This window comes from Lagopus leucura, unplaced genomic scaffold, assembly GCF_019238085.1.
Source record: "Lagopus leucura isolate 7727_CA_CO unplaced genomic scaffold, USGS_WTPT01 Super-Scaffold_100004, whole genome shotgun sequence".
Classification (NCBI taxonomy): Eukaryota; Metazoa; Chordata; class Aves; order Galliformes; family Phasianidae; genus Lagopus; species Lagopus leucura.
In genome coordinates this window covers 39,170,677-39,242,765 of record NW_024962264.1, presented here as the reverse complement: position 1 = coordinate 39,242,765, position 72,089 = coordinate 39,170,677, and positions in this window count along the sequence as shown.

Genomic DNA, 72,089 nt, shown 5'->3' with positions numbered 1-72,089 from the left:
ATTAATGATTTTACATTCCTCATCTGAGGCACAAGTGCACACAATTCCTCCTCCTCTGAAGGGTGCCCCTGTTTTCCTGTTTGCTGTTACTATGTCTAGGAACTAGGAATTGCTAAATAGCAATTTTGAGGCTTTATTCCCTATTCATTATAGTTGTCAGTGTGGAGTTACTTTGAGGCATTCTGAGCAGGAAGTAATGATTTGATTTGCAGCTTACTGTGAAAATTTATTAATCTGAATGGACCCTTCTGAAAATCTAGTTGATGAGCGAAAGAGCTACAGAGGCCTGCCTCAGTGCAGTTTTCCATTGCCTTCTATAGCTGTGAATAAGACAGCAGTATTTTAAGCCTGGAAAACATTTTTACCCTTAGATGGATAACTTAAAAGTACTTCTTGTATGTGGTTTCTGTGTTTAGAATCAATAAGCAAAATGTGTGTTTATAACAGTGCCTGTGGAGCTGTGCAGTTTCAAAGGAGTTCAATACAGGGTTCAGCTGCTGGGTAGTTCTTAGGACTTCGTTATTTTTGCAATTCACTCTTTCCAGTAAATTAGAAGATTCAGACATAATAAAGCAAAAAGAAAGGTGACTACATTTTTAGGAGATATTCTGTGAATATAGTGAATATAGGAAAGTGTCAGTTTTCTGTTGGGCCAGTGGAAGAAATATTTACTCTTCTTGGGTTCAGTATGCAGTGTTTGTAGAGTGTTCTTAGTTTTTTCAAGTATGGAAGTAGCCATTATAGCTACAGGTTATCTATGGTCAAACAAGCAGGTTAGTTAAATATGAGAGGTGCTCCAAAAGTAATGCTTCTATTTTATTACGTTGGCCCATGGTGTCGGAGGTGGATGTTGGTGCTATGAGAGTAGAGGTCGAACCTTCCCACCAATATTCTATTACAATTTGTTGCTGTGTGACAGATGTCAGGAGAGAAATAGTCTGACAACGTGGTGACTGAGATAGAAGCTCATATGGAAGTGAAGGTGTGGCATTCAATTCCTTCATGCAGAAAAAATGGCCCCCAATGACATTAATTAATACTTATTGAATGTTTATGTTGACCAAAGAGTGGATGTGAGCACAGTGAAGTGGTAGTGGTGTGTTTCAGCAGTAGTGACATTGACAGCACATCATCTCTGCTGGTGCATATCTTTCCTAGTGTGGCATGCAGGACTGGCAAAAATGTATAGCTAATGGTGGTGACTGTGCTGGAAGACAGTATTGTGTAGCTGAGAATTTGCTGTCAACTAGTATTTTTGTGCTCTTTTATCTGTTGTAGTTTCCATGCAAATAAATAAGGGGCATTATTTACAGTGCAAACTATGTATTTAGACTGTGCATCTATTATTAGAATGAGTATCTACATATACGCTATATGCATGATATATTGTGAATTAGACACACGTTCTCTAGCAAATTGAAAGTTTAAAATAATCAGAAATTTCTGTACCTTAGCCTTGACCAGAAGACAAGTTGGCACAGATATTTTCTCAAAAATTCTCTTGCACTCAGAATCAGATACTTTAACTGCACAGTTATTGGTGAGCGGTGATAGTTTTCATGAAATAGTTACTTTGTTTAACTGAGGAATGAATTTCTTGCCCGCCTTTTCCTTTTTATAAAATGCCTTGTGTTTGAAATAGAATTTGGTCTGCAAATAGAAAGAAAAACCCTTGTGAATCTAGAATCTTTTTTGGGATATGATTACATCTGTAATTTTTTATTCTTTCATACTGTCTTATAGAAGAAGAGTCTCCTTATGACAGTAGGAATGCATACTTTGGTATGTTACATGAAGCTACCTGTATCTATTGTTTTAGAAAGGCAGTCCTGGTTTGTTTTACATCAACATAAAGGCTCTTTTCTTACCAGTGGCAATAAGAGTGAAACCAAACCTAAACACTAAGATTTCTGACTGCTTTTTTTCTTTTACAGCTGACAAATTCTGATTTTAACCATGTGAAAGGGATGGCCTCAGTTTCTACAGGGTTAGAGAAAGACCAAGAAAAGGGATTGGATTTACCTTTTGTCACTTACTTTAGGCTTCTGAACTAAATGAACTAGTTTAAATACTTTAATACTTTGAAGTTATGAGTCTCGTTGCTTGGATTTTGGAGGTTTTCTCCACATTTCATTGTGCTTCTGACTGTTGTTCTATTTAAAATAATATTTAATGACTTCATATTACCTATATTAATAGATGCACAATGATTTTTAAATGAAGGTGTGTATACAAAAGTCTTATTTGCAATAGCGACACAGTATTCTGTCTGAAAGGATCTTTTGGCCTGGTTTATGTCAGAATATAGCAACCTAGTCTTCTTTAGCCACAGACTTGAATCTTAGGACAAGTCCAGCTGAACACTCACTAGCTGAGCAACAAACCTGTTAATTCTTTCCCTTTTTTTTAATCAAACACTGAAAGTTGTTGGAATTGGAAGATCTGAAGGGCATCTAGTTAAAAAAAAAAAAAAATAAAAAATCAATTGAAGCTTTTTCTAGTGTTTTGACAGCACCAAGATTTCAGTAACTATTCTATGATTCCTTTTAAACTCAACTAAATAAAGAAATACTTAGAACTTTACATTTTGGACTGAATTTTATACATGCTTGTTTCATTTATCATTGTTTTCATTAACAGAAGAATTATAACAACCATGGAACACTGGACTGTAGTTTGAAGTACTACTGAACTGTAGTTTGAAATTTTTCCAGTTCCAATATTTGGTTTGAAAGGAATATCTTTATATTAAACAGTAGATATTATAGGCACAATAAAATATAATGAAGGAAAAAATATTTGCACTTGGTTAACTGAAAAATAGGAATAAATTATGCTATTTTTATTTTCGTTGAAATAGATTTACATATTTGAATCAGAGATGTTAGTTTTTCAAGGAAATTTTGAATATTTGAATAAAAGTGCATCCTGAGCTGAAAATACACCAAGGAATTTTTTTTGTTATCTACTTGTGTGAGAAAGACTCTGTTCTTTCAATGTACTAACTTTTGGCTTTTGCAAAAGTACGTTATGACTGGTAGAAAATAGTCTAAAGTAACTTCCTGTTGAATATTTTTTACATCTATTTGTCATAGCTGGTGTTTTGCACAGCAGAAAAGGAAATTCTTTGAAGGGCATTGGAAAAAAAATAATTTTTTATAATGAAATCCATGAGTTTACAAAAGCTCTATGATAGTTGAAAAGAAATGCAGAATATGTATGTATTGGCCTTGAATAACGAGCAAGTGGAGAATAGAATTTTATCAGTCTTAAGAAAACCTTTCTTTCCTCTTGGGAATATTCTTACAGCATCACAACATAATAGAGTGCATAAATGGTAGAGCATACGTGGTATTTTTTTTACAGGGTATATTTGAGAACAGTAAACAGATTACTTCTAGGAAAAGCTAAGGCAAATGTATATTTTGATGATATATGCCTTATGTCAAGGCTTTTCTTTGAATGACTAACGCTATTTACTAAATTAAAAGATCCAAATAGCACCATAAACTTTCACATTTTTTTCCAGTGTGCATATATCAGCTGCCTACACATGTGTACAAATACTTCAACCCGTATGTGTGGCATTCACGGTTCTATTAACTTATGTTATTGTTTTGTAACTTAGATAGGAATTGAGCCACTGAGATGTAACTTTTTCTTGCACCTTTGAAATACTGAAAGATTACATCTGCAGATTTTGAAAACAACTAGCCATTGTTTGATGGAATCTGAATGGTTGATGGAACTGACAATATCTGTACTTTTTACTTGCATGTCTTGAATAGTATAGCCAGATTTTCTGCTATTTTCTTTTGATGTTATGCTATGACTGCCACAAAGACATTTAAAAATTATGCAATAAATAATGCAGAAGACAATTTGGCTTAATCCTGCAAAATACATGGGAAAAGTCAGAAGTAACTTTTTAGTATGACAGTTCCTTAGTAATATTAATGAATCATATAGTCCTTTATAAGGGGCCTCATCTTTTTATGTCTAGTATAGAAATTAGTAAAATTGCATCATATTCTGAATCAAATTGAGTTACAGTACTTATGCATTTATATATTTGAAATTGATATGAAAACTACAAATGAATATGATTATATTTTTAAAGAGTGTTCCAATGAAGAATTTCTGTCCCCTAATATGTAATGAGTATCATGAATATTCCAGTCAATGTATTGTGTCATCCAGTGGAAATATGCTAGGCAACTAGGAACCATCAATCACCAAGAACTCAATGATCAGAAAGTCATTTTTTTCATTTTACAAACAATGAGAATGTGATGCCATTAGTATTCAGATAAATAAAGTTGTGTCATCTAAAAAATCATCTGATTTTTTTCTTTGTTCTCATTGGTAACTGAATATGCTATGAAAGGAGCTTTATTTTGGCTATTTTTGCTTTCAGGTATGCCTGCTAGTCAGCCAAGATTCATTTTGCCTTAATTTACTTCCCTGACATAAAATTTGGGATAACAATGGTAAAAACCCAACCAAACCAAACATAATCACTGCAGGCAAGAAAATCTCAGATGCAAAACAATTCTTTCAAGTATGAAAATTCTTACTTGTACAGAAGTAAAAAGTTTGGGTTTCAAAAGTATACAAAGTCACATCTTCCAAAAAAAAAAAAAAACCAAAAAAAAAATCCACACAAGAACCGGTGTACCTTTAACATGAGGAGAAATGTATTAAGTATGTTAATGAAATTACATGATTCCTATTTTCTTTCTTTCTCTTTTTGTTAGGTATTGTCATGGTTCTATGGTTCTTGTTTGTTTGTTTGTTTTTACTTTGGGTTTCAGTATTCCACATCAAAACATCATGTAGTGTACGGGGCATTAAAGTGTCACTGCCCAATCCCAGCTACCTATCCCTGTACATTACCGAAGTCACGGGGTCTGGCCCTTCCAGGTGGGGGGGGCGCTCTCTTGCTGCCTTGCAGTGGGTGCTGGAGGTGCTTTCCTAGCCGTTCCAAGCTTTTCAGGTTTGACTCGGTTCCGGGAACTCTCTCTCTCTCATCTTGTCTGATTTATTAATCTCAATTTCAATTAAATTGTATATATATTGTGTTATCTTGTATTACAATATTATAGTAAAATAAGTTTTCCTCCATAGATTGTTGCCGCTGCTCTTTTCCTCCCTTCCTTCCTTCCCATTTTTGTGGGACTGGGGTGGGGGGGGAGGGCAGAGGCCTGTCGCCCCTGTCACGGACATAGATTGATCTGGTCAACTCCGTGACAGATTTTTGGCGTGTCTCCATCAGTGCCATTAGGTACCTATATACGGATGCAATTCCAACACACGTAAATGCAAGATGGATTCTTGGCCAGTAGGTTGCGAGTAACACCATTGCTTTAAATCCTTTACACAGCGCCCCCACGATAACGAATGGGTTCATCAGAGGTGTCTGCTAAAAAGGGGTTAATTAATTGAAGCTAACAAGAGCAGGTTAAAAAAAAAAGGCACTACCCAGACTAAGTAGTGCTCAAAGTTTACAAATATCCCAGAACACTGGCAGTACGCCTAATCTTTCAAGGTCAGGTTTTCCAGCACAGAAACTTGAACTACTGATAATGCTCCCTAACGAAGCTCTCTAAGAGTAGAGAGAAAAAGAGATCCGTTCTAACAGCTAAAAAGCAGCTCGAGCCCCACGTTGGGCGCCAAAAACTCCTTTCTTGAACCTTGGATTTCAGTCATCTTTAGAGGCCAGCGAGTAGTAATAGAGACTTCCTCTTCATCACTCTCTTCTGCACGTCTCTTAGTTTTCCCTTTTGCCTTTCGCGATGGTGGTGGTTCTGAGGAGGGCCCCTCGCCTGGATCTTGTTGGTTCGCTGTTGGGACAGTGGGGCCCATAGCTTGTCTCTGGATGGTAACGAAGCTCGCCAGCTAGGTGCCATTGCCAGAGATCCAGCTATTGATAGAGGAATTAGTCGATGTTCGGATGAGGCTGCCTACCTCTGGGAACGAGTGTTAACAGCCGTGAAGGAAAAGTATCCCTTCAAAAATGGCTTGAAGATTGCGATGAAAAAATGGGAAGGAAGGAAGGGAGGAAAAGAGCAGCGGCAACAATCTATGGAGGAAAACTTATTTTACTATAATATTGGAATACAAGATAACACAATATATACGATTTAATTGAAATTGAGATTAATAAATCAGACAAGATGAGAGAGAGAGAGTTCCCGGAACCGAGTCAAACCTGAAAAGCTTGGAACGGCTAGGAAAGCACCTCCAGCACCCACTGCAAGGCAGCAAGAGAGCGCCCCCCCCACCTGGAAGGGCCAGACCCCGTGACTTCGGTAATGTACAGGGATAGGTAGCTGGGATTGGGCAGTGACACTTTAATGCCCCGTACACTACATGATGTTTTGATGTGGTATACTGAAGCCCAAAGTAAAAACAAACAAACAAACAAACAAGAACCATAGAACCATGACAGGTATGTAGACAAAGTAATCAACTTTTATCTACCATTAAGATTTGTGGGTCACTCAAAAACTAAAGATTTAGCCATGATATGAGGCACTTTCTGTGATTTAGTGTCACGATTGCTTTGTTATTAGCAGTGTTTTAATATCTACATTTAAACTAGAGTATTATATTTTCTAACATAATTTGTTTTCTGAAGCATTTATAGTATACTTATGAGATTGTTGTGTTACACAAATGGGAAAACATACGGAAAGATTACAATACAGTTATAATATCTGACTAAAAATATTTATAGAAAATTGTTTTTGCATCTCAGGATGGAAGTGCGCCACTTTCATTTACTGTGAATGTTTTAAAAGCTGTTTTACTGAAGTTTGCTAGGTATTGTCTCTGTCTGAATATGACTTCAAAAATATTTTGCGTAACACTTTATACAGTTCTAAAAGGAAAAAGAAAAGCTTTTTTTCCGTAAAAAAATTTTTTGACTAATTTTTTAGCCCTTTCCAGAAAATAGGTGACTTAAAGGTGGAAGCTTCGAATTGAACTGAACATTAATCTCTTTTCAGAGAAAATCCTTATTATACTATTTAAAATGAATTTGGATCGTCTGATTAATGAACCTATGGTAAAACTGGAACTCTGTACATGTTCCAAATGTAAGATGCAGTGTCAGATACTGTGCTGGATTTGCAAGACATAGAAATTACCTTCTGTGAAAACTGAACTTGACTTAGCAATTTGTGATGCCATTTGTCTTTCATTTTTATTTTTTTTTCAATGTGGTATTGATCAATATATTTTTACACTTCTGTATTGTGCTTAGAGCATTTTGAGAAATATAAATTGTAGCAAACAAATGAATATAATATTTCAGGGGTGAAAAAGAGCCATTTCAGCTGAATTATTAATGCTGAATTGTTGTGTTGGAGCTCATTAAGTTACTTACACTCAAATGGCATAAGATCCCTGTGAGTCTTTTCCTCTTCATCTGTAACAACTCCAACTCTCTTGGCTTTTCCACATTTGAGAGGTGCTCCAATCACTCCATAATCTCTATGACTCTTTCCTGAACTCTCTTTTTGCCAAGCTACTTTCCAGACAGTCAGCCCCTGGTCTGTGTTATTCTTCCCCCCATGCATAGGGCCTGTCAGTTCAAGAATGGGAAAAGCAAAATTCCTGTCAATGTTTTTCTCCAACTTCCTGTTATGGCATATTGATACTGTGGAGCCCTACTAGTGACTGTCCTTCAGCTGGACTTTGTGACAGTGATCTCAGTCTTTGGAGCTGGCAGGACAGCCAGTTTTCAATCTTCAGTGACCAAGCTATTAAAAGAGAGGAATGCATTACTTTTGTAATTTAATCCTGACAGTCAGTTCAGTGCCGCTCACCTCTTTCATAGCGGAATGAGACTGGGAAAAATCAGAAAGGTAAAAGCACAGTTTTTGCTCTATTGTCAGGATCAGCCTAACCTGGATCCTAACCTTTTGTCTTTTTTTTTTCTGGTCAATTTTAAGCATTTTGCTACAGTGTTTTGCAGGAAGCACACTGAAATAAAGTAAACAATTTCCACTATTTAATCATACTTCCAATATAGTGGGTGGGTGTGTTAACAGGAACTTCTAAATGAATCAAAATATAAATCTACGTGGTTGTAAAAACTGACCTTATCTGATAAATGGCTATTCCTCCACATGAAACTTCCTAGACATTTTCCATGTATGTATGTATGACGATACATCACAAATTTTGCCCTGCCCTTGCCTCTAAGATTTTTTTTCTGTGGTTTCTTTAGAGGCAACAAACACTGCAGAAAGAGAATTATTATGAATAGTTTCTCCAAAGCAATTTGATGTATTCTGATATACTTTTCTAAAGATTTTCTGAGTATCAGAATGTTTCATGATTGCTCAGACCTGTGTATAAATTTATAAATTTAATCAATTCTAAATACAATAGTTAAAATATCCCAAATTACTAACTAGCAAAGTGTGTAAGTACTCTGCATAAGATTTGAAAATTGTGACAAACTTATCGATCCAAACTTTGATTCAGTTTGTAAGATTTATGATTTGGAAACAGCAGTTAGGAACCAGATATGGTTTCAAAATGTTAGTTTTCTTTTTTATAATTATTGGTATCACAATAGCTAAGTGATGGAAATATTTTCTTTCGTGACCGATCTTCCACTGTCAGTTTATTGATACTAACTTGGCTAAATTTAGGCCCAGATAATGTGCATTTTACATTTGTCTGTGTCTCTGGAAAAGATTTTTTTTGGAAATATTTTCTTTTTGTTCCAGTAATTGAAAATAGGAGTATGTCCTTGGTAGATTTGATCATGAAAATAGTGTCTAGTAACAGTGAGTCTTTATTCCTGTACTCAGTTTGACTTGTTTAACTCAGTTGAGATCTGCAAATCATTTTAAAAGGGAATTTTACTTAAAAATGAAAAATTTTAAAAATTATAGTGTAAACATTCAGTGAAGATACCAGCAGATTGCTCTGCAGTAAACAATAATAGAACTTATCTATACTGATAATTAGATTTTCTTCATTCTTTTGGAGAAAAAATTTAGCTGAAAATCATTGCATTAGCAATCAAAATAGGTGTATGTATGTTAGGCTGGATTTGTTATCATTTTATCCTTTATTCCATATGTATTTTGTTCAGCATATAGCAGAAACAGAGTGGGACCAAGGAACAGACAGAAAATGAAGTGCTGCAGTACACCAGAGTCTGTCTGTCTCAGAGAAAAATATTGAATCTTAATGAAAATGTAATTTTGTTTCTAGTCACAGTCTTAAAATAAATTGCTTTAGATAACAAATGGAACTGAAAAATTAACTGAACATATCACATTAAAGTATTTCTGCCTACTTTTTTCAATGACTACAAGCAGTACCTTTGATATTAAAGTCAGTGTTGTGTGAAAACTAATTATTTCTCCTCCTTGCTTGTTGGAGTGTAATAGTGTGTACTCAGAAATACTGCAGTTTTTAAACATTGCCGTTCTTCAACTATTCCATTGTATGCATCCTGAAGTTTATATTTGGAATTTTGTTAATTGGCCTTAGGGAAAACTTGTACTGAATTATAATCTTATTTTATATCACATTGGTTTTCCTGTGTCTGGTATTCTATGTTTACTCTGTTGAAAAGAAAAACATTAATCTATTCAATTTGACTCAGTGCGTTTAAAACACATTTGAAACTACTTTCCTTATTCAAAACAAGATTAACACGATGTATTAATAGAATTAAATATAATACTACTATAAAACTAAACTAGTTAAGATTCCTCTGCAAATTTGATATATTGTTCATACCTTAATACAATTTGTAGAGAAATGATCTTGATATGTCATCTTATTATTTATCCATGAATTAAAAAATTCTTGTTTATAATAATACTTTTCTACTTAGGACAACTTTGTATACAGCTATTAGGTTCCTTGTAACTATAAGCCCACTTACATTGTTTGTTGTTAGACCTTTTTTATTTTTGTAGGGTTTGTATGAGGAGAGAGAAACCAATTTAAAATTAAGCAGTACTGAAATATTTAGAATTTATTTTACTCTATGAAAAGCTGCGTCCAGCAGCTCAAGGGAAGTGATCCTCCCTCTCTACTCTGCCCTGGTCAGGCCTCACCTGGAGTACTGTATCCAGTTCTGGCCTCCTCAGTACAAGAAAGACAAGAATCTCCTGGAGAGAGTCCAGCAGATTGCCACAAAGATGATAAAGGGCCTGGAACATTTGCCCTATGAGGAAAGGTTGAGCAACCTGGGTCTGTTCAGCCTTGAGAAGAGTAGACTCAGAGGGGGTCTGATTAATGTTTATAAGTGTCTTAAGTGTGGTCCCTTCCAGCACCTACAATTCCATGATTTTGTGATTCTGTTCTAAGTGCAAAAGTTACTAAGGGAGAATCACCTATACAGAAAAAGCTGGAAAGAACAGATTAACTTAACATTCAGACTGTGACATTTTTGACAGGAAATCATAGTCTGTTGACAGAAAAACTTTAATCATAGTTTATGCTTAATGTAAGGGCTTTGGCTAAGTTTGTATTTATTCTGTGCCAGTGTGCTTCCTCTTCCTATGCTTTCTCTGTTCTGAAACACACCAAATTAAACACAAGAAAAAGTGTTAGAGTATGTTTCTACTGATCATGGAGGTATCCGTGCAGAGGAGACAATCTCCTAGTTCCTCTAAGTAGCAGTGAGAGTTTATTCCTCAGTGAAGAGACTCAGCAAAGAACAAGACGAATCCCTAGCTAGAAGAATAGCTTCAATTAGAGAATTCGCTTATTAGACATAAGGTAATTCAACCAAGTAACATGAAGCTGTTGGAAACCAAGTGTCATTAGTTCTGATGCTTATGGAAAAATATTCCTGTGTACCATATTGAAATCTTTTGTTCATGGAATATTAAAATACGAAACTGAAGAATTTAAATTATGAAAAATGAAAGGGAAAACTGAAAAGGAGGAAAATGATGATACAAAATCTTCCTCAATTTAGGAGATATATATAAAAATTATGTTTTCTTTCAAAATGTGTTTTTAAAAAAATTATTACTTAGTCACATCTAATCCTTTAGTGAAAATGGATCCCAGGTTATGAGCCTATTTTATAAGAACAGGAAGTCATAAATATTAAATTCTAAATTTGTGTACTTAAATACTCAGCATCTCCTTTTGATATATGGTAATGATCTGCTTCTATTTTCTATAGCATTCTATCTACTGGACATCTTGAATGCTGACTGTTACACTGTTATTCAGAGTATTTCAAAACCATGATGTTTTGAGTTGAACTTCTTCACAAAGGCTGTTCAGAACACAGTATATTATCCAAGTGCTTTAACACATATAATTTTTGAAAATATACTGCAAGTGTTCTTCAGCTAATAATGTACAACCCATCTACTGGGCAGTTGGAAAGCAATATCTCTAGTGTGTGTAGTGTGCATGCTGACTTCTCAGGATAAACTATTCTGCTGTGGGAATCTTATTTTTTGTTGCACTGCCTGCTGCTGTAGTCATGGCTGCTGGTAGTTGATTGCCAAATGGAAATCGGTTAGGATCTGAGATTTGAACATATCATTTCTTTTTAAGACTACTCCTCAGTGATAAAATCCCTGGTTATACTTCATTTTGCTTTTCTTTTTCTTATTTTTTTTAAATGTTGCTTGTAATTAAACTCATCTTGGCTTTCATCTCTGAGAAAATTCTTCTTTGTATTGTGTTATTTTTTTTTCCTTTTTCTGCTAATAAAAAGCAGAAAAGAATTTCGATTGCCTTCAAATAGACTCTCCAACTTTATATCAAGTTAATTACTTTTTGCCATTTAGCAGATGTACAAGCATTGAATACAAGTTTTTCTTGAGAGAGTTTCCTCAATTAATGTAGTCTTGAGGAATACACTTAACCAATGCTTCCTTGCTTGAAACTTTTGTGATTCTTAGCTAAACCTTAAGGGCAATTCAAAGCACTGTTTAGGTGGTTGAAACTACATGGATATATATCTGGTTGAATGTCTAAAACTGGTAATGGCTTATGCATCTTGAGGTCATGTTTGTGTTGTTCAGCTTTTGAAGGTTGTCATACAACTAAGGCATCTAAGGGAGCTCACAAAACTTTACCTAAATGTTCTCTGTCTGACTTCCTTCCTCAGTGCAACATCAGCAAACTGCTTTCAGAACCAGAATCTTAAAGTTTTTTTGCTCTTCTTGGGAGACCTTTTGAAATATCTCAAGTGCTGTGTGGCCGTTGCTTTGAGAAATAGGCTATGTAAAGCAAAAACTCGACAACAACTTTGAAACAATTATTTATTTGTAGAAGTTCTGTGCAATTTATGGACTTAATTTTAAGGTTTAATTACAGTGGTTGCTTCTTTAAAAAAAAAAAAAAAAAAAGTGAGCTAGTACCTTTTTTCTTTTTCTCATGTTTAAGAGAAAGGACAAGGAAGGATTCACTATAAACATTTTCCATCGGAGTAGTAAATGAGATAGTAAAGGATGGGGACAGAGTATATGGGCCAGAAATCTTTCCAGTTATTGGAAATTGTGAATGAACTAAAATTTTTTTCTGCTCAGAGCAATTTTTTTTGTGGTATTGTAAAAATTTATTTTCAAATTAGAAATGTCTTTGAAATGTTTCTCCATCTAGATGGACCTGCCTTTCCCTCAGTATTTTTTTTATTATTAAGGAGTTCTGAAAGGAAATTTATAGCGCTTTTCTTTTTTTCTTTTTTCTTTTTTCTTTTTTTTTTTTCCCTGAGGCTGTAAAAACTGTGGAGGATACTTTCATATTGATTCAACTTCCAATAGCTGATAAAGGAAATGTGTTTTGATGTTTTTACCAGCAGTGGATTGAAATTGGAGAAATAAGGAGCTGTTGCTTTTAACAAGAATGGCTTGGAAGTTATACTGCTTCATTGCTTGATTGCTTCCTGTTGACAATCCACTAAGTATGCTGTATGAAAGCCATATGTGAACTCAGCCTGGCTAAACATATATGGAACCTTTTTCAGTCAAAGGTACTCCAGGAAGCAACTTCTCTATACAAAGCCACAGCTTTGTAGAGGAGATGCTAGTGTCTAGTTTGCTGGATCCAAGGGAGAAATGTGGGCAGGTCAAGGGCAGCCTAGATATTTGCTTTAGGGAAGGTATAATTAGTGGTGAAGTTACACAAAGAGGAATGGGGCTGTAAAATGTTGTAGGAGCATGGCATCGTTGAACTCCCTAGACTCTGAAGAGTTAGGGATGAGAAAGAGAGAAATACCAAATGAAGGAGGATCTACATTTCCAATGCACTTCATGGTCAGAGGCATCTACTATTTTCTTTTAATGGATAATATCTGTATATGCAACTCCTCTACCACAATAAAATACAACAAAGGAAGAAGAGCCATTAAATATAGCCCGTAATGTGTCTTTTCCCAGCTGACGACTGTGATGACATGACTCATGTGTGATTATTTATAGCTAAACATTAACATTTGTGTACCATTAATTCTAGGTTGATTATTGACAGTGGTTCAGGAGGCAAATGTGTGTAAACTGTACTGTCACTGTAGATGCTCTTATTTGTTGGAAATTTTTCATTCAAAAATTGACTTAATCAGTTCGTATTGACCTGATAAAATCTAATTAGATCACAGTATGCAACGATAAAGCTATAGTGTGCTCTGTTCTTCGTTTGTACCTTGTTTAAACCTCAGTTAAATAGGAAGGATAAAATTTTCGTGTTTTGTAAGATACTGTACCAAACCCATTTGCCTGTTTCTTTTGGATGAGGAAGCTTTTATGTATGTTTTTCAAGATTTTAGTAGCCTTTAGAGTTAAACAAAATGTAGTTAAGGAACATGATGCTAATCTTGTAAGAGCAGGCTTGTGGAATTGTCCCCAAAGTGACATAAAAATGATCAGTTGATGATAAAACATTTTGAAATAATGAGGCTTTTGAGTGTGATCATGTAATAAGGAATTCTAAGAGTCACTGACTGTTAGAGGAAAGTGCCAGCAATGTATTACATAATGAACTGATCCAACAGGACAAATAAAACTGAAGATTCATAATGGGATTATTACTGGAGTGTATAGTCTAATATTTATGAAGATAATTCAGTATTCACTTAGCTCTTTAAAATGCATTAGAACTTCTGAAATAGCTACAATGAGAACAATTTGCTTAAAAATCTTGAATTTTTTGATGTTATGGAAATGGAGAGGAAATTTTTTTCACTTGCTATGCACATTACAGACTGTGAAAATGTTGTGTTTTGCCCCTATGATCCTGCAGAAATCATCATCTAAATTTTCCAGATCACAGATTGTTTATTTGACTTTATTTTGAATAGTGTAAAAAACAAACAAACAAAACAAAACATTATTTGGATTTCTGCTGATTTTATTGTATTTTCTTTAATGTCCGAGATTAAATAAAGCAACCTAGATATAAAAAATTGATTTCATTTAAAGGAAAAGTGGATAAAGAAAAAAGCTTTAGACAGTGCTTTTAACAATTTGTTTTTCTTTTGAAGCAGGTTTTCATTTTTATGATAAAACATAATGATACCTGTAAATGATGACAGCATTCAATTTTCGAAATGTAATACTAAATAAATTGCATTAACAATATTAGAATAACAATTAAGTTTATAGCAAAATTCTCTTAGTAGCTTAGAATTCTTCTTAGTTTAAATGTTGGCAAGGAGTGCTATGCACAATGAAGTGACAGGAAAATGTATCTTGTTTACTTGTAAACTGTGCTTTCTAAAGCTGAGCTAAAACTTTTCTTCAGGGGCAGTTACTTCTGAATGATGACACTCTGCAACAAGCTGACCTACCTTCCAGTTTTGGGAGGCATAGGAGGAAGAATCAAGGATCTATGGTAAGAAATTCAAGTAGTAAGAAAATATGCCCTGTACTGTGGCAACTGCTGGTATGTTCAGTTGCTACTTTGACTTTTGCCAAACTAGTATTGAACTCTACTACTGCTAGTAGTGATCGCCAGACATGTCCTTTGCAAATGATTTCCCTCCTTTCCCTCCAATTAAACATAACTCGTGACGTTAAAGATGTATGCCTAGCTAATGTCACAGATTGATTTTAAGTTTTGAAAATTTACTGCTATAAGAAAATGGATATAACTAATCCTCTTGAATAAAATGTTTGAGTTTCTGAAGTCCAAAGGAAAGGTACTGGGAGTTGAGTATGACTAAAAATAAATCTGAGTCACGCTTTATGAAAAAACCCTAAGTGATGAGGAACTATTAATCATGCTGTCATCAGAGATTTCAGTTAGCAATTATGGTATTTGCAAGAATCATCGCTGTTAGGAATGCAAAGATAGTTCTATTTATAAAGTCATAACTTTTGAAAATATAAACATGAAATGTAGTCAACATTAGGGACCTGAATAAAGAAGAATAGTAGTATTCAGACAATAAAGTGAGGTTCACATCTATTAATTTTGTTAGCTGATTTTGTACCTCTGTATTTCCTTTAAAAATAGTTCTTGTACAAATATTAATGTGAAAGGAAATGGAAAAAGATACGTTTGTCTTCAAGGTAAATTTCTTTGGTTCGGAAATGAAATGCATTTGAGAGATATTTTGGACTAGTTTATGTTTTTGCTTGTAATGATCATAACAGTTGTAATTAAATGTATTAAAAAGACATTTCAAACCTTAAAAATTAGGTTCCATCTGAAAAGGTTTTGTGTTACACTAAAGGTGATAATTTCTTTTTTCATGTATCTTTGAACATGTCAGTGGAAACAATTTACTTTTTAAATTAGAAGGAGCAGGGAAGGTGAGAATTAAGAAATCCAGGAAAGGAAATGAAGATCCTTCCTTTCACAGAACTGAAGCCAAGAAATAGTTATTAATAACCAGGTCTGTGGGAGTTGACTAATTTGATTCAGTCAACTTGAAGTGATTAATGGAATGATTAAAAAAAAACCAAAAAACAACTACTGAAGAGACTTTAAAAAGCAGATACATGAAAGGACAGATCAGAGTACCAGCATAGCATGAATGTGTAATTGTTTTCCCAAAGAGAGAGAGTTATTCATCAGTAAATAGAATTTAAATATTTTCTCAACTACTTGCTGAAGTAACAGGGGAGTAAATTTTATGAACATATAAAAATTATACTAATGTATTAATAATGGGGATTAAATAAGAGGAAATTGTTCTAATTTGCTATGCTTGATGTTAAAAAAAAAACCTGACACTTACCTGCAATTAATGATGGCTGCTGCAGTGTTTGTAGCCCTCATATTCAGCAGCTGGAATGAAGTGGCAATTTTAATTCTTTATAAATGGCAAATATTGATATTCTGATGTATTTCTCTGCATTTTAATTTTATTTTTAAAAGAAGAAAATGAGCAAGGTTTCTATGGCTTATCCTAACCTTAATAAAACACTATAAATTGTTCTAATGATATTCCCAGAGAAATATTATAGAAAGGAGTTGATAAGATGTTCTTGATACAAATTAAAAACACAAATTGCTGAAATAACTGCACAGATGCTTTTGCTAGTGGGTTACTGCCAAATCTGATGGTCTGATATTAGTTGAGGAATAGAATCTCCCCATGTTTTGGGTTGCAAGGATCCTAGGAGTCTCCAGCTCCAACCCCCTGCTATGGACAGGGACACTTCCCACTAGATCAGGTTGTCCATGCCCTGTCCAACCAGGCCTTGAACACTTCCAGGGATTAGACACACAGCTTTCCTGGGCAGCTTTATCCAGTGCCCCACCACCCTCGTAGCAAAGATTTCCTTCATTATCTGTAATCGAAATCTACCCTCTTCCAATTTAAATCCACTTCCCCTTGTCCTATCACTTTACAGCCTTATAAAAAGTTCCTCTCCAGCTTTCTTGTAGTCCTCTGTACTGTAGGTACTGGAAAGTCTCAAGAGGTCTTGCTGGAGTCCGAACTCTCTTTACCTGTCTTCCTTGGAGAAGTGCTTCAGCCTTTGATCATCCTTTTGGTCCTCTGGGCTTTGTCCAACAGATCCATGTCATTCTTATGCTGAATGCAGCACTACAGAGGGGTTTTCACATTCAGTTTTTCATCCATTAACACTCTCAAATATTCTTCTTTAGGGCTGCTCACAATCCACTTGTCACTCAGACTCCATTTGTGTTGAGGACTGACACGGTTCAGGTGAAGCATCTTGCCCTTGTTTTTACTGGACTTTGTGATGTTTGTGTGACCCCGTTTCTCTGTTAAAAAACTGAAATTCAGATTTTTGCCTATTCTTTTTGACCTCAGGTATTTTTCTTTCAATATTTTTTTTTTCCAAATGCACTTTAATATTTCTTCTACAAAGGATGAAAAAGTAGTCAGTTAGAACTGTCTCTTGTAATTTTCAGCTGCTAACAACTCCCCAATTTGAGCGGCTCTTATTTGGCCAGTACTGAAATATCATTGAATGCAATGACAAAGCCATGGTTTCTTCTAGAGAAAAATCTAAAAAGGTTTTGTGCTATCTGGCTTGTGTTAACAATATCTGTCTATTATTAAACTCAATGCACTGATTACAGTCAGAATGCAAGTGGTTCTGGCATTCTCTCATCCATAAAATTTTCCTTAGGTTTATTCTGATATAATTGATTTTTTCTGGAAATTTGGTTAAGGTAATACAAAGACAACTGTTTTTTTTTTTTCCACATATTTTGAAAATTTTCAGATGCCTTGAATGCATTATTATCTATTAAGGACACTGCAGTTGTAAAAATTCACACCTGTGCACAGTTCTGTTGAGATCAATAGGGCCCATTCTGGGATGGAGTTCTCTGATGTGCAGCCAGAGGCACTATATAATGTTCTTCCTATGTTTTATGAGTATTGGTTTGTATGTTGAGTGTTAGCTCTTTAATTGCACTGTATTTTATTTGTAATACAATTCTAACAAACGACTGCAATTTATTTTTTTTTTACTCAAATTAAAAGTAATGGGGCAAAACAGCCATGAAAAGACATTATCCAGCTCCAGTGGCTTAAAAAATTAGTTTTTCTCCAACAAGTTGCAAGGTGATTGTGAAATATAGGCATGCAGCTTCTCATACTAGCAACAAACATATGCTTATGCTTATAATTCTTTTTTTCTATTTGAATTCTTTTTTTTTTTTTTTTCTTCATCAGAAGAGAAATACAAATTGCTTGTGTTATTAACCACTTGCCGATCAGTGTAGTTATGGTGTTTTCAGTTAAGCTAAACAGGTCATATTTGCTTTCAAAAATCACAGAAATCTTGCCTGCAATTTTTAGATGATTATGGGGAAATGCTCTCTTATGCTTCCATCTCAACACTGCTTATTCAATATAATTTTCAAAACATCAGGGTTTCCAGCATCTGTATTAGAAACATCATGTTAAAAATGAATTGGCCTAATTTCTATATATTTTTTTGTTAAAATTATACATTTTAAAACAAATTTGAAAAATGCTGGAAGAGTGAACACAGGACAATTTTTTTTTTATATTGAAGCATAAGATTTGCATGCACTGCATATCATTAGTATTATCATAGCTATTGCTGCTGTTCTTGTGTTTTTATTGGTTATTCAGATTGTTTAGAATTTTGGTGCTCTCTGAAAATATTGAAGTCCTAATTAGTAAGCTTCAAAATACAGATCTGTAACCTTGATTAACAACAGCAGTTCCCACTGTTTAAAAAAAGAGTATGTTGAGAAAAAGAAGCTATTTTAGGAGCACCTGGATGAGAATGAATGTTCTTTGATAAGCGATCTAGGGTTTTCTATTAATGTGACTTTTTATTTTATCATGACTAGGCAATCTGAAAACTTGAAAGAGAGGATGCACAGATCAAGGATTTGAATAGAATATATAGGTAAAGGATTAGGATTACTATTGGCATCTATCTACTAATATGACTAATACAGTATTTTTTTGTCCTTATTTCACACAGAAAAATACTAATCTTTTAAATATTTTTTTCTAACTTTTCTAATTTTGCTTTTTAACATGGATTTCCATTGTAGGAAAGCAGTTGGGTGCATGCAGTAATACTGAGATTTGAATTTTCATCCAACTTCCTCCTATTCTGTGTTAATTGGGTAGTTAGATATTGTAAATATAACAGACATTGTTGGAGGCTCTTCTGTTCTGAAGAGTTGAAAATAATTTCAAAACCTTTATTTGTTTAGCAACCTTACAACTGCAAGATACTCTGCTACAGTAAGACACTGCTTATGATGAATAGTTTTCTCTGTGCAACATCAGCAGTGCTGTTAATCAGTAGAGTTGGTCTTTAATTCAGATACACTTGAATGCTTTTTCTTAAAATGATTCTCTCATGTCTTTCATGAGAAATAATCTGCTCTAGAAAGTGAAAGCTAGCATGAGTAATGCTTTTCCATGATTTCATAATTATTGAACAGAATGATTCTCAAACTCGTTGTAATTTATCTATATGAGAACAGACTTCTAAATGGAAAGTGTTCAGCAGTATGGATACACTATGGATACAGGGCAACATAAACTCTCAATATTCTATTTATATTGATTCCTTTCTTTATATTGCGTCAGAATAAAGGATGCCAGAAATGTTTTGACTTGTCTTCATGCAAAATGAAGCTTGTAATCAGCTGAAATAGTATCAGACTAGATAATTACAAAATGAAATGCCTCACTGCAGCATTTTCCTAAAAAGTGAGGAGAAAGTAGGCATAAAAAACAAGATTCCTGACGAACTGGTGTGAATTGTACAATTTAAAAGGAGCAAGCTCGTGTAATTTAGTGTTATACACTGTGTTGGTTGTGGAAGACAACCCCAAGAGACATACAAAATCTCAGCAAAAATAAAAATGCATTCATCTTGTAAGGTTTAGTTCTTGGGAACTCCATGTAAAAGGTTGACTGCTTCTGTTGCTTTTGATACCTAAGTGAGTGCAAGTTTCCATGATTCTCAAGTGGCACTGAAAATTTAATCCAAGTTTCTAGTTGGCAATATGTGATATCAAATGAATGAACCAGCACATCTTACTGGTTATAGAGATTTCTGAAATGAATGCTCAGACTGTAAACTGTGTTTGTGTTTTCTTTCTCTTTTCTTTCCTTGTGGGTAGATTCTAAGACAACTTTCAAGGGAGAAAATAAATGTATTTTTGGTTATTTTCACACTTTCATATTATTTATATTTTTATAGAAATATTAAAATAAGGGAGCCAAGCTAACTATCTCTCAGAAGGTACTTTTGTTAGTTCATTTTAGTACTCATTAATATAATTGAGTAATTGATATAAATTTATTTTCTTTGTTAAATGTACTCTTTGTTCTATCAAAGTGAGATAAATCTTACACTGTGTTTATTCCAGCAGCAAGTGTGTGTGGGTATTGATTATTCAGCTTGGAAAACTGTCTAGGGACAGTTTAGGGAGTACTTCTGCTTTCTTCCATTTTGTAATTCTGACTTAATGTCCCTTGAAAAGCAGTGAAGCAGATGATTGTGATTTCCCAAAATGTGTCTCAGATCTGCACTAAGACATTTTCAAGAAGCTGATAATCACTTCCAGGTCCTGCTTTTTATTTACAGACTCTGTTTTCTATCCTCTCTAATATTACTTTAACATACCAGACCACTTGCAACCTTTGCTGTTTATAGACTACCGCATAGTTTCTACAAATTGCAGGGTCCTTTCCTCTTCATGCTATCCTGTTCTTGTGCACGTATCTATACATGTGATTAAGATATATTTTTTCATACTCTTGTGAAAATATTCTATCATTGCAGACTATTACTGATAGAGAGGATTTTATTTGCTAGACTGAATTATAGTTTTCCTTTATTTTTATGTCAGAATTGGTAGTCTTCTGCCAAAGAAAGAAAGCCCTTTTAAAAGCTTTGCTCCACTTTCCTTAACTCTGTACTATATTAAAATATTTCTCTGTATAACTTGAAATAACCTTATAACCTCTGTATAACTTGAAATATACCTTTACACAAAATCCTTATGTTTTCTTGGCAACCTTGTTTTGCTTACTCTTTCTCAGTGCTTGAACTACTACAATATGAATAGTAATCTTCACTAGACTCTGTGTCTCCATATGTTTCATCAGTGTTTGCATAGTTTTTTTTTCCATTTACTCAAGGATACTTTCAGGTTTATGAAGGTCCTAGTAGTCCATTCTTAATTTCATGTGAAAATCAAAGTATCAACAATCTTAATTCTTTCTCATTTCAGACTCAGGGAAAAAACTGTTGGTGTCTGAGTGGGTGCCTTTCAAGTGGAAAGTTTAAGTGACAGGCATGTTGTAAATTATATTTGTATGTTTTGTTATGGTGCTTATAATGGAGCACTGTCGTCTGTAGTCATTTCAATAAGTGGCCCAATTGGAGCTATTTATGGTGAAAAGTATTCCAAATTATGATTAAAACTGGAAGCTTGTGACCCTACAAGTCTTTTTTTTCATAATTCTTTTTTTGATCCCCCATTTTTGGTCATCTGTTAATTTCACATATAATTAAGTTTAATGTTGTACTGCTTTCAGTTACAAAAAAGTTGTTTATTATATATATATATGTATATATATATATATATATATTTCTAAGAAGTTTTACATATAAAATGTGATTGAATTGATGTTAAATAATAACTCTTTTATCTGTTTGTGGTAGATGTATTCTCATTATTCTTCACTGTATGTTATTTCTGATTATATGATGAGTCTTTGTGGATCTCTGTAGCGCATTAAAGAAGACCTCAGTGCTAATATTTCATATAACATCAGACTTCTGGGAATAATTGGTTTCCAGACAGTTGTTAGGTGGGTTTTCCTGTTCTCCTGTGTTGAAATCCATTTACACTGATACATGTATAAAATAGTGGTTTGGAACTCTGTTGGTGTTTAGTTTGTGATTTTTTTTTTCTCCTGAGTTCTTACAGAAAAGAATGGGAATTACAGTATCACAGAATTGCAGGGGTTGCAGGGATTGGAAGGGACCTCAAGAGATCATTAACTTCAACCCTTGCTAAAGCAAGTACTTTACATAAACATAGGTAGGCTTCCAGATGGGTCTTGGATATCTCCATGGAAGGAGATTCCACAACCCCTTTGGGCAACCTGTTCCAGTGCTCTGTCACCCTCACTGTAAAGAGATTCTTCTACATATCTGTATGGATCTTCCTATGCTCAAGTTTTGGGCCACTGCTCACTCCTTGCCCTATCACTATGCACCACTAAGAAGAGCCTGACCTCATTCAGGCAGTGCAGGGAGAGTGAAAAGAGAAGAAAAAGTAGGGAAAAAAAATCAACAAACAGGAGCATATATCTTCAGAACGATTGCACATCTCTTAAGTTCCTTTTCTGCTTCTTTTGAGCTCTTAAGTCATAGCATGACTTCTTTGAAGCTGCCAGAAGAAAAGCCTGAATCTTCAGAGTTTGGCTTTGGACACTTGGGGAAAGCCTCTATCTTTTCTTATCTTTATTTCAATATTTGTGTTATGTTCTGTAGCAAATAATGACTTCCTAATATGCTTATTTATACATATACAAACAGAAAATCCTTTACATTATTTTATCATATATTATATCATATATATTTTTGGGGCATAATCTTTATTTGATTAAAGGTATATACAATTCAGAATGAATTAGGCTTCTAGGTATGTAGGGTTTTGTTTTTTTTTTAATAGTTACAAGTTTTGGTAGTATATTTTCCATTGATAGCATGATGTTCAGGATATGTTTATGAAATACAGAGTTTGTTTGCAGTGGTATACTAAACTGCACTTACGTAGATTCTAGTATTGTTTTTCTAGTATTGGAAAAAATACCTTGAAGGTGGTAAGAGTCCATAAGTATGTCAGCCACAGTATGTCATGTTATTCTCAGAAATTGGTGTCTCTACATAATCCGTTTCCAATTCTTCAATTCTGAAAGGGACTTTATCAACCCCCAGCTTTTTGGAAGTCGCCAAGTGGAACTAGCAGTCCCTAGTAGGTTTTGTCTTTGAGAAAGAAACCAGTGCCTGGGTAAACTGATCTAATGAGTGGCAACCCTGCCCATGGCGAGGGTTCTGAACTAAATTAAGGTCACTTGAACTAAAGCCATCTTGTGATTCTATGAAATGTAGTTTCATTTGTAAAATGTACATTCTTTTGAAATGTAGTTTGTTTTGTAAAAATTCTTTCATTTGCGTAAGTGAAGAGTGTGGACTTCAACACAATGTAATTTAAAACTAAATGGAGATTCTGTCAAGCCATTTATCTATTGGTTGGATCTCACAAGGTATTTTGTTATCTAGAGTTGCCTCTGCATTTTGCCACGTTGTTATGTATATGCTTGCCATTATTCAATCTGCCTCGGCTTAGTTCTGTGACAAAGGAGGCAAGGGGATCCATAGACCCATGCCCTGGAAAAGTGTGGGGGAAGATAGGGTAATGGGCCTAGATGAGGAAAACAGTGACAAATAAGGGAATAAAACTTAGTTTATTAAATATAATAGTGAAATGTGAGATCATACATTATAATACAATACGATTGCAATTGAAGCTTATAAATTAAATGAAATGAGAGAGAGACAGTTCCTGAAAGCAAAGCCCTTATTCTAATGCTGTAGATGAGGAGGCCAGGGTGCACAGAGAGCAAAGAGAGCTGTCTCGTGACTGCCGGTCAGTTTTATCTTTCCCTCTGAATGGAAAACGGAAATGGAAAAATGAAGTCTTCTGAGAGTTGTAGTTCACTCTTCTGAGACCAATAGACCAGAAATATTGACAATCCACAGAACTGCAGCATTAACTGTTTATCTTCCAGTGCACTGCATGGTGTTATGATGTGGAATATCGATAACAAACCACAAAACCATGACAGTTCTTTATACCTATAGGCCAGGATTTTGACAAATTTTTGAGTTACTTTACAGTAGAGTAATAAATTTGGAGGTAATAATTAATCTGAACTAAGTCTCTAGAGAAATAAACTCTTGGGTGCAGGAAATTGTTGATATATTTTTGGCCTGATAAGTGATTCAAGAAGTCTTTATTAGTGGCTGTTGTCCATCAGTCTGGAATCTCTCTTTGTCTACTTCACACTGAAATGAACACTGCCCCCACTAAAGAAACCAGAAAAACTCAAAGCTTGGAGGTATTTAATAGCATATAAACTATTTGTCAAGGGGTTAAATTCAATCTAAATCATAAGTCAATCTAAATCATTTTTGACAACTCTAAAATTGTATTCACTACAATGAGAGAAAATGGTACTATAAACTCATACCATCACAGTAGAGTACAAGGAAAGATTATAGTGGGATGGTACATCATTTTATTTCTTTGTAAATGAAATTCATTGTACAGTATCATTTTCTGAACTGTGTTTTCCACTCTAGTTGTTTTGTAAGGATTAAATTAAATTCATTCCAGGGTACATGCTTTCAGAGATTGTAACGGTTCCTATTTGTTTGAAATACACCATGACATTTTTTAACAGTGTAAGAAAAAGTTTAGGTGGTTTTCCACCTTATTGCTTCTTTTCATAACAGTCCTCATACTTCTGTGGCGGGTTTTCATTGAATACAAATTGAAGTGAACCAATGTCAGAAAGGAAATATCAAAATCATACAGAGGTGCTGTGCTTTGCTCTTTGCTAATAGGAGTAAATGTTGTACCACTGTGATTATTTAGAAATCTAGCAGAAGGTCTGTGAATTTAGAGTAATAGCTGTATTTAAAGTGCTATTAATGTATAGTGCTTTCTCTCTGTAAATCTTTTCCAGTGCCTCACTTTTACTCACTTCTGAAGTAGCAGACTTGAATGTGACAATTTTCCTAACCTTTCACAGGAAAACTTTGGGAAGGTCAAAATGTCTGCATCTTTGTTCCCAGAGTTGGCCAAACTAACATATTTAGTTTGTGGCATCACCAAGAAAAGTAAAAATAAAGTAAATGCTGTTGTAGGCTGTGCAGTCATACTTATTTGGTAGGCTTCTATTCCTTCCCCTATACAATACATAGATTTCAGGTATTAGCAGTACCTTTTAAATTAAATTTCAATTTAGTGTTTTGACCTGGGAGTTAGCTTGCATTTCTGTACCTCTTAGAATGCCAGTATTGCAGTAAGAGGTCATTTGAAGGCACAAGTCAGCAGAATTTTTTGTTCCGTCTTTTCCTGTATAGAATACAAAGGAATTTCAGATTGAATGGCAGTCATTTCTGAATCCACCTTTCTTATCTGGAAGCACAGTTCTGAAAAGTGTTTTATAGCATACTAAAATTCACTCTCAAGTGCTTTAATCTTCGTTTTTTAAAATACCTTTATTGGCTAGAAGAAATAAATTCTTTCACAAAGCTTACATGAAGCTCAGTAAACACTATTTTGTACAAAAAGACAAATAGATTTTGTTGGGATTGTTTTATTTTCCAGCTAGGTGTTTTTTCAAGCAGTCTGTAAACAAGCAATAATCCCTTTTCCTTTTTTGTTGACCTGTTGAGCATCAAGAGGATCAAACACGTCAGTGCTGTAGGCAGCTTCAGCCATCCTGGAAGGGGCAATGCATCTGCACAGCACGGTGATTGATGGAGGCTGCAGCCTTCTCCCAGTAACAGAAAGTATAACTATGGTAGAGAAGAGCGGCAAGTAAGAAGCCCTGAGGGTTTCGGATGTGCTGTATGGTGCTGGGAAAGTGTACCAGTTAAACCCTTGTAGTTATTATCTCCTGTACTTTTAAAATATCACTATTAGATTGTAAATTGATTGTACTCTCCACTGCTTTCTTTTCTGTATTCTGGATGCACATATTTTGGATGCATTTGTCAGCTATTTAAAAATGGTCGTGGTTCTCAGCTCTGACATACTTTTTAAGACTAGTGCAAATTTCCTGTTTTCTTTTAATATAGACTTTTTTTTTCTTTTTTTTTTTTTTAATCTCTGCATGATTTAGGAGACAGTAGTTTGAGAAGGAATTGTCATACTCCTAAATATTGCTGTGAGTACTTTTATTATCATAATTTTATTAAATAAATAGATCAGAGACTCTGAAGCAAATTGTAAATGAACTAGTTGTACAGTGGTGAAAGATTAGATAAAAATGTTTTTGAAACAAAGAACCCCACATCCTGGCAGAAATAGTCTCTGACTCAGACCAGACCCAAACAAACTCATACTTTAATCTGGAAGGCATTGTGTATAAGGGTGATATTGTTAATGTTGGCTTTTTTATCTTTCTTCTCCATGTGATATTTATTGTTGTTTTAGTGCTTAATGAAAATAATTATGGATTTTATTCCTGGAAAAGCATAACATTAAAACATGCTATCCAATGTGTCACTTAAATTTTGAGGTCTGTCCTTGACTGTGGGATTTTACTTCATTTCAAAGAATACTTTACAGAAAATTGATGTGATCATTTAATTCTCTTTGGATGTAGTCATGTGTTATTGAGTTTTGTGGGAAGGGGAGTTGAAGTGGCTGTGTGGCTGGATGATCACAGGATTTCTTCTTCTTTGATTCATTGGGGATTTCATTGTCCATCTCAAGATTAACTTTCATTGGGCGAACAATTTCTAATAAACTTCTGCAATTTATTTCATTTTTTCATTGTAGGAAAAAAAGGATAAATTGTAGGAAATATAACCTGGCCTTCAGTAGAGCTACTATTGTTTTTAAATTGCTTGCCTTGAAACTTAACATCTTACAAATGGTAAATATTTTCTAGGCAGAACCGTGCATCTTCAAACTCGCTGAGTACACTTTCTTTTTTTCCCTCATATTTCTTTTTTTTTTTCCTTTTTTTTTTTTTTAATTTAAATTTGTCTTTTTTAGCATCTTTGGCCACCTATTAGCAAGTGTGTTGGTACCTGTTTAGTGCTTCATCCTTTTGCCTTTTTTTTTGTACTTCCTTTTTCCCCCTATCTTTGTAAGTATACTGGAATTCAGTATTAAAAATCTATGAGGATGTAGTATTTGCAAAGCAGTTGCTTCCAAACAGGTGCTCTGTGAGGGCTATAGTGTCTGTCTCACTCATTGTCTGTTTCTTTTACATGTATCTCTTGCCCTGTATTGGATACTATGGAAAATCTATTTCACGTATCTGTACCTTGGAAAATTTGCAGTTTCAGAACTGACTTATTTTTATTCAGTATAAGCAACTTTTTAAATTAATTACTTCCCATCCTAAACTCTAACCTAACACACAACTGAACCAATTTCATTCTTCAAGTGTTCCGCTGATTTTTCTGGGGTGAATATAGTTTATCACATATAGTAATCTGTACAAAATCTTACACAGAAAATGATGTGTGATTATGACTCAGGCCCATGTTTTTTAGGCTAATTTGACTATAAGAGAGCAACAGTCGCTGGAAGCAAGTCAGCAACATCAGATACAGATCGGGTTGTTGCCTCAAATTCCCTTGCCATTGCAGCCCTGTGTTAATGATTTCTTTTCACACCATGGAATGTTTTCTTGGTCTCCTGTTCAGCCACATGTAAACCATTTGTGTTGTCATTTCTCCAGAGGTTTCAAACACATTTTATCATTTTAACAGTCAAGACCTAAATGACTGTTAATTAACATATTTTTTAGTTACTTCTTGTCATCTTTTATTTCACATCAGTAGCCAAGGAATGCTCAGAACAGTCTCTGAGCTCTTGAAAAGCATGACTGTATGTTTACAAAAGCATGTTTTGAATAAACTTTTTCTTTGTGAGGGGAAAAAAAGGCAAAAGGAATTAGGAAAAAATATTCTGACTTCACAAATGAAGACTTATAAAGGGCTTCATATATATTTTCAATTTTGTGGGTTAGCAATGCTATTTGCAATAATAAGAAATAAATTAAAAAAAAAGTTATTGTTGCTTCTTTGGTGAAGTAAACATAGCTGATTATATCAAATAGCAGGAAAAAAAAAACACAATTTCACTCCAAAAAAAAGAGCTCTGTTCTTTTTCTCCAACAAGATTAATGATAGATATGCTATCAATTAAATAATGAAAATTTTATTTTTCAGAAGAGTGAAGATGGAAAAATAAAGCTTAGATCATCTAAGAAAGATAATTCTATATTTAATTTTGAAAGGAATTTACATCAGTAAATGGCTTCCAATCAGGCAGTTATGAAATATCCCAACAGAATTAAGTTTTTGGCATACTTTTTCTGAAGTATGTTTTTACTGATTTTTCTTAATAAATTAGGCTAATCAAGTGGGAAGAAAATTTATCTTCAACGTATGTGCAAGATGATGCACAATGTGTGCGCTACTAGTAAGTAAAAAATAACACTTGTTGAGTGTAATGTATGCACTTCAGTTATTAACAGTGTATTCTGTATGAATTTTGGTAACTTTGCTTTTCAGATATGTAAAATGAAATGTTCGTTTAGTGGAGTTACTGATTTCCTTCAGAAGATGCTTGTTCGTGCTTATCTAAAAGAGAAACGTGAAATATTTCTCTGTAGAACAGCCAATTTTCATTTGATGGAAGAAGTTAACATGATCATCTTCTAAGATATTGACTGAGTGGATTTGTCCACCTTTCTTAATATTTGTCTTGAAAAGCATTAATTGTTTAATGCGTACATGTTTAAAAATTAGGAATTTGTTTTATTTTGGAACATAAGAACTTGTGCAAGAAATGATTTTTTTTTGTGTGTGTGTGTGTTTATATGTAGTAGACATCATTTTGAAGGCCTGAGTATGAAATGTTGAGCATGTTTTGCATATTGATTGTCAATTGCTTTGCAAATTAGTAGCTGATATTTCAAAGGGGAGATATTCCAGCAAGGACTTTTTATAGGAAGGTCTGTTTTCAAGGGTAGATCAGAGGAAGAAGTGTACGTAGGACTGTCTGTTATTATGATATAGTTTAAATAATAATTCTCCTATTATGAAGTTGCACTGAAGAATGCATAGGAAGAATTAAAAACAAAATAATAATAATAAAAAAAACAACAACAACTAAATGGAACTGAACTTCATATTTTGAAATAAATGCCTTACACAAAAACCATAGGTCATACTAGCAAGAGTTTGCATTTAAATAATGGTGGACAAGAAGACAATTCTGTTTCTGTCTTCTAGTTTTCCTAGTTGCTTTGAACTCCCCTAAAAATATTTTCTACTTTAAGCGCTTACAAATCTTATAAGAGAGGATAGATTGAAGTGGGAGATGGAGAATTTAGAAGCCTTTTTTAATCACTTTTGAGTAACTATTAATTCCTAAGGAATAAGTCTGGAAGCATTTATTTCAAAGCTCTAATACATATACTGCTTTTTCATGTTTTCCTATGAACACAAAATTTAATTATTCAACATTCGTCCTATATTCCTTCTGTCAGGTGACAGAACTTCTCTAAGTTCCCCATGCAAGAGAGACAACCAATGAACATTTAAAAACACAAATGTGTATCTTGTGATAAAATGTGCCTCACTTGTTTATTTTACATAATCCTGACTTGGAAATCTCAGTTAAAAAAAAAAAATCCTCATAGTTTTTTGGCTCTATTTTCTCCCCATGTTTTTTGCTAATTCTTGAATTCTACCCGTGTAAGAAAGTTTGATATCTTCAATGCGCTTCCAATGTGGGAAACAAGATGTTTGTTTTAATTTCAAATACTACAGTTTTGCCCTACATAATCCCTAAATTCCCAGCTTTCCAAAATCCATCTTTCTTCTATTTTCAAATATATGGGATATATGGCATTGTACTGATATATATACTGATAAATCTTCTCTGGCATTTATACTCTTCCTGTTTGCCTGAAGTGCTTTTGACCCATTATTTATACATTGTCACTGTTATTTCTGGCTTGTTCTTCTTTGCACTTTTTTTTCACATAGAATAAGCTTTCTTTCCAAGTTGCTCTTCACCTTTTTATACATTTTACCTAAAATGCTGTCTTTTTTTTTTTTTTACTCTTCCATATTTTATTCCTGTTGTTACTTATTTTATTTGCATTATATGAAATAATGCTTGTAAGCTTTACTAAGTTAAAAATGTTATGCCTAAGAAAATACTGTTTTTATGATGAGTTCTCTGCTAATCAGCATTGAGGGGAAGCCTCACAGTGGCTTCCAGCCTCCTTGAGCTGTAAAGGGCTCAAGGGCTTTCCCTGAGCAGGAAGCCCATGCTGATCTCTGCTCTTTGGTGACAGTAACAGGACCAGAGGGAATGGTATGGAGCTGATTTTACTGCATCCCAGGATAGTGCTGGTCTTCTTGGTCAGATGGGCACACTGCTGGCTCATGGCCAATGAGCCTATCAGAACACCCAGATACTTTTCTGCAGGGCTCCTCTCCAGTGGGTCATTCTCTAACCTGTACTAATGCATATGGTTATTCCTCCTCAAGTGCTGGACTCTACAATTGCTGTTGTTAAACCTCATCAAGCTCTCTCCTGCCCAACTCTCCAATCTGTCTAAATCTTACTGAACGGCATTTGGATCAAAAAAGTGCTATTGTGAGTTGCAAGAAGGATGTTTTTAAGGATATTTTTAGTGAACCTATGTGAATGGGTCTATACGTGCTGCAGTGGAAACATGAAGTCATGATCTGAACCAGTGATTAAGCATCTGGTGGGAAGGCAGGGTCAACCCAGGGGAGTTCATGTGCATGCAATATACCTGACTGACCAAAAGGGGTGGAGTCAGGATCCACCCCTTTCCAGACTTTATTTAAGGGTTGGCAGTGGAGGTAAGGGTATCTTGCTGGAAATCCCTGTGTACTCGAGGCCTTCCAAAAGTAAGCAAATTCTTTCCTTTGGCAGCTGTGGACACAGAAACATATTTGAGCATATCCATGCTTGCTGCAGTCTAAGACTTTGATTGTTTAAAATTTTATTCGTGTAAATCATTCTATCATTCTATATCTTAAGAATAACATATTCAATAGCATTAGGTTCCCATGTTATAATCATGCTGAAAATCTTCTTATTCACTTTTGGACTGATAATCTTATAGTGCAGATAATTTGAACAAACACATTTGAGAACATTTTTTAACTTTCAAAGGGATATGGGCATCCTGAAGTATGGATTATACATTTGCAACATATTTCTACCTTTCTGGACACACTGTAAACGTTGTTTTTCTTCCCAGACATTTAGTTTATTGAAGATTGCTAGTATTTTGGAAGTTTAAAAAATATGTAGTGTTCAAGTTTGTTCATTTCTTTTTTTCACTTGGAGGTCTTTTCCAACTTGGTGATTCTACGATTCTGTGTTTTTTATTAGATAGTTGAGATCCATGCAGTGTCAATTTTGCACTCATGAATGAAAGTGAAGTCTTTGTTTTTTTTCCCTCATAAAAGGCAGAGTTTTTTCTCATAGTTTTTCATTTTCTTCTATTTTCAGATAACAATCCCATTAAAATAATAAAACTGTGACCAAATATTTTGCCCTGAGGAAAAAATGTATTTTCATTGTTTTTTTCCACTAAGAAAATTATTTAGAACTTGCAAGTAAAATGAGTTTGTCAGAAACAAGCAAGTAGAAGCAAACTGGGAAGAAGATCATCCTCATATTTGAAGATAGTTCTTGCCTAGGCTCAAATTTGAGGAAATCAGAGTATGTGAGTTTGAGTCAGCAAGTTACTCAGGATAAAGATGATAAAGAAACCTGTATAAAGGAAGGTTGTGCAGACTTAAAAATCACCCCAGCTTATAAATAGAAACTGATTTTTATTTTTCTTTTTAATCACAAATGTGCCATACTGCTCATCATTCTAAGAATAGCTTATAGCCATTTTCTTTCACTGAAGATATGAAGCTGAGTTTTCGTTTGGTCAAAATGAGCATCTAAATAAGAGAACACACAGCAAAACTAATAATTCCTTAAAGGGTTCCCCACAGCTAGACGTCTTTGACCCTGCCAGGATTCTTGTTTTTCTTGGTCTGGATACAATATAAATATCAGGTGGAAGGGGTAGGAGAAAAAGGACTATTGTGGGGGTTTTTTTGTTTATATTTTTGTTTTCTTGGAGTTGGTGAAGGAATTATTTAAGTAATCATTTCTCCTTTGTAGTTCCTAGAAGGATCTATGAGAGAGTTGCTAATTAGCCTTGCTAATACAGTCTTGAATTATTATTATTTTTTTTTTTTTGGTTGGTTGGTTGATATGTTTTTGGATATTGGTACTTTGATTAATCTCATATTCAGAAAGTGAAGTGGTATCTTCATTCATGTGCTGTATTGTTCTGTTTTTGAAGTAGTGATACTTCTCATGCAGTCGTATTGCTGTTAAGATAGATATTGTCACTGTCATATTTTTTGTTGCTGAATGGCTGATCCTGAGTGATTCCAATGTTGATTAAGTTGTAGCATTTCTATAATGTTGCAATTGCTAGCTGTGAATTTGTTATTAGTATGGATTTCTTCTTGCAGCTTCTCTCTCCAAGAATCAGCTAGATGAACATAATTTCTAGTTTTGTTTGTTTTTTTTTTTCTCATTTTCTTCTTCTTTTCTTTTCTCCAGAAATCACAAATGCCTGTAGCCCTCTGCCAACCTAACCTAGCTCCAAAAACAAGTACTCTAGGAAGCTAACAAATCCAGCATAACAACTTTGTTTCTTTGTTTTACTTCTTGTTTTATGGTTCAATTACCAAATGAGAAATTTCAGTATACTCCATATACTCCATGCTTTACTGTTGTTTTAATTGTAGTGGAGTAAGTTTTAAGCAAGGGAATGCTTTTTATTGGTGTTGTCTGTTAAAGAAAATGTCACAATTTTGTCTGTTATCTCTAAGTTTACAAGTTAGTCTAGTACAGATACAACATCTTTCTTTACATTGTATATCTAAAATCAACACAGATTTTCTTTCCTGATTTTTCTTGTCTTTGAAGTTTCAAGTGATTTGGTCCAGAATATTAATTGATTTTTACATGCTTCTGTATATTTAAAACCATTGCTTGCCAGTACAGTGACACAATTAGTTTTAATTTGATTGATTAATCTATAATTTATATACTCTTCCAGAAAAAAAAAAAAGCATACAAATAGTGTTATTTGTTATTTTATAATTACCTTTATAAAAAATCTAATAATAATTGAACCAGGCATGTTGGTGTATGTTCGTCATTTATTTTTAGTTTGAACTGTAATTCTTGCACAGTAATGTTGCTAGGACACACATTCCTGTCTTGCAAGACAGACCCATTAAACAATGGAAGGAGCCCAGGGATATTTTGAAACAGGACAGGAACCTAGCTGGTTAGTACTGGCTCTGTAGGAACCTGGTCTCTGGAAAATATGTCCTTTTAGTAGTGTTATGAATGCTGCTGTTGGCAGATTTCAACAGCAGCAAGTTAAATAGCTATGGCCTTTCTAATGGTGTCACTGTAGTCAAAAGGTTTTGAGGGAATATGGGATAATTTGATCAATGAAAAGGTCAAAAAAGAGGTACACTGGGGGAAACCTTTAGGGTTGTTTTTTTTTTAGTATCACTTGCACGGAAATTATCACATAATTTTAAAGATTGACTCAAGTGGTATGAAGTTAAATGTGCTGTAATTGCTTTTTACTGATGTGATTTTGATTTATTAGACCCATTAAGATTTTTTTCTTTTTCTCTTGTTCTTTTTATTCTTCTTTTGATATTATGGATACTGGAAACAGAGGGAGGGACAGTTGAAAATTTGTCTGAAAGCAGTATTGGCAAAAGCCCAATTTTTGAGATTTTACTATGAATCTATAAATTATAAGACTTTAACAGTGAAACCATATTTCTTGAACTCCTTAATCTACAGTAGGTTCTGTACGTTTCCAATCTGTAACTCAGGATGAGATTATATCCAGAATTGCTAATTCACCAAGATCCAGTAGCAGCTCAGTGTCTGCATAATACATTTGTTGGGCATTCAATTTTACTTAAGAAGTGAGGGATTAAAATAAAGAGAGAAATATATGATGAAATTGATAAATAAAAATTTTCTTGATGTGTTGCTTATATTAAAAAAAAACTTTTTTTGTAGTTTCACATAAATTATATTGACATTCTTATCTTTTAGTGGCTGTGTGGCCAGTAATTTCAGACTCATTTGATAGATATCATTTTTCATATGTGAGTGCACTGTTGCAAATAAACAAGTGTATATCTATATATAAACTAGGGAATTAGAGTTTGCTGAAGAGGGAACGTGTAGAAGACAGATAATCTAGGCCAGTTTCGTACTTCAGAGCACCACTTTGCTGGTCTGCTGTTCATTAGCAACGCACTTTGTGCTAATGGTTTGCTCTGACTCATTATCAATCACTATCACTAAGTATTCAAACAGATGGTCCTTAATGATCATATCCCACATTAGCTGGGGCGTAGAACCGCATGGAGCTGGTGTCAAGTCATTAATGCTGGAGGTTCTGGTCCTCACAGGATTCAGTTGCTGCAGGGTGAGGCTCCAGCCCTCTTTAGTTAGGAAAGCTGAAGCCAAAGTGTGACCCTTTTCAATTTTTAATGCTCATCTTTGCTGTTCCATGCTCCTCATCTCATTCTCAAAAGAAAAGAGAGAGGACTTAATCTGCTCCTGGCACTGCATCTTGTTTTTTGGAATACAAACTCTTCTGACCTCTTCACAAGTATTTCCGTCTTGTTTTTCATCCTTTTATTTTTGCAGATTTTTTTGCTTGCACCTTTTCCTATTTTCTTCTTTATGGTTATGCCTTGGGTCTCCGTTTGACTGTGTGCAATTACATGTTTATACATGTAAGCTATGCTGTTCTAGAAACTACCTGTATGTTGTTGCTACTTACCAACTAACCATGTTACAGATTACCCACATGCTACTTATTTTAGTGTGCTTCAATTAGGATTCAAGTCAAGAAGGTACTGACATCTTATTTACTTCCATCTCAGGTGCAGTAATCTTCTACATTGGTCACAGTGCACTGGGGGTATTTTTGTCTTTGAATTGGATCTCAAATAGAAAGGTGGAGAATTTTATGTTGAATGAGGTTGCCAAGGTACTCAACAGGATTCTATAGGAGAAGGGTGGTGGTTTTATTTTATTTTTTTAAATGATGTATTTAGGCAATAATTTTCTGGGTGGTCGTCTGGAAATCTGGAATAAAATAAATACTCTCATTTGTCTTTCTGGAAGGTATCATAGCATTATGTCAAAACTATCTGCATGTTGTACTTCAGTATAGGTTACATGAGAAGAACTGCGAATGAAAATAGTCATGTACTTGGAGGACTAAGAAGAACAGGCAGTCAGAATTCTGACACCTGAGGTAGCCCATTTAAAGCACTGAATGTGTGTTTTTGACATTAAAACAAATTGTTGCTTTTCTTTGTGTAATTCACTGTATGTTTCAGTTGAGTTATCTGACATTTTTATTTGAGTGAAACAGATTTTACGCTATTGACATAAGCAATAAATGATAGTTTTGTTTTTTTAAGCAAAAAACAGGCACTGGATCTGGTTTCGAATTTTCAACCATGAAAACAAGTTTTCTCTGAGGTCTTATTTAAAATATTGAAGAATTGTATTTTTAGAATAAAAATGTACATTCTTGAGATTTTTTTTCATATTTAACAACAAATAGGAGTAATTTAATACTGTCTGTAGGAAAGTTTGCATGTAATTTTGTTGTAGCATTAGAATACAATTCTTAATAGGGAAAAAGTATATTTATAATTATTAAGTTTTTCCTAAGGAAGGATTAATGCATTTTATATTACAAACTGTCATGGGAAATAATGTAGTATCATTTCTAATCCAAGTGCAGAACTCAGCAATTCCCTTCTAGGCTTAAACAAATATTACATGAGTGAAGGCTCTTGTAAAATGTTATGTTTTGAAATAGATTTCATTTAGGATTTCTAGTGATAATTTATTTCTTCCTTTATGCTGATGTTTCTTCTCATCCTAATAACAGATATCTTATTTGCATATAAATAGATTTCACTATTTGCTGAAGCAGAGCCCTAATATGTTTCTTTTTTCCGTGGACATTGTTAAATAAGATAGAACATTGCAGTGATCAGCAGTCATGAATTGTAATAATTTTCTTGGTTGAAACTCTTTAGAGTGCATCAACTGTGACACTTTTGTGTTTAGATGTTGTTTATAATATGAAGAACAGGAGAAATCACTTGATTTTTACAAAGGTGGAACCATGGTGTTTCAGAAATATAGATAGGTGCTGAAAATGGTAGCTCTTTGGGAACCTGTTCTTAAGTAATATCGTGTTATGCTTTCTTTCCATTTCTGTTCAAGAAGTTTGGGAATATTTTTATCATGCAAACACACCTCTGCAAAAAAAAATGATTTAGTTGTGATCTTCGAACTTATAGTTAATATGTCACTACCTAGCATAGTCATTTAAAAGACCCAGGGACAAAGATAAACTCAATGTCTCAGAACAAAAATTTACAGTTGCTTGTACACAACTTTCTAAACACATAGGTATTTCTATGTAATCAAGTTGATATAAAGGAAGATTAATGTGATTGTGCTTCTGTATATGTGCATATATGCACTGTGACATTATGGCAAATGTGCTTCTAGCTGAGTTTTAATGCGTACATGTCTCCAAATTATTTTTACCAGCAGAGGTCACTCAGGGTAAGGGAACAATGCTTTCATCTGTTTAAGGAAGTCATGAACTTCATTATGTGCTGTGAGAAACACACACTGAAAATGATGCATCTTTAAAAGCACACAACCTGTACTTGCTCTTTCTTTTATCATGTCTTTGTTGCTTTAGCATGTATTAAGTAGGAAAAGTCAAGCATTTTAGAACTTGTAACTGATGCATTCCACGAAGTAGTCAGTAAAATGTTGGACTATAGGGGCATTATTATTATTTTTTTTTTGCTGCACTGTATAGACAAACACAATAGATATCTAATGTTTATTTTATACATTATTTGCCACAAAGAGTTAGCTTTTAATGAATTCGCCTTATTTCTTGAACGAAGTCTTTTGCATGAACATCAGTTACAATTATTTTCTTGAAATGTTGGAATAAATCTAATTATCTGGGATTGATATTATATACTACTTTCCCTGTGTATGATAACTTTGTAAGTGGTGTTCTCTTAACAGATTTGCTCAGTATGTATATATTATGCTACTAGTTATGAAATACACTTTCAAAATAATTTGTTCCTTCTATCACTACTGATATATGGCACCTTTTTCTAGGAAGAAGGAAGGTATGTTCTCATGTAATTTCAATAGAGTGAATTGTGCAGGTGTATCTGAGGATATAAAATAGCTTGTAGAATATTTTTTATATGATAATGATGCCAAAACTAGAAAATGTCCATTATGCTGTCAGTGCTCAGAAAGTGACAGATATCTTTGAACTGAACAGAAATTTTTGAAAGGTGATTAAAGCAGAAGCTGATATTGTCATTGCACTCACCATACAAAAAATAACTTTTCCTTTAAAACCACCAAGGAATTAAAATATGAATGAAGAATCAAAGTTATGATATTCTGCAGTTATCAGAAATGAAATTCATTATAACATATCTACCCCAGTAAAGAAATAGAAAGGATGTGTCCAGTTGTCAGCCCTCAAAACCTCAGCTATCATTTATCTAAAGAAAATTACATAATTTTATATAATTTTTATTGCAGTTTCATGCCTGGTTAAAGGATCGTGTATGTCATTCTAGAAGGGTTTGTCAGACAATTTTGACATCAAAATATTTTACATTACCTTGGACAAATATAGGAAAAGAAATTATTTAAGCACTGTTAATGCTATTATATTTTTTTCTTGTTTTCTTGTCTTTAAAACTATATGCCTGGAAGCTAGACTGTGAATTTGGAATGTTCACAGGAGTGCACATATTTTAAGTTTGTACATAACTAAGATGAAAAATAGTAAATTAAGTAAAGCAAAGATAAGGAATAAAACTAATATTTTTTTTCCTTATATGAATGTCTTGTGGTTTGCCATAACTTGTGTCCTTTTCCCACTATAAAGCAACTTATGAAAGCTAAAAATTATCTGACGTTGGAGGTAACTCCTGTTTAATTTAAGCTTTTAAAATAAGTCATAAAATAGCCAGGAAAGTTTTATTACTAGAAAGATTACTTACTTTCCCTTTTATTTGTTCTATTATGTTTTTTACTGGCAGTTCTTGATTGCATAGTTCTGAGCTGCTGAAGTTGTAAGCAATTGTAAAGAATAAAATTTTAGGAATCACATAAGTAGATGGTTACACTCCTCTGTATCTGATGAACGCATATGGTATTCAAAGCAGTGGAAGTGGTGTAAGCGTAAAGTTATTTCATTGGAAAGTTTGGGCATCAGTCCTTTTTGAAGCCAAAGACAAACATGGATAAATACAAATATGCTTGTGTCTTGTCATACTGACAATTTAGGCACTTCAGAAAAAGGGAAAGGGTCATATTCTGAGAATTTTATATACATTTTCATGCATAAATGGTGTAGTAATTACTGGGAAACTAGCATCTTTTGCTCTTTTCCATAAATACTAAGCATTTTTCCATTCCTACTATAGAAACTACCCTTTAAATGTTCTAAATGAAGAATGAAGTTATTGTACTGGTGTGACTTCATTTCAAGCACTGTGTGCAGTTTTGGATACCACAACATAAGAAAGTAATAAAACTATTAGAAAGTGTCCAAAAGAAAGCTAAGGAGACTGTGAAAGGCCTGCAGATCAAGATACATATTTATGAGGAACAGCTTAGTTCCCTTGGTTTGCTCAGCCCAGAGCAGATATGACGGGAGGCCTCATGGCAGCCTACAGTTCCCCCAGGGACTGGACAGGCAGCCTTGAGCTCTGCTTTCTGATAGCGGTGACAGGACCTGAGGAAATAGCATGAAGCTGCATCAGGGGAGGATTGGGCTGGGTTTTAGGAAACAATTGGTGGGCATAGAACAGGCAGCCCAAGGCAGTGATCATGACCCTGATCGGCCAGAGTTCAAGGAATGTTTGGACTATGCTCTCAGAAACAGGATTTGAATTTTGGTATTGAGCCAGGAGTTTGTTTGACAGAATCACAGGCTCAGGGGAGACTTCATTGCGCTGTACAACCTCCTGAAGGGAGGTTGTGGTGAAGAGGGATTTGGCCTCTTCTCCCAGGCAACAGGCAGGACACGGGGAAATGGCCGCAAATTGTATCAGAGGAGGTTTAGGTTGGACATAAGGAAGAACTTTTTCTCTCAGAGAGTGGTCAGGCACTGGAATGGCTGCCCAGGGAGGTGGTGGAGTCGCCATCCCTGGCAGCGTTCAAGAGGCTTCTGGACGACGTGCTGTGTGATGTGGTTTAGTACTTGTGGTGGCAATGGTGACGAGGAGATGGTTGGACTAGATGATCTTATAGGTTCGTTTCCAACCTTGTTTCCAATTCTATTATTCTATGAATCTACACCTCCCCCTCCCCTGCCACACGCAGGGCCACCAACCTCCTTATTTAGTACTAGACCAGGCTGCCCAGGGCCCCATCCAATCTGGCCTTGAACACTTCTAGGGATGGGGCATCCACAACTTCTCTTAACAGCCTGTTCCAGCATCTCACCACTCACTCTGTAAAGAACTTCCCCTTGACATCCAACCTACATTTTCTCTTCCTCAACTTAAAACAATTTCTCCTTGTCCTACTGTTACAATGATTCTTGTACATCCCTTCCAACTCAGGATATTCTACGATTTTTTGGTTGTTCTAATGCATTAAATTCCTTCGTTGTTAGCAAGCTGGCAATATTTATTAATCCAAAATTTGTAAATAGTTTATATTAATAATAAAAAATCCTAATGTCCTTAATCAGATTATCCCTAAAAATTAATTTTATTCATATATGTGTTATTATTGTATCCTGCTATGCAGGTTTTGAATTCCGCAGAAAAATAAATAGTGCTATGCAGTGCATTTACATACTTCAGACACTAACAATTAAAGCAGAAAAATGTTTCATTTTCTTTCCCACCAGAGATTCAAGATTCTCTTGACTTTGCAAGCTTCTGCCTTTGATTCTTCTGTCCATTCTCAGTCTGGACTCAGATTCACTGTAATTATGCTCCAATGAGTTGTTCACTGTTTGAGAAATCAATTAGCTTTACTGGTTTATGGAAATGGTACTATGGTTTGGTGGATACTGCCTTTCAGCTTAGGGAACCTTTCTTCCACCGCCTGCAAATTTGTGCAAAGATCTTGCTACTGTGTTTACCATAAACAGGCTATGAAACATCCTGGCTACTGCTGTTTAGAAGTCTTCATTCCCCAAAATATATTTTTATATCTACATTTCCCTTTTCTCTGGAAAGGGAAGAAGAAATATTTTCTCCATCTTCTTCTTTTGCTTGAGCATCTCAGTCTTGCAGAACCTGAGATCAGGACCTGAATGATGTAGAAGGCGAAGAGTCCCTCTTGACTATTTTGGTCCTGTTTCCAGCTCATGTTAGACGATATGCTGCTTTTTAAACTGCTGCTCCACTGATAGGAAACAGAAGGGTAGCTGGAACAGAAGATGACACTGCTTATTTTATAATCATTAAAGAAAGACTTTGTCACATACCTAGTGTAGCAGAAACCGTTTTTTCTGACTTAGACATTGGAAAAGATATAGACCACATGTATGTACATACACAGGATTTTAAGCAAACAATGAGGAGAGAATCTGCTAGTCTGATCAAATTCCTAATGCCTACTTGAGTGAACATAATGCAAATTATATATGTGATATTTTTTTGATAGAGAAATAGATTTATGCTTTATTAAAGCATATGCTTTATTAAAATACAGATTATTTAGTATTATTCTGTTTTTATCCAATACCTCTCTGACAGAATTATTAGAATAAGTGAGCTTCATGTTTCCTAGATAGAATTATTATTTCCATTATACATTATTTTTCCCATTTCTTATGGTTGTATCAGACTTCATGGGAAGGAAGATCAGAAAATATCAAAAACTTAGCATCTCATAGCTTTTATAAAATGTTGTACAAGTTGTTAACAATAAAGTAATGGAACAAGAAAGTAGTATGTGGATCACAAATTTGTTGCAAACATAACTCCATGCCTCTGGTCTAGTTAAGATTTAAAATCTCTAGTTTGCAAGAGCAGTTCTCCAGTCCTCTTCTAACACTCTGATTGAGAAGCCAAAAGCTCAGATTTTCATTTTAAATTACCCATTCCTCTTGTTCTCTGCTGTTTATGCCCTGTAGCGTTGGGTGACATTTCATACAGAGTGCATTACCATACAACTGGAAAATAAAAAATTATAAGAATCACCTGCCTCTGATTTTCCCATTATTCGTCAATCAGGATGCAGACATGCTTTTTCCAAGGTATTTGATTTCCAATAAGAAGTTTCTATTCTTCATTGACCTGTGATTAAAGTGTGGCATTTTAGTAAATAAATGGAAGACACTCTATATAATTCAATATGGAAGCTATGCTTGAAAGGCAATGCAGATCTTTGACCTGTGTCATGTGAGTGGCAGTAAACATCATAGAGAATGCATTCTTAGATAAAATCTGTAGAGTACAGAAACATTTTAATGCTTAATATTTTAAAACAGTTATACTGTGAAAGAGAGAGAGATAACATCAAGCAGCTTGTCAAATTGTCTTTTTATCTAATACAGAGAAATGATTTAAAATATATAAATATATATATATAATATATTTAAAATATGTTACGTCCAGAAATTCATTACAATTTTATAAACTATTGAAAGTTATATATTGCTTTGAGAATGAATTTTTAGCGAACTCATGAGAAGTGCTAACAGCAGAAAACCTGTTAGATATCAAATTAAGTCTGAATTATTTTTTGCGAGTAATTCACTAAAAATGTGTACTCAAGTTCTGTGACATAAGGTAGATCTTGATCACCAGATGAAGTGTATTTATCTTTCTATTCAGGCTAACCTTGATCTAGACACAGCTCCTAGATAAATGAGATTCTAATCTTGCTCCAATAGACCTCGTTGTTTGATTGAGCCTTGCATGCAGTCATTTCTTGGCTGTTGTCTAGGAAAAATACTTGCTTTTTTTTTTTTTTTTTTTTTTTTTTTTTTTTTTTTTTAATCACAGCAGTGCCTGGGAGGCCTGATAATGCTCTGTAGTGTCAGTTGCTATACAAATATACAAAGAAAAGATCACTGAAAACACTAATGTGAAATATCTGGGCTTGGGTAAAGATCAGAGAGTAAAAGGGAAAATATATCCGTAGGGAAAGTCCGTATTGATTCTGTGAAGCGGAAATTAGGAAAGAACGACTTTCCATCTAGTGTTCCTAAATGTTGCAATCTCCTGGCTTTATGGTTAAAATTAAATTAATTGTAAAGCTCCTGTCCTTTATTGACTGTGTATCACTGTAAGGAAATCCACCCATTCCACAGTAGAGGCAGAAGTAGTCATTGGCAAATGTAGTGTAAAATATCTGGTATTTCTGTTAAGCAATATAGTGTTTGAACTGGTGCATGAATCTATGTGCAGGATCATAAATTTTCCCTATTGAAACTGTAATCATAAGTAAATTTTCTGCGGTATTCAAAACTTTTTGGAAAACATAGCAACAAAATCACAAAAACTAAGTAAGGAAATGTTCAGCAAAAGTGCTTTGCAAAGTCCTTGTAGGCACATAGGAACGCAGTGCTTTTTTTCATTTGTTAATTGTAACACAATAAGGTCTTGCATAAGCTAATAAACCAGTTTGCTCAAGCAGGGAGAAATTTAAATGGGGATAAAATGGTGCAAATTTTCCTAAACAGGACTTAAAGACTTCCGTTACGTAGGAATGATGAGATGGTGTTATAACAGCCCAATGTATCCTCCAGCTCATTTTACCTGATGAGAACATAGGTGTACGTATCACCTGATTCTTTCTGTTTTAATATGATCAAATTCGTCTCTAGGTAGGTGGTTTGTTGCTAGAAATACTGAAGTTCCTGTAGAATGGAGACTGGGCTGTCACTTCATTTCACAAAGCTAAACCACTTTGTTAATATGCTCAAATATGTTTGTACTACTTGTCAGTAGCCTCTTATGGAAGACTGAAATACACGGTCTGCTTTTGATCCTATTGCATATACTTTTTAATTGTCAAGTAACCAGCTAACTCATTTTTTTTTCTCTGAAAGATAGTAATTCTGTTTACAGAAAATTCTGTTTACATAATTAGATGAAGAAATGATTTGGTCTTTTTCTTTTTTTTTCTTTTAATATTATTACTTAGATATTTTAATTGCTTCTCCTCTCTGATTTGTAGGTTCTGGTGCATACAAACCTGTGATGAAGTCTGCTTTCCACATTTCTGCATGTGAATCTGAAGTGGAGCATTTTAAGGAACGCGAAAAGATCACTCCTGGCCCTGGAAAATAGCAGGTTAGTCAGTACAGCCATTATTAGACAATTTTTGTCAACTGATTTTGCTGAAGTGGTAAAATTTGGATGTATTGGATAATATATGCAATCCAGTGTGTTAAGCTGCATGAGTATGTGCAATACTGTCATATAAAATAACGTTTACAAGATAAATAAAATTATTGGTGTGCATAATATGCTTATAAACATGTGTTCTTAGAATTGATGAGTGTTCATTGTGAGAAAAATAGAAATTTTTCTAGAATAAATAGATATAGAAATAAATTCTTCTCTCTAGCATTGCTGGTTGATGAAGTATAACATACTTTCACATGTGAAAATTAGGTTTACGTTATGAAAACATAGCAAGATGACATAGTGTTTACAGATCATTTGAGAGTAGCAGAAGAAAATTGTTTTGGGAAATTTTAGTGAGATATTTGTAAACCTAACAATGAAAATTTTCTGAGGGTAGCTACACATTTGTTCTGATCCTACTTTTCTAAGTGCTCCTTCCCATGTCATATCGAAAACGTTAATACACACAGATTATTTGACTATTCTTTTATCCTAATTTGTAAACATTGTTATGCTTCATTAAAAGTAGCCTTCAGAACTATTCATGGCAATTCAAATGAAATAATTTGTTTCTTTCCTCTATACTAAACAGTAATTAGTCCTAGTACATTCATCTCAATTACAAGTTTGTGGGACTTCATCAAGTTCTTCTGATTGATTCCTTTGCATTGATTGGTTAGAATCACTGAAGGAAATGTAATGGTGTGTAGTGCTGAAAAACAAAGTAGTCAACATGTATTCTTTGTTCATTATTTGCTACACATAGTACAGCCAGTTAAAACAGCAATAACTGTAGTAATTGTAAAGCAGAATTAAGTATCCCTACGATGTAATAGCAGTACGAAATTGTTTGTATTGTTGTCAAATTGCTAGTTATTACTTAGTTTTAACTCTACAGAATCTCATATTCAAAACTCTGCTAGAGTTTAATATACCATAAAAGATTCACTGGTCTTAATTCTTTGAGATAACACTGCTAGGAGACAAAGCATTAGGGAGAAAGTGTCACACAAGGCACTTCTGAGTTCTGTGTCTGAAGAAATCAAATGGAGCCTGTCGTATGTATATAGAGTTCAGTCTACATCTGTGTCTTTCATTAGTTCTGAATATGATGGATATCACATTATTTGTGGTTAAGATATAAAAGAATACCAAGAATGACACAGAATTTAAATTCCTGTGTAATTTTGATCAATAATTTCTATTCTTTCCCCTTGCAGTCTTCAGATTTTACCTGTAAATGATGGGAGGCAGAAAAATGTTATGTACTGTGCAAAAAGTGTATTTTTTACGTATTTATCAGCAAATTTAACTGTGATTTTTCACAAGTGGAGGGTGCTGTGTGACAAATCAAGCAAATAAAATATTTCTATCAAAAATAAAGAAAAAAAGAAAAAGAGAGAGGAGAAGCTTAGTATATTTGGGATGCATTTTTGTTGACCTGGGGAAAGCATACATGTAGCTTAATTATGTGCTTCACGTAATGTTAATATTCTTTTTGCAAATCAAAGGGCTCTTAAATTTTTATAGAAGCATTCATAACATTTCAGAGCTAATAAGCAGCAGCAATACAATCACTCTGCATCTGTTTGTATTTTGAGAACAAAGAGTGCCTTCCTTTTATTTTAGTGAAAGAAATCAATGTGAGATTTCCCCACTTTAGGAGAAGAATAGCATTAACTAATTTTTCACAGACTTACGATGGGTAGGGGGATGTTCTTTCATATTTTGCTGTAATTGAAGCTCCACAGTGGTTCTGCTTGATTTGATAGTGTGCACAAGACTTTTATTATGTTCTAAGAAATGCAACTATTAATACCATTTCCTTAATGCTTATGTAGCACTTCTGAAAAAACTGTATTTTCTTAAGTGCCCATGTTTAATTTTCTGAAGTTGTATTTAGGCATGAATTAAGCATGGCAAATGCAAAAAAACCCAAGCAATAAAGCAAAAATGTATTTCATGCTCTCTATTCTTTGCTATTTTACTTAATGATTGTAAAGAATGGAATTGAATTTACTAGCCAAACTTGATACTAATTATTCTATTTATTAGCATTGGGATAAATGTTGATACCAGCTCATAAAAATAATTCTGAAGAGCAATAGTTTTCTGTATACATGAAATTTGATTAAATGTAAGCAATTTCCAGTAAAATTTGGAGTTATAGATAAACTCAAATGATGGATGAGGAGTTCTTCTTCCTTTTTGACATGTGTGGAGAAAATGCAATTGTAAATGTTATTTTGCTTAGAATTAAGGTTGCCTCATTGAAATTCTAGGATAGCTGGAGAATTAATAGGGAAAACAAACAAGCAATAGGACTTCAGGGAAAAAGCAGCATGTGCTGATATATTGAAAATACTTTCAATAATTTGGTCAGAGAAAGAGTATATCTTGTAAGTAATTTGAAGGAAACAATTTTTTTTGTTTGTTTGTTTTTTAAGCAAGAAAATTTCTAAGAAGAGTGCAGATTTACCAGTTATAACTATCTGATGAACCAAATGTTTGGAAGCTGCTGCTGCTAGTAGTTCTTGTTATTTACCTTGGAGAAGATTAATGCTATTACACAGAATCACCAAATTGTAGGGGTAGCAAGGAACATCTGGAGATCTTCTAGTCCAACCCCCCCTGCTAAAACAGGTTCTCTTGAGTAGGTTACACAGCAAAGCATCCGAGTGGTTTTTGAATATCACCAGAGAAGGAGACTCCACAACCTCACTGGGCAGCTTCTTCCAGTGCTCTGTCACCCCGCTTGGAACTCTGCTAGCTGCAGGCCTCAAACTAGATTTCTGATCACAACTCTCTGAGCTTTGTCAATCAGCCATTTCTCAACCATCCTTACTGTCCACTCATCTACCCCACACTTAACTAAGCTTGCCTTTGAGGATGTTGTGGGAGACAGTGTTAAAAGCCTTGCTGAAGTCAATGTACATAACATCCACTTCTCTTCCCTCATATATCCAGCTGATCACAACATCACAGAAGATGATTGATCAAGAATTGTTTCCTTTTGGTGAATTCATGTTGAGTATTCCTGATAACCTTCTTTTCTGTAAGTTGCTTGAATCCAGAATAAGTTGTTCCATCACCAGATGGAACACCAGGTGGTCAGAGATGAGACTGACTGGCCTGTTACACGTAATACTTTTCCAAGAGACCATCTCATATTGGAGCCTGCAAAAGAACTGTAGTGGGAAATACAGAGATATGGGTTGATATTAGCCTAGGGTTTTGATTAAACACATTTAAACTAATCAGCACACATAGAAAAAGGGTAGAGATAAAGAAAAGTAAGGACTGGTGGAATACAGTGCAATGCAGAGAGAGGAAAGAAGATCTTTATGATTGCTGTGAAAGAGCACAGCAAAGATGCAAAGGAATACTGATGTCTGTATTGTATCTATAAACATTAAAAACAACAATATAATAATAATAATAATAATAATAATAATAATAATAATAAAACCACCGAAAGAGAAGAGCACCAACCCCTCTAGAGACTGAGAATTTTCATGATGGAAGGATCTCCACATCTTGTGTGTTAAGTGATTATTAAAATACAGGTTAGATGGAAGCAAGTGGGTTGTGCCAGTGAAGCACAGACAACATTTCAGCCAGCAGGGAAAGTAAAAATGGCAATGTTGGCTCAGATCAGTAGCCTATGCTGCTGAGTGTATCCTTTGTCTGAAAGTAAGAAAAAAAACACACAGATACCACTGACTCAAACTTGGAAACACAGGGTGAACTCCTCAGCTTTCTCTTTTTGTACCTCTGATTTTGTGTCAGAAATGCAAGTAGCCAGGGAAGGAGGGAAGAATGCTCTGGGGACAGTTGATAGTGAAAAAAACAGGTGTCTATCAATAAAGAGAGAATAGATGAGAATGTTTGCGTACATAAGACATGAGAGATTTGACTGTGCATTTATAATAAGGAGTTGGATGGGAAGTGTCCTGACAGAATTGGAACCGTAAGCTTGGAGAAAATATACCAATATTTTAAAAGTGCAAGTCTCTCAAGTGTCACTTCGGTATTGATATATATATATATAGCAATATATTTGATTTGTGAAATTATTTGTGTTTGAATAGTACTTTAAATGCTCTAGTGCTTTTTGAAAGAAGACTCTTGTTTGATAACAGTACTTAGAGACTTTTAATATGTTGTCATTTGTTTCCTTGGTAACTAGTTATTTAAGTATTTTCTCCTGTTACTTATGTGAGTCTTTGTGTTTTCACCTTTGTATTGAGTAAGAATGAATGAATAAGGCTATGGGGATATGAACAAAAGCATAGCATTCTATTTTTTTTTTTTTTTAATAGGAAAGAACCTTTACTTTTTGCCATATTATAATGGACTTTCAGATTGTATTTTAAAAAAAGCCCTACCAAATAGGATCTTACATAAATTAGAACTTGTTCTTTCATGCTGGAGATTTTAACACTTTAAATACACTTTGAGAATAGCAAGATTTTGTTCATATCACTTCATGCAGCATTGAAGTATTGTTGCTTCTTCTGGATAGAATGAGCCTATTTGCCTTTAAGAAATACATTAGGCAGTAGCTTAGGTTAATAGTTAATTGATGCTTTTTATCCTAACTGCAAAGATCATTTTGAGGAAATATATTGCTGACAGATAAACATGAAATTTATTTAGGATAACAGGGTAAAATCCAAACTCTTGCTCAAGAAACAATCTTTTTTTAGTCTAACAAGAAGTGTATCTGAAACTACCACTGCAACATTAATGCGTGCTGTTGGATACCTGATTTTGCTTTTCATTTCACTTTAGATATGGCAGAGTAAGTCTGACAGTAGTACAGTACTGTTCATCTTGCTGGACTCAAAAGCTATGTGGTGCATCTTTCAGTACTGTGCTATCGCTCTGCTTCAGGCTGATTCGGAAGGAGACAGGAAACTGAAACAGTATATTTCTTCCTGCAGCACTTGATTTTCAGTTAAAGCTTTTATTCCTGCAGAATTACACTATGAAGTTTTTATGTGGAGGTATTAGGATGTGTATTCTTAAAAGTTTTATTTTCTACTCTTTTTGGTATTTTCCCATATTAAAAATAGAGGAAAATGCATCTGCACATTACAGCCAGGCTCCCATGATACTATATTCTGTACTTGTTTTCATCTGCAAAAGGCAGCCTGTGAGGTCCAGTTTTTACTGAAGATAATGATTATGGAGGAGTTGTACATTATGGGCTTAAAAACAAATAGTTGACCAGCAAGTTTTAATGGCATTCAGTGATCTCTGCATTTAAATAAATTCAATGTAACTTTTCCAGTCCATCATTATACTTTCATGGATTTACAATATAACATTTTCCAAAGCAAATATACACCATAGCTGGTGATATTTTAGTCATGTACTCTTGGAAAATCAGATTGTTTCAGCGAAAGGCTGTGATTTCTTCAATGGAAATTATATAATGAATTGATTTTTTTGCTTCAGAATAGTTTAAATAAGGACTATAACAATATAACAATTACCAAGATCCCCTTCTTCAGTAGTTGTTAAAAGTAGGGTATGCTTGATTATAAAACGCTTTATAAGAAGCTGAAGAGCACTATTCCTAAGATTGACCCATGGGGGGCAACATTTGCCTGACAGCCACGACTTTTTCAATGTGATGGAGAGCTTGACAACTACATCAGCCAGTTTGTTCAATACCCTGAGATAAATGTCATTGGACCCCATAGTTAAAAATGCTTTGTGAACAATTTCAATTTGAGTACCTTTGATGTTTTTTTTATCTTTTTTGTTGCTTCTTAGGTCTTTTATTAGAAAAAATCATTCATTAGAAAAAGGAATTCTTGCTGCTCCCTACCTATTCTCTGCATACCTCTCATGATTTTATAGCCCTCTGTTAAATCATCATATCTTACATTATTTTTTTCTTTATGTAGAAGAGTTCTAGCACACTTAGCTACCATTGCCTTCTGTCACCCTTGCAGCCCTTCTGAATCTCTTGTAGTTCTTTATCTTAGTATTTCTGAAGTAAAATAGACAAAATTTGCCCTGCTGTAAATTGGGCTCATAAACTTAATCTTCTAGGCCATCTGTTATTGCACTTGAAAAGGTGTGCTTGGGAAGTTTTGTGGACATCTATTTCTGCAGTACTAACCTGTTTTTGTCCGAGACTCGGAGAGCTGCACGTAATTTTGGGGGCTGAGTCTAACATAGTTAAACTTTTACAGACTGGTTGTTGCAAAAAAAGTGGGAAGACTGCCTTCAAATTTAAGGTGTTTCAATAGTTTGGAATTGAGCGCAGTACAAATACTGTTGGTAATGTGATAAAGAAACCTTGATGCCAAATCCACTTGATTTCTAACCCAGAAGATAACAATAGAGAAGAGAAACAATATCAGTGGTATGGAGTAATGTTTACAAAATGCACATCCTTTGCTAATACTCAATTACCATGTTTCTCACCATCCATTATAATGCTTGAGAAATTATACTGTAACTTATAAATGGGACAAAATTAACCATAGAATTTTTATACTCCAATTCTTATTTGTTGTTTTTCATGGTTAAACTGATCTCTTAACTATGTCTTTTCCTGTATCTAAGAAAACAGTAGAGGTTTTCATAGAATCATGGTTTGGGTTGGAAGGGACCCTGAAGGTCTTCTAGTTCTAACTCCACTGCTACAGACAAGGACATCTCCCACTAGACCAAGTTGCTCAAAGCCCCATCCAGCCTGGCCTTGAATACCTTCGGGGAGGGAGAATCCAGAACCTCTCTGGGCTACCTGTTCCAGTATCTTACTACCCTCACAGTAAAGAATTTCTTCCTAATATCTAGTCTAAATCTACCCTCTTCCATTTTAAAACCATTTCCCCTTATTCTTTTGCTATGTGCCCTTCCTATAAGTCCCTGCCTAGATCATCTGTAGGCCCCCTTCAGGTACTGAAACTCTCCCTGGAACTCCTCTGGACCTGCTCCAATAGCCCAATGTCCTCCTTGTGTTGGGTGCTTCAGAACTGGATGCAGTACCCTATCTTAGCAGCAATTCTCATTCTTCAGTTAAAAAAAGGATAAACGTTGTTCAGTGGCTAGTATTTATACAACATAGTTAATCAGAAATTTAAATGTTCTTTTGGAAAATTAGCAACTTGTTTTTGGTGGGGTAGTAGTAAATATACTGCCTTTATAATCAAGTACTGAACTCTTAAGCTGTTTTAATATTTGCTTATATGTAGTTCTGCATTCTAAATGGAAATGTGTGCTTCTTAAAGAATTACCAGATACATTAATACTATTTAGTAATTACTGCAGTCTTACATTTTCCCATATATTCCATTATTAAGGCTACTACAATAAACCACTGGATATTCTGTATAGCCTTACAACCTCACTGTACTGAAAGTAAGCGTTAACGAAAATTGCTGTATGAAATTTTGATGGTCCTAAAAATAATCATACATGTTAACAATTTCAAATATTTTTGAAAGCATTTATGGGTTTTACCCAGTCTTCAGTCCATAATAATACTATTCTTACCCATGTGTACTGGAGTGTTTAAGAATCTAGTACAAAACAGCAAACTGTTTGATTACAGAACTCATGTTACTTTGTCCTCTTTTCATCATTTTTCTTTGTGAAATTTTTATTTGTTTTATCTCTTCTGAATCAGTGTACTTAATGCTGAAGTAGAACTGTATAATTGAATTCCCAGGCTACTGCTAGTGCCTTAAGAAAAATAAGAATAGATAAAAAAGCTAATTTCTTTCTCCAGTAGAAGTAGAGATTAAGAGCAAAGGCTTTTAATTTTTGAACCATTTTTATACTTGCACACTCATTAAATATTTGTTCTGTGATAGAATTTCCTATATATTAAAGAGAGGGCAATAAACAAATAAAGAGATCTTGAAAGAATTTAGCTACCACTAAAGCTATACTGAAGTACTCTTTAAAACTGAATTGATAATGTCAACTTCTGTGGTCCAACTGATCTTAGAGTATAAAAACTTGCACAAGTTATCAGACATACAAAAGGTTCTAGGGGAATATCAGTAGCAATGGTAAGGAGGCATCTGACTCTTTCTAGGTCAATACCTAAGTTCCTATTGATTTCCAAGAGAGTAATGCATTACTGTTTCCCTGACAGGATGACTCTTCTATTAATAGAAGTGTAATGTCAGAGTCAGCAACCAGAGCCTCAGCAGCTGCTGCAGCTCCCAAGGTTGTGGGTATAAGGCAATCTGTATTGGAGAAAATTCTGGGGCTTGCTAGTTTTGGTTACTTATGTTATATCTTATGGCAGAAATTAACAATGATCCTGAATACTCATTCATTTCAGGCACTGCTTCAGCAAAACTTAGACTGCATTCTGTAAGAATCTGTAAACCCTCTTTGGTTTCAGTCTAGAGAAAAGGGGCTCAGGGGAGACCTTAGTGCTCTCTATATCTACTTGAAAGGAGGTTGTAGTGAGCTGGGGATCGGCCTCTTCTCTCGTGTATCTGAGAGGGATAGGACTAGAGGAATGGCTTCAAGCTGCACCAGGGGAGATTTAGTCTGGACGTTAGGAAATACGACTTTTCTGAAAGAGTGGTCAGGCACTGGAATGGGCTGCCCAGGGAGGTGGTGGAGTCATCGACCCTGGAAGTGTTCAAGGAATGTTTGGATTTTGTGTTGAGGGATATCGTTTAGTGAGAACTATTGGTGATAGGTGGATGGCTGGACTGGATAATCTTGTAAGTCTTTTCCAACCTTGGTTTTTCTGTGATTCTGTGGCTGTGATTCTGTGGTTTCTGAAGATAGTCAAACTTATATCTTAAACTTAAGTTTTGTGATCTGATTGAATTTGGTGTGATTTTATAGGCTTTTTTAAAGTCAGCGGAGTTTTAGAGGTACCTAAGGGACCAATCTATTCCAGATGTACATTTATTTTAGTTGAAATGGTACATCCATTGCCGTAGCACAGGTGTACTTACTGTCTGCAAAGCCTGTGTAGATGGCTTGTTTTCTCTAGACATTTTATTTAGGTTTTCAGATTGGATATTAGAAAACACCCCTTCTCTGAAAGGTCAGGAGCTGGAACAGGCTGCCCAGGGAGATGGTTGTGTCGCTGTCACTGGAAGTGTTCAAGAAATGTTTAAATGTTGCAGTGAAGGACATGGTTTAGTAGAAAAATATTGGTGGTAGGTAGATGATTGGGCTAGATGATCTTGGAGTCCTTGTCCTACCTTGGTGGTTCTATGATTCTATTCTGTTTTTGTATTGCTAAGATTATTTAAGATTATCGCAGTGTACCTGACTAATCCCTGAAAAATGTCATTTTTACTTTCATAAAAATTGTAAGCTATTCTTATCTTCATAGACTGTGCGATCTCTGATATTATTAAAATAAAATTTTGCATAGACATTTATTGTACATTACTGACATTACAAAACCCTAATTGTGATATCTGATAAAAAAAATGGATGCCTAAACAGTGGATTTATTTGTTTTTGTATGAAATGTGTCGGATGTGGGGGGTGCCCTTATGAAATTTTGCTGTGAACAATGCTCAGGTAGCTTCAGTAGAATTTTCCCTGAGAATAAATTTGAAGCCTAAACCTGAATTCTTTGAATCTGTAATAGCCATCCTTTTTAAAATGTGACAGTTGAATAACTAGTAGCTATGTCCTTACACAGGTAACAGGTAATCAACAGAGTCAGCAGTTTTTAAATTGCCGTCTTTGAAAGTGCAAAGATAGAGATTCAGCATAAGCTTGAATGAGCAGGTGGATGGTAGAAATATCATTACATTTTTGAGGGTGCCCTCACTATGTGTGTGCTCTGTATCAAAGCACTGGCCTATGCAGACTAAAAAAATCAGTATTCTCTTTCAAAATCTAAACATCTTTTTCTTAAGGTAAGTGCTTAACTTTCAAGCAATTAAATCCTGTAGGCTTGCATATTATACATCCTATATTAGAGCTGAAGTTTGTAAGAACCATAACAAATATTATGACATTAAATTTTAGGTAAAGAGATTCATTAGATTAAAAAAAGGATCTGCTTAGAAATGTATCATATTTTTACATTATAGGGCTCTACTGAAATAATTTCCTTGTTAAAATGGAAACTTCATAAAAACATGCTACTTCACGTTTTACCATGGATGTTTGATTCCTGATAGAGTAAAACACCTTCTAGGGTATGAACAGAGTAAACAGTGAACCCCTGGCCTTCCAGAAGTGTTTGCTTTAATAGGCTACTAAGTATACATCTTGGGGCAATATTAACTACTTCAAGCCTAGGTCAGTTCATACGTGATTTTATGCTTCTATGCCCTATATTGAAAATTGAAATTTTAAATGATCCCTGCAGGGATTAAAATACATACCAGTTGCAACTACGAGACAATTAAAATGAGTCTTCAACCACTCATAAACACTGCTAAATTAGATTTAGGCAGATGGGACAAATTATTATTATTTCATCATTATGGGGAAAAGACACAATTGTGAAACTGAACATTCTCCCTTGTCTCAGTCTTCCATGTCTCATCCCTATGCCAATAAAAATACCCAAGGAAAACTTCTCTGAAATAAGCAACATGTCAGTAATATTTTATGAGATTGCAACAACACAGCAGATCTATTACTTAAAAAAAAAAAAAAAAAAAAAAAAAAAAAAATGCACACAAAGAAGGGAGGATTAGATTTCCCAAACCTTAACAATACCTTTCGTATAATTCACATTACAATAATCACTACAAAGGCAGTATGAAATTACGATGATGCACTTCATTGAAAACAAAGACATGTGGAAGTGATGCATTCTTTCTTAACAAGACGTATAATTATGAAGACCCAGATTTTTCACCTTTAGAATGTTGCCAGTCCATGGATGATCTGATTGTTGTTTTGCATTACAATGTTTTCTAGACATTGAGCCTATAGTAGAACAGAAAGTTTTAATGATTGCCCTAAATTTTATACATGAACTAAGTGAAACCAGGCACAATCCTGAAAATTTATTTACAATTTATGATAACAATCAGGTGTAAAGAACCTGAAACGTGAACAGTTCTGTCCTTAGAAATAATACTGAAAAATCACAAAGTAGAAGTGAAACATTCCTTTTCGATATACTGATTTCTGTCAATATTGTTTTGAGGATTGTTTGCAACTACATACTACTGCTATTACAAATTACTGCAAGGGAAAAAAGGTTGCAGGGACTTACAAAATGATTAGGAAAGTGCAAAAGTATTTTACAGACGTGCACACACAAACACCTGTGTTCTTGGCAAAAATAAGTATTAAGATGCTTTATCTTTTACTTAGAGCTTTGGATGTACTCAGTAATTCACTGTATAATGACAAAGAAACCTTTACATGACTGGAGGGAGAAGGTAGTTGCTTGCTCTCGTTTAGTTATTAGCTGTAGTAAAGGTGCCTTTCAGGAAGAAAGGATGACGGATAGGTAATGTTCCAACTATCAGATTCTCTGTCAGGGGATACACTTGTCAGGTACAGCAGGAGACAAAGTGCACTGGGATACGAATGCACCTTTTCCAGAGCAGTAATAAGATGAGTGCACCTATTGTCACTGCTCCTCTGCTTTTCCATAGTCATTTATACGACAGTGCTGTAATTAATTACCTGACATGAGACCTGTTTTGAGATTTTTCTTTTTGAATCCATCCTTTCAGCTTTTCAACACTGCATAGTCATCTACCGTGTTAATATACTGGCCTTCCAAGTTAAGCCATGCTATCCTTAAAGTTGCAGAAAACCACTTAAACTTGTAACAAAATACAGAATATTTAGGTTTGGTAGTTATGTTAGCAGTTATGCTTGGCAATGGTTTCTTACAGAGAAATAACAAAAGCCAGGAAAGTATTTATCAAAGTAAGGAGAACTGTCAGTATAATTTGACTTATCAGTTTTCTGTAGCAACAATTTGCATTCTAACATTTTTTCTTAAATATTTATATCTGGATGCACTATCAAAATTAAAGAACAAAGAGTTCACTAGCTTTGCCTGAGACAATGCTACACATCATCACAGGTCATCACTATGCATTAACCAAATTAAGTTTGCTAGACTTCAGAGCAACCCGTAACAGAATGTGCAGATTATGAAAAACTCATTTTGTCTCCTTTCTCACAACTGCCTGAAAAATACTGAATCTTGCAGAAACTATTGGGAAATATCTTAGGATTTAATTATATTTTTAGGGTTTGCTTTCTAATGACTCATCAGCTCATCAGCACTACCGATCTGGGAACTTACCGAGAATGACACTAAAATATTTTGGCAACATCTGCAAAATTTTGACATACTTAGATCACAAACTCCCCTTTTCACTCAGAAATTCTCCTATCTTGACAGGTCTTACTGACAACTGCAAGTATTTGGCTTTTGAGGATCATTTTATTTACCTCTCTTTTTAAAGTGATGCTTTCTCTCATAGAGCAAGCTGGCAAATATTTTCTTAGTTCATAGTGGTTAGTCATCTGCTTTGTGGGGAAGGATGAGCATTTAACACAGTTGGAGTCATGTTTAGTGGCTTGTACTCAGCAAAAGAATTTCTAGGTGTATTAAGAAATTTTGTGTATTTCCATTCTATGGATATCCTCCAGCAAAAGTAAATGTAGATAGTGTGCATTTAGCTTTAAGATTACTTGTTTCTAGTTTATCCTACATAAACAAAGTTTCTACAACAAAGTAGAAAACAACTTTTTAAATGATTGTATGCAGAAGAGACTTATCTTTCTAATCCACATTTATGACTCCGTGAAAAGGTTCACATGCTAAAATTATTCAAGGTTTTTAATTTCTTTCTAAGCCTCAAAGAATCTAGAAAAAATATATCTTTGAGAAGACTGCTATCACAAAACCCAGCAACATTCAATACAAGATACAGGATGGAGTAATTTTTATTTTAACGTTTACCACAAGTATGGAAATGCTATGATCATTTCCAGTGCTCAGAAATAAGAAAATTCAGTCAAAGAGTTGTTATATTACGTCTTTTACTTAGTCTGCGTTCCCAAGCATGATAGCTGATGAAGTTTTCACAGGAAGATAAAGTTCATAATTGTGCACTTAATGAAATTCCTAATATTGTTAGTGATACTTTGTTTTTATAATATTTCAGAATGCTGCATGAGCTCTGATCATGGATAGTATTGATTTACGACAACTGTCATATTTATAGTGCTTGTTAGTCATTCAGAATTGTTTGTTTGGGCAAACTGTTAATGTCAAACTACTATAATTTTATTGATGTAATTATTTCTTTCATTATAGTAGTGCCTGCAAGCATTGATATAGCTATAGTTATATTAGCATTCTGTTCTAAAACCCTTTATTTCAAGGATTTATAAATTAGCAGTAAAAACTTGCTCTAGGCTAAACAAAGTGTGATGCATGTGTTTAGCTTTGGAGAAGTTTCAGAGGAAGTTTTAAAGCTGTGTGTATATATATATATATATATATATAATTCTTTATGAGATGTGGACAGAAATCCTGGAAAAAAGTATCAGCAAAAAAATTATGTTGGTGTATACAGAGTGGTTTTCAGCGTTGCAAGAAGAGAGTATCATCTGGATCTCAGTCTTTAACTTATCCCTGTATAGTATTTGTTTTTACTTACCTGTTGAAGCAGATAATGCTACCTGATGTGTGTGATTACTTCTGATGGTGATTATTCAAAAAGAATCATGGTAGGCTTAAGATTGTTTTTGTCCATGTGCTGCTGTCTGAAGACATGACAGTATTCTTTCATTTAAAAGATTTGGTGTCTGCTGTAAAGCTGTTGTTGACAAATATGGGAAGAAATGTGAATAAAGATCAATATCAGAACTGTAATGTAATGCCACATTCTGCTGATACATTCTTGACTTTGCTACAGGAGAAAATTTCCTAAGGAGAAAATACAACCCTGACACAAGTTCTGCACACTCTTCTTAGTTAAATACTGTTACTGAATCATGCTGCTTACCTCAAGAGACATTAGTTCAGAAAACATGGTGAATACATTTACATGTTTCATTTGTATATGTAAGTTTATAGCTCACCAGGTTGATACCTTCATATAGTATTTTTCACATTAGGTAGCCATTTCTGTGTACTGTACATTTTAATATGAGGAAATAGAGTATTGTTCTGCATCAATTCCATGTACAAGATTCTCCATTCCTGGAAATACATATATGCTTTTTGATCTTTCTGTGTTACTTTTCTGCTTTGGTTCATTCTGAAAAGTGATTGATAGCAGCACTGTGTGGCCTATATCATTGTTTCTCAGTGATTTTCCAAGTGACTATATCACAATTATTATAAAAATAGTCTGGCTTGTTTTTTTTCCTTTGTTATCTCTTCAAATTATCTCCAGTGTATGAGACAAATAGTCTTTTTTTCATCTCTGTTGACATCAGTGGAAGTGCTGCGTGCCATATTTCATGTCTGCTTTATTTTCTCCTGTACTATGGGTGAAGCACACCAGTGTCACTCATTGTCATGCACTGTCTAACGTTTTGTTCTTAGCATCACCCAGAAGGTGAGGTGACATGACACAGTGAGTGCAGTAACTGTGGTGGTAAATATGGTCAGCAATTCCTAACTTTGTTTCCAACATGATCCAATGCTTTCAATATCTATATGCAAGCTCATACATTTTACTTTAATTGTTTCTAAGGGTTTGCAGCATTAGGTCACAGTTTCCGTGATTGCCTTGTATTATTCTTTTGTTTCTTTAGGCTTTGATATGTTGTCAAAATATTTTAAAAATTAAGGCTTGGGCTGCTCTGGGAAAAATGAAGCAGTTCTTTTCATTTTGACACTGAGAAAAACACACATGGTGACTAAAGATTTTTTTTTTTTAAAGGGAAAATTTTATGTGTATGCTTCAGAATAACAGTCCTTTGATGTTTTCATCTGTAAGAGTCAATGTATTAAGGTCCATGGAGAATATTAGCTAATGTGTCTCAATATTTTGATGAAATTCATCTTCCCTAATATTTTTCTGGGGATATAAGAAGACACCAAGACTATGGTGCTTATGTGGCTGGAAAGAAAAGCTGTTTAAAACTGTTTCCCACTGTTGCTGAGTGTTATTTCTGCAGTCTTCATAATTACCAATTACTTGCAGAGCTGAGGCTGGACCAGAAACTTTGGTATACCTGCTGTAATTTAAGATGGTTGTTTTAATACGCATAGTAAGTTGGCTAAATGGTTGCTTTGATTCTTAGCTGAAAAGGCAATAGCAACTCCTGAGAAAAAAGATCTGCATCATGTTGAGAAAGTTTCTTTTCTGTTTTGTTACTGTCTACTCTGCCTGCTGTTTGGAATGTGTAAAATGATTCCGACACGCTTGATACGTGCCAAAACCCAGCATGCACACTGGTGGGAAGATATCATCACCCAGATAAAATAAAAAGCTTCTAGAAAAGTGCCTCTAATGATGGTTTGCTTTTCTGGTACTGAAAGGGGTTTCTATTTGTTTTAGCAGCAGCCGCTAGCACCGCTGTAGCTAAAGGTCTGACAGCATTTTCATTAGAAATTCATTTCTGGACTTTATAACTCAGCTGGAAAATTTACTTTGATCTTGAGAGCAGCACAGAAAATTTCATAGAGACTTTTTTATTTTCCAGTTTAAAATTTAAGTAAAGTAAGATATTTAGTCTGTACTACATGAATGAGGGAAATAAAAGCCTGGTAGCTACCAGTAATTCCACTCAGGCAAATGTGCGAGTCTGTATATGATATCACCATCCGAAAACTTTAACTCTGTGTATGTATTTATTGAATCTGAATACCATGGTGTATTGCTCATTAAGAGTAGCAAAAATGCACTACAGGGCACAAATATCTGACCTTTGCCTACTTTTCCACTTCAGAAGTATTTGACTGTGAGTTTAGCAGTTATCACTTTTGATTTTTCAAGCTTCGTAAGTAATGGTAACACTATTGTTAAGATCATAACTGACTGCTTTGTTCTCACTGATCAAACATTATCTCAAGTATTTTGACTATTTTTGTTCTTCCTTGTACTCACTGAGAAATAAACAGACACTTTATTTTGGCACTCTTAGTATCACATACATTATTACAGTTACGCTTCTCAAAAATTTTGAAATATTTAGGTAACTTTTATTATTAAAATCAGTTTAAATTAACAGTTTTCTTAATACTGAAGATAAAAATATATGATTTTTTACTTCAATATGCACTTAGGTCTGTGTGGGTATGCAAGTAAGCTTAGATAGCTTGAATGAAAGACAAATATAAAACATTTAAATGGTTCAGTGAAAATTTGGATTTGAATTTAATAGAAAGATAAAGTAAAAGAAAAAAAAGCATACTATAGAAGGCTTGCCTATACGTAAACAGAACCTTGGGACTTTATAAAAACTGTAACAACAACAAAACTACAAAAGCAAGCAAACAAACTCATGCATACTATATGATAACATTTTCAGATTAGGTTTAACTTGCTTTATGGACAAGTATATATTACCTCTATTGAACATTATTATTTATTATTTATTAATTAATAATATTAATTATACAGATAATTAATATTATTTATGAATTATACAGACATTTTAATATTATTTTTCCACCTAACAGCTAATTAATATATGGAATTTTAACCAAATTCCAAACCAAAGTATGATTATTTTTTATAAGGATCTAATATGCCTGAAGCGAAAAAAATGCATGTCAAAATCTAGTTAGATTGGGCTAGCATCAAATATATTTATTGTAGAATCACAGAATGGCTTAGGCTGGAAGGGACCTTAAAGATCATCTAGTTCCAACCCCTGTTGTGTGCAGGGTTGCCACTCTCTAGATCAGGCAGCTCAGGGCTCCATTCAACCTGTTTCAACCAGGGTTAGAGGATCCACGCCTCTTTTCCTGGGTATCCTGGATGGTGCATCTTTGCCCCATGAGGAAAGAGTTTCCACCTAACACCCAATCTGAATTTCCCCTCTTTCTACTTTAAAGCCAGTTTCCCTTGTCCTATCACTATCAGATTATGTAAAAAGTCAATCTTCCTCCTGTTTACAAGCTCAGATACTGGAAGACTGTAATGATTTTTCTCCCCAGAGTCTACTCTTCTTCAAGCTAAATAGGCATAGATCCCTCAACCTTTCTTTACAGGAGATATGCTCCAGCCCTACAATCATCATGCTGCTCTGGATTTGCTTCAGTAGCTACATGTCTGGGCAGTTTCACTCCTCAGCCCCTACTGAGAGATTCAGAGATGTGAGATATGTGGGCAGCCTGACTGCTGGTGAAAATTGAGGCAAAGCCAGTTATCCCCTCTAATTTATCTAATGGAGTACACTCTCCTTTACCTGTTTCCTTTAACCAATGTACCTGAATGTCAACGGTTTATGGGCTGGTTTGGCCTCGTTCCGTGACCAATGGGGCAGGGGGAACAATGGACCCATGCCCCAGGAAAGGGATAGGGAGATGGGCCTAGAAACAAAACAGTGTCAACAATCTGAGGAGGAAACAAAAAATGGACTAATTTACTAGGAAAGATATTGGAATGCAAGATAACACAATATAATACAATATAATTGGAATTGAAGTTAATAAATCAAATAAAATGAGAGAGACTGTCCAAAAACCTAAGGCCTTACTCTAATACTAAGGAGAGATGTCTAGCCAGGGTGAGCAGAAAGGCAAAAGAGAGGGTCTTGTGGTCTGTGAACAGTTTTATATTTCTTTCTGAAAAGAAAACAGAAACAGAACAATGCAAAGTCCTCTGGGGTATGCAGTATGTAGTTGTTTTCTGAGATCCAGGTGTCTGGAAGTATCAGTGTTCCACGGACTTGGAGCATTAACTCTTTAACTCCTAGTGTGCTACATAATGTTATGATATAGAATACTGATAACAAAAAATCATAAAACCATGACAATGTAGGACCCCTTGTTATTCTGCACATCATCAAGTTCAGTTCCATCTGTGCCTTGCCTTTCTTGATCCTATTTCTGCATGTCTGGATGGTATTCCTATATTCCTCCCAGGTCGCGTGTCTCACAGTTTAACCAGCAGGTCTTTGTTTAGCCACATTGGTTTCCCTCCTCCTCTGCTTGATGATGGCTATTGATGATGATGTTGATAAAGACAATTCATGTAATAATTTTTAAATCTTTTCGTTCTAACATTTACACCACAAACGTACCAGATGCAACTGTCTTGATATTAGACATATCTTTTCATTCAGGCACATTCTCAGGGGGCTCAGGGTTGCCTTTTCTGTATTTAACTAAGCAGCAATACATAATAATTTCATTCATATTCTAACAGAATTTCTGTTGACTTTAGCCAAAACTGAGTCTGACATTTCAAACAACAGCAAGCAATTGGCATTATCACCATGTGGATATGACCCGCTATGCACTTTCCGGGCTAGTATGAGAAAGTTCATGAACAATGAGCTTCTGCAGAATGATAGATTAGAAATAAAATCAATATTGGTCATTAGAAGAAAACAACACTCTCAGCTACTTTTCAAGATGGTGTTTGCTGATGCATTACCAAGGTTAGTAAGTCAATGAAAAAGACAGTCACGCAGAGGATTTTAGTAAATACTTTTCCATATGTGCTTACTGCATTAAGTAAGATTTATTTTTTACTTGCTTTTGAAGGATACTATAACATAAATGGCTTGAAAATCTTGTGTTTAAGTGGTGCCTCTTGACAGCTTCTTGAAATGTTACCCATTAAAACCTTTTAACTGAAGGAAAAAAAGCTGCTATCATGTTGGCACCCTCAAGTCATAGCAAAAATAATTTTAAACTAAGGTTCATGTGTAGAAGCAAAAGAACTTAGGAACAATTTAAGAGAATGTGGCTCTTTAAATTGTGGAATATTTCTATGTCTGAAAAAACATGTTTCTCAGGTTAGTTGTTTGGAATTTGAGAAATTTAAAAATCCTAATATTTACGTATTTTAAATATAATTTGGTTTCCTGAACGTGTATTATATACATTTTTTTCCCTGGGGAATTTGTGGATGAATAGGAAAGTGAATATACCAAAATGGTATATATTGTATTTTTAAAAATGTTACTCCTATCTCTACTTTAAAACTTAGGATGTTTTTATATCATAAATGTCACACTTACCTGATTTCAGTGAAGCTAGAAACATCAGCTCAGAACTTGAGGTAAAGTTTGTGTAACTTCTCACAGATTAAGGCTTGTAGGAATTTAAATCCTGGTAAAAGTTTTGTGCACAAAATGACTGAAGTGCAATTTCCTCACTCTTGATCATAACGATATGCAGGTCTAGCACAAAAAAAAAGAGGGTGGCTTAATTTTGTCAGTAGAGGAAGCAGATATAAACTTTAATAAACAAAGAGAGCACATCTATTGTACTAAAAGAAATGTATAAGGCATATATAGCCCTTTTCACAGTGGAAATATAATTTGATGTTGTCTATGTGATTAAGCACAAAGTACTGTCATAGCTGCCCATTTCTGCTCTGTCATCTTTGTGAACAGAGTTGTCCAGTGAAACAAGGAAATACGTGGTAGCAGTTTCTGGAGTTTGAGAGATTTATTTCTTCCTCACTCACTGAAGTAGAGTTTGAAATAACTAACCTGAAAGGCTTTCATTATTTTACATTTCCTTCTTTCTTTGCCTTAATGGCCATCAGACTGTAGCTGTTTTGTTCTACATGCTATGTCATTTGAATAACAACTTAACCGCTTTATTGTGTCGTATTCTGAGCCTTTTTTATTCCCCAGCCTTCTTTTCCTTCAACCTTCAGTATTATTCCACCTTTTAAAAGAATATAAATCATTATAAAACTATTATCAGTTGAAAAGCATTCATCATGTGCCCACAGTACCATATGCCATTGTATCCTGTTTTATGGATATTTATATTATAATATAGAATTGATCTCAGAATATATTTAATTTCGTGATAGGTAACTCATAGTATTCGGAGGGTTAGTCCTTATGAATGTTAATGCTATTTACAGTGACAAATATATTTGATGCTTCATTTTTTAATGTAATATAATATTATATTATGTATATAAATATTCACCTGGTCCACAGGATTTTCCAAATATGAAGAAATTTAAATGATACTCACTATTAAAATCTGAACAGTAACTTCAATAAAAATTTTGCGGCTTAGTTTGGCTTCAATGCTATGTGCAAGTTTTATTATGACCTTTAAATAGATGCATAAACTGCAAATGCAAGGAAAGTAACCTGCTGAAATCTAAATAAATATTTAATGAAGGATTTAAGCACCAATATCAGTTCTCAGCTCTGATCAAATGAGATTTGACTGAAGAAACTGCGGCTGGTAAGCCTGGGGAAAAGGAAGTTGAGGGGAGAACTTACTGCTCTCTTCAAATACCTGAAAGGTGATTACACTGAGAGCGAGACTTGTCTCACTGGTGATAGGTGACAGGATGAGGGGAAATGGCCTCAAGTTGCATCTGGGTAAGTTTAAGTTGGATATCGTGAAAATCTTCTTTACAGAAAGGGTTGTTAAGCACTCCCCGGGGAGGTGGTTGAATCACCATCCCTGAATGTGTTTAAAAACCATTTGGACATGGTGCTCAGGGACATGATTTAGTGGAGGGGTGTTAGAGTTAGGGTAGTGTGGTTAGATTGTGGTTGGGCTTGATGATCTTGAAGGTCTTTTCCAACCTGAGCAGTTCTGTAATTCTATGATTCTGTGATTTCTTTTTAGTTTTCTTTGTAAATGAGGCCACTCAGTAGCAAGTTCTCCAGTTCTTTTGAGCTGGAATTTTAAACAGTTCTAGTGAATCTGTGTGTTTTAGAATTTAATGAAATTGTTAGCCAGATATTCATCTGCCTTTATCACTGCTGGACTTTTTTTTTTTTTTTTTTAATGTATGCTGTCATTCGTGTTCTATTCCGTTCATCTGAAAACAGATGTACAGTATAAAATGGTCTTTAATAACAAGCATTCTCTTACTTACTTTTCAGTATCCATTCATTACTGTTTTCTGGAATTTCTTAATTGTCTTAAGCCTCACAGTATATTGTACAGTACACAGTAGTTCTAAAGGAAAAGAACCTAAATTAATCAAGCCCTTCATTTACATGAAAATTATTTTTTAATTATGTGAGATTATACTTACCTTTAAGAAGCATTTACTTCAATGTCTATTCGGCCTAGGCATACGTAGCTACTCTTAAATGAGCTCTCCAGCTGTATTTACACCTTGGCTTGTGCAGTGGCCACATAAGGATGCTTCCAGCTTAGTCCCCAGAATCTGTGGTAACACTGCCCTGCAACTGCTCGCAACTTGCCAGAGGCTTTGTGCTGACTTTGCAAAGTCTAAGGACTGAAGCTTGTTAGACTTGCTCTCTCACAATTTTTCTTGATCTCCTGGTAGCTTTGCTGTACTTGGTTTAGCTGTGGCAGAAATTGCTCTAATTGACCAGATGTCTGTGGCTTCATTCGTGCTTTCAAAAATCTTAGTACAGCAACAATAGTTTCTTATGAGTGGCTGCTAAAAGATGTAATTGTTATATGTAGAATGAAATATTTATTATTTAATGTGATGAGATAGTGTTGAGAAATACAGGTCTGGTATCACAACAGAGATGTAGAGAGAGGTACAGTGTAGAGGAGTGCTGTAGAGGAGTATAGGTATAGAATAATAAAAAACGGTGCACAGGCTTGGCGCAGGAGGCCTGCAGCTCTAACTGAGTCACAGTGGTTAATTGCAGACATATAGACTTGGGCTTGGAGAAATGTGATTTTAGGGGTAAGAAAGAGAATAATACCTCACTTACATAAAAGTCATCATATATGTAAATTTAGATGCGATATAGAGCTGCAGCCCAGTGATGAGGAACAGTGGGTGTAAAATCATTGGAACAAGTATATAAATCCCAATTGGATTCTAGACAGAAGAAGAAGCCATCAACAGATGCTAAGTTCTCATAGCACTATTATCACCAACATCAGAATGATACCACTAGCCTGGAGACCTGTAGGAAGGGCATGCATGATGTCAGGAGAAGAAATCAAGAATTCCAAGTGTAGTAATTTCAAACAATACTATTGTTACTGGTGTTACTGTAATTATCGTTTTGCATATAAGCATTTCTTTTTCTAATAATAATGATGCCTGGACTAAGAATAATTCTTAAATGAGACTCTTAAAATTTTGGTACTATCGATATATTAAATTATTATAGTAATAAGAAGATCTAGAAGATCTAGTTGTTATATATAAGGCATGTTTTTTTTTTCCACATTAAAAAGTTTTTGAACATAATGCTCTATAGTAGTCACCGTTCACTTGTATCTCACATCTTGACTGATTCCAGAAACCCTTAGCTTCAAAGTATGGAGAAGAAAAACTCCACAGTGAATAGCTGGCTTGCAGAAGAGTTTTTATGAATGTGAATAAACTGTCAATTCTCAGATGAGCTTTTAAGGAGGAAAAGTTCATCAACTATGCTTCATTATTTATTCTTAGACGTTGGTCATTAGCCTTCTGATGTTGCTTTTGAACTTTCCTGATTAAGTCAAGTCTTTTGGTTTCCCTAAAGGAAGGAAAAGGTTTAAACATGCCATGCTCATCACATACCTAAATTTGAATTTTACAAGCATCCACTCTGGGTTTGCTTTCTCACTAGCAGGAAACCATCTGCCTGAAGACAATCAGACCTGATCTTACATTTAAGATCCCTTTCAACACATGCCCTTCTGTGATTCTGAGTCTGTGATTTTGATAGTGGCTTGATAATTCAGAAAAGTTTTAATATACTTTAGTTTGTCCTGGAGCAACATTGTGAAGCTGATGGATCAACTTCATATTTATCTAAATCTGATTCATAGGGGGCTTCAGCAGGCAGGGGTATGATTGTATCTCACTTTGGAGAAGACAGCTGCTCTGAGAAGATATACATATATTTTAAGTAAGAAAGTAGATTGAACTTCAGGTCAATATATGGCCATGGAAGGGTCATCCGTAAGACTGCTCAAGTGAAGCACAGTTCTCAGTCTTCTTTTTGTGAGAGTGGGCTCCCAGCTTTCACTTAGAGTATTTTGATCAAATGTAATATGAAAAGATATGACCAAGGTTTTCAAAATTGAAATCTGAAACTAGCTGAGATTATGCTTAACATAAGTGCTCTCGCTTTCTCCATCTGTTTTTACTTGAAAATTCATGTTAACTTTATTAACTAGGATAGGAAGTTCTTGATTGATAAAGTTCCAATTCAAGTAATACCGAGACTTTCCATCTAGAGACATGTATTTAATTTTCTGTTTGTGTGTGTGTGTGTGTGTGCACGTGAAGTAAAAGACTTATTTGTTAACTTTGTTTCCTGTTTATAATTGATTGAGCTGTTGTCACTGCTGTTACATATGGAATCATCTAGTCTGGAATTATTAAAAACTGAAATAAATCACTGTAAAAGCCACTTGTGATAATGCATTATATTTTTCCCTTAGTGCCCGGGATACTATTATAATAAAATAATAAAGAGAACACAAAATTTTTGAACACATGCAGATCATTACTTTCTTGTATTTTCCTTCTTATCCCAAAATTGTGGCTTGAAAACAATTGAGAATTCTATGGTTTATAATAACTTCATAAATTGGAAATAATTTTTTTCTTGAAATAAATCCCCAAAATTGTACTCTTTTATAAATAATAAAATGTACTTTAAAAGTAGATAGCAGTTTCCTTTCAGTGCGAGTCCATGCTGCTTTGTAGTGGAAGATAAAGCTTTTCACCATTTATCATTTTTAATTTTGGAGGATGGTAGTAATGGATACATTTCATTGGGTATAACTGCCCCAATTCAGAGAAAAAACAGTGAGTGAAGGAGAGATGTCTGTATCATCTGTTCAACTTGATTTCTTTTAAAGAAGAGTCCATAACTTCTCAGTACCATGCCAGCTTTCACATTTTGATGAAAGTGAACCATGAAATAAAAGGATAAAGGAGAGCAGTATTCAATATTTGCAACTTGATTCCTAGCAAATATTTTTTCCACCCTTATTAAAGTATACAAGAGAATTCTGAAGAGAAACTGCAATTAATTGGCAGATTGAAAGACTTCATAGATTTTTACCTCTTTGACACAACAAAGCATTACATACAAAGCATTCTGGAAAATATCTTCTCCTTTTTTGTTTTGTTTTATGATGCTTCTTTGAAGGCAATGTAATCTTTTGGAAGCTGACTTTCATTTCTTTGCAATATTACTCTGCTGACTTTTTCCATGATCAATTTCATCCTAAAATATAAAAGGTCACGTAATCAAAGGAATAATGAAATGGAAAATAACAAAAATGCCTTAAACTCTTTCCTTAGAAGGGAGATGTAAAGCACATGTTGGGTAAAAATCATGCCTTTAAGGAGGAAAACTGTAAGCGACAGCGTTTTTCCTCTATATTTACTGTTTGTGTGGGTGAATATTAAACAGCAAGATACAGATAGAAAATGGATGAACTTCTAACAGAATTTGTTAGAAAACTGTTGTCTTATTGAATACTTTAATTGCATGGCATCTGCAATAGTTCCAGCTCATTGCAACATGATCTTTTCAAAAAGTCCATGCCTTGTAGCAACTCTTTCACTCAAGTCTGTGTTGTTGTCCTCATCTTAATTTGTGTTTTTCTTTAACTTCTTCAATTTTATTACAAAGCGTTTTTGAGTGAGAATGTTTGCTTTGCAGCTTATGTTGCTTAGCTCATATCTGAAGAGCCCTGGCTCTATGATATAATTGCAATTTCCATAACAATAATATGTAACATCCAAAGAAAAGATGTTGAATTAATTTGAGAGAGACATCAGAACAATCTCCTAAGAAGTTACTGATACATTTCTTCTCACTTCCATTCCAAACTTACTTTTCAAATTTGTACGGTCTTTTTTCTATAAAAAGCCATTGATCTGATACTAAATCAAATTTAAAGTCACAACTTAACCCAAGAAATGTCTCTTCCAGTTCTCAAGCTTCTGATGCAAGCAGGAATTTTTATTTATGTTGACATGCTTGTTTTTTATTTTTCTTTTAATCTAACTTGTGGATCACTTTATGTCATAAGTGTATCCTGTCCTTTTTGCGTGATTTGTTTCTATTTACAGAAATGATTCTTCAAATGATTGCCCTTGAAGTCTTTACCAGCCCTTAACAATCTTTGTACAGAGGTATAGCAGTGCTTTAAATTAAGTTTTTGAAGTAAAAAGGATAATGTGGGTCTTGTTTCAGAGAGTTTGTTGATTTTGAGCGGTTAAGGGGGATATTAGCTTTGTTTGTTATCTGTCAATCCAAGCAGATTCCTTAAAAAAAAAAGTCCCATTTTCATGAGGACAAAAGGAAAAAAAGACATTATATTGTATACAAAAAAAAAAAAAACATATTACGTATACAAACTGCATGAAGAGAGACCGTGAGGCCAGAAAAAATGTACTACCTTCTGAATTTCTTATTTAAAAAAATGTAAAATCATCTCTTATTTCTGTCCATTAGTTGTTTTTGCAAAAGTCAACCATGTTGTATGGTGCAAAAGGAAGTTGGGGACTTTCTTACCTGTGTCTGGTAATGTCTCTTTGAATTAGTTCAAATTTAAATACTATTTTCAATCCTCTTTTTAAAAAAAATTGATATTCCAATATATTTTCACTTTGAATTTTGGACAAATTTTTATGGAAGTGTACTTTCTAAGTAAGATCATCCAGTTCATCTTGTAGCTAGGTCAGGTGGGTCATTAAGGACAGTTAGTGAGACCCACATGAGCTATAAAACATCAGTAATTAACTCCCACAGTAACCTCAGGTATGTGTCCAGAAGAATGTTGTTTTGATTGCAGAAAAAAATCTGAAAAATGTTTCATCTTTTTCTGAGTCAAAAAATAAATTCTGATTTTTAAAGATTAAAAAAATTGTTATTTCAGATATTCTTGATGTGCATTGTATTTCAGTTTAAAGACTGTATAATGCAGCACTGAAATGAAAGAAGTCTGATTACATGCATTTCAGTGCCAGACAGCCTTAAGATTTATTCTATATGAGCTACGTCAGTTTTGAAGGTGCAAGGTTGAATTAACGATTTCTGTAAAGCACTTTGAACACTTTATGCTTTCACACAGTTGTATTTCTAAGACACAAAATATAGTCACCGACTCAGACACTTAGGGAAAGCAGCTTTGCTGTGAATGTCTTGATTGCTTGCTAGAATTAGGTTCTATCCTAAGTGAATTTATTGTCAAGCATTCATGTTTTCAATATCCATCAGTAAAATGTATTTTTTCATTCAAGTAATTGCTTATATGCACATTCCTCTGCTGGTATGCATTTGCAGCTGTCTGCCTGAACTCAGAATATCTGCCCAGTGAACATGTGCTTACATGTTGTTAGTATTTTTAGGGCAAAATGTTTAGCTTCTGTCTCAAAGTGTAGTTTCTGAACCTAGGAAACATATGTGGTGGTATCCCTGGAGGTGTTCAAGAAATGTTTAGATTTTGTATTGAGGGATATGGTTTAGAGGGGAATGTTGGAGATATTTGAGCAGTTGGACTGGATGATCTTAGACGTCTTTTCCAACCTGGGTGATTCAATGACTTCTGTGATTCGGTCAGGTCACAGGTCACCATTCCATGAATTTCTCTAGAGATTTTTGGAGTTCTTTACTTGTGCTCCAGCTGGATGAGCTGATGTGGTCTTCACCAAAGTGTTGGTATCTAGTTGACTGGTGAAAATAGAGCCTTGCTAGGATAACTGCACTCCAAATGAAACAATGTCGATCTTAACATTCTGAAGTTGTGATGGGTACACATTGACCCTCTGTTCCTCCATGGACACTGTAGTTCTCCTGACTGCTAGAAAACTGATCTGTTTGAGAGTAGCCAGAGAACCTGCTTTTTTGAAGTCTTAGGAGTTGAGATAATGAGTTTAGCCACCCTCTATCAGAGTAAATGTCATTCTTGCTACTCTACCAAACGTTTTCAATCTTCAGAGTGACTGATTTCTCTGTTCACTGAATTGAGGTGACTTGGCTTACTATCTTACATCATAGTTCCTCAAATCATTGAAATTGAGCTACTGAATCTTTAAATTCCTCTTTCACAAGATGTAATTTATGGTACTTCTTTTATATATACATATATATTATTGTTAGCAATAATTATAATATTCCAAACGTCTAGAATATCAAGAGAATAAAATGTACTGTGCTTTTGACTTCTTTAAGAATTGATCTTTTTTTGTATTGGAATTCAAAATGAGAATAAACTGATGTTGTAAATTCCCAACTGTGGCCATTTTATACTAATACAGAAGGTACTCACTGACTCTGAGGATAGGATTTTAAGAGATGTTATGGGAGATGTCACTAACTCCTTGATTGATTATACCATCATGCATTAAGGATGGAGAAACTGGTAAAAGTATTAACAAGAAATAACACTTGACATGCATTCATTCTAATGTAATTAGATTCAGGACCTTCCACTGATGACAGCAATGGTGGTTTTTATTGTGTGCTATAGATCTTTTTAATCATACAAGGAATATTCAAAGAAAGCAGTAAAAATGTGTAATCCCTACCTATGCTGCAGTCTTTAATGCTTTGTCCCCTATAAAGTTGCATGAAAATAAGATTAAAGATCTTGTCTTTTTTAAACTAGGCAATGACATAATGCATATGTTTCCAGAGATTTAAAAGAAAAAGAAAACCCACTCAGCTACATATCTCAAAGTTCTCCTAATAGTTCAATGCTCTTTCATTGGAAAGGCACTACTGTCAAGTAATACTTTAAACTTACTACAACACTGAACAAAGCTTCTAATCACCACTTATCTGAAATAACTTTACAGAGTATCCCCTTGATTTTTAGTATGTATTAACTTGTAAAATAGGAACATATTGCTTTTGCTGTATAGAGATTAGTTAGAGTTCTTTCTTTTGCAGAGACTTTTTAATATGCTAAGTAAGACTTTATGTATTCCTAAGGAAAAACTGTGGGAATTTATAATGTTAAAATGGAAACATAAAATTGCTAACATAACAATTGTTTATATTAAGTATAATGATTATCATTTTATAACAATTCATTCCTTTTTCTCTTTCCAGTTACTTGGCTTGACAGAAATACAAATCAAATCGTCAGAATGGGGGTTATAATTTGTTAGTCTTTAAATGTCAAGATTTATGCAATCTTGTTACAGTGGTCTAACTTTTAATACAGTGAAGTATTTTTACTTTGTCTTATTTCCATTTTTATATCTTATGGCGGAATATATATGTGGAGTAGCCTTAAAGCACAGCTCTCTTCATTTGAGTTTTTATATTTTAGAGGGGCAGAGAAAGAAGGTTTTTGTCATTATTTTCTTATGTTAGATCCTTGTATCTTCTTTCTTAGTTCTGTTACTAACTGAAAAAAGTAAAAAAAAAAAAAAAGATACATATTCTTCTTTTCTCACAGTGCACAGCTTTCCACTGTCAAAAATGTCACAGGTTAATGGTACAACTGAGCTCCATTTATCTTATTCTGACAGCTCGCCCAACCTTGTACATCTAGCAACAACATCCTTCCTAATATAGGTGACATTTTTAGCCTTTGTTCTCTTCATATGAACCCGTTAAAAAAATTTACAGTAATTCAACATTGTTTTTAATATATTGTCTCTTATATGGAATTACAGTTGAGAAATTCTAGGGTAATTTAGTTCCATAAAATAATTAATATACTGTTGAAAATGAGTCTCACCTTTGAAATCTGAAATTATAGGAATGGTACAGTGCCAGGGATTTTGTGAAAAATGATGATATGTATTTTTAATTTTACAGCCTTTC